Source organism: Arachis hypogaea, chromosome 3, assembly GCF_003086295.3.
Source record: "Arachis hypogaea cultivar Tifrunner chromosome 3, arahy.Tifrunner.gnm2.J5K5, whole genome shotgun sequence".
Taxonomy (NCBI): Eukaryota; Viridiplantae; Streptophyta; class Magnoliopsida; order Fabales; family Fabaceae; genus Arachis; species Arachis hypogaea.
Window position 1 is genome coordinate 34406944 of NC_092038.1, and position 71898 is coordinate 34478841.

At 39.3% G+C, this 71898-nt stretch overlaps 2 protein-coding genes, 2 long non-coding RNA genes and 1 other non-coding gene across 13 annotated transcripts in view; 2 read left to right on the top strand and 3 right to left on the bottom strand.

Moving 5' to 3' along the window:
• Positions 1-10176: 10176 nt before the first annotated feature.
• LOC112793032 (small nucleolar RNA R71) lies at positions 10177-10280 on the bottom strand. The gene has a single exon (XR_003197743.1). It is a non-coding gene; the product is annotated as a small nucleolar RNA R71 (small nucleolar RNA).
• An 11336-nt stretch (positions 10281-21616) lies between these two features.
• Positions 21617-26798, bottom strand: LOC112790228 (NADPH:adrenodoxin oxidoreductase, mitochondrial). 2 transcript variants are annotated; one of them, XR_011879760.1, is made up of 14 exons: positions 26351-26798; positions 24983-25198; positions 24772-24876; positions 24537-24650; positions 24376-24429; positions 24076-24192; positions 23875-23984; positions 23681-23754; positions 23397-23458; positions 23009-23204; positions 22815-22875; positions 22443-22566; positions 22187-22332; positions 21617-22006 (listed from the first exon to the last, which is right to left on the bottom strand). XR_011879760.1 is itself a non-coding variant. In XM_025832529.3 (14 exons), the coding sequence occupies exons 2-14, from the start codon at positions 25106-25108 to the stop codon at positions 21773-21775; spliced, it is 1467 nt and encodes a 488-aa protein (XP_025688314.1). In that variant the 5' UTR covers positions 25109-25198; positions 26351-26798; the 3' UTR covers positions 21617-21772. The 2 variants fall into 2 exon arrangements, 1 of the variants encoding a protein (XP_025688314.1); XM_025832529.3 differs by having other exon boundaries at positions 22499-22566.
• Positions 26799-52397: 25599 nt separating this feature from the next.
• Positions 52398-55702, bottom strand: LOC112790230 (uncharacterized). The gene is made up of 3 exons (XR_003196544.3): positions 55304-55702; positions 54922-55178; positions 52398-53001 (listed from the first exon to the last, which is right to left on the bottom strand). It is a non-coding gene; the product is annotated as an uncharacterized lncRNA (long non-coding RNA).
• Positions 53187-54678, top strand: LOC112790231 (uncharacterized). The gene is made up of 2 exons (XR_003196545.3): positions 53187-53474; positions 54475-54678. It is a non-coding gene; the product is annotated as an uncharacterized lncRNA (long non-coding RNA).
• Positions 55703-70996: 15294 nt separating the features above from the next.
• Positions 70997-71898, top strand: part of LOC112790232 (uncharacterized) — a 3208-nt gene continuing 2306 nt past the window's right edge. For 2 of the 8 annotated variants that reach the window (XM_072232786.1, XM_072232787.1), the window contains exons 1-2: positions 71108-71563; positions 71672-71898. The exon at positions 71672-71898 is cut by the window's right edge and continues 711 nt beyond it. The gene's annotated coding sequence lies outside the window, so the exon portion shown is untranslated. Of the gene's footprint in view, positions 71564-71671 lie in introns of all 8 variants that reach the window. The other 6 variants (XR_003196546.3, XM_072232785.1, XR_011879762.1 and 3 more) reach the window with 6 other exon arrangements.

Consider the following 71898-nt stretch of genomic DNA (forward strand, 5'->3'; position numbering starts at 1 on the left):
TCGGTTATGGGGCGCTAAAAATACAAGCAAAAGTGAGAAAACCGAGAAAACAAGTCGGACCCATACAGTCACGACCTCAAAGGATCCAAGTTACAAACAATAAGTACAAAAGCAATCCAAAAAGGTCAAGCAGCAAGATTCCAACACTCTCAGAAACGAGAAGAGATACCATGTTAAAGCGCAATAGAAGCATAGTATAATAAAGCTTCATGAGGCTACCAAATTCTACCTCAGAAAGCTACTTTTGTTTTTCAAAGTAAAAGTTACCAGGAAGGCAACCAAAAAGCGTCAGCAGTTAAACAAAACAATAAAACAGTTCAAAAGACCACAAACCGGGCTATTTACACAAATACTTAAAAAGAAGATCAGCAAAGATCGGGAGCCTTCCTGGCAGCATCAGTATGGGGAGAAGGAGGGCGAGTCTGAATAGGCACAGCATCTACAGTTCCATCATCCTGGTTCAGAATCTGACAATCTGGATCAAACATAACTAGAGGAACCGAGGAGGTCGACACCTTGATAGAAGGCACTGGGGGAGGTTCAACATCATCATCGGGATCATCTGGGACAATCTCGCCATCCTTTATTACGTTATCAAGACTAACGAGAGTCAAATCGGCATCAGGAGCAACAATCCGAAACTGCTCCATCAGGTTCTCAGAGGCGGCAGTCACGCTGCCCACAAGGTGACCTTGAAGCTCAGCATAATCAACCCGAGCAGTTTCCAAATCATCCCGAAGATGCACCAACTCCCTATAAGCTGAGACATAGCTATCCTTGTGCTTCAGTGCCATGTCCTCAGCCAACTTCAAAGAAGCAGCCAAGGCAATAGAGCTGGCCTTCTCACCCTCCAGTTCCTTCTTTATCTTTGCCAACTTCACCTCCAACTCCTCCTTCAGACCCTTGATCCGATCAAATTCTGATTTGGCCTCCTCCATGAAGGATTTTGTGGCATGAATCGGGATCCCCTGAACAGTTCGGAAAATAGCCGCACCCATATGTGCCATTTTCACACTACTTTTGGTGATAAATTCCAGATGCTGAAGAAGAGACACATCATCCATGGAGAGCCCACCATAGGGGGCAATTTGCTGGTCAACAAACTCGACAGCATCCAAATCCGGGGCATACAGGTTAAAGGGCTCGGACATTTTTTGCTTTTTTAAGGGAGGAGCACCAGAAGCAGCGGCAGAAGTCTGTAGAGGATCGACCAGACGAACCTGAGGAATAGGAATTGCTTTCCTCGGCCCGGGAGAACTCGGAACAGGAGGATTCACTGGAACCTGAGAAGATCCCTCTCCGGCCACCTTGGCTGAGATGTTTTGAGCAGCAGTTAGCTTCTTTGCCTTTTTGAAGGCCTTCATGGAGTCATTGTTTTTAGACATCTCTGCAAATATAGAATCAGCCATAGTAAAGGGTTACAATCACAAGAAGAGGAAGCAAAACTAAGAAAACAAGTACAGAAATAAGTCAGACAAGTACACAAAATAGTCTGAACCAAGGACGGGTCATTCAAAAACCTTTTTGTATCAAGATGGGGTGGTTCCCCCCATAAATCCTCAAGAACAACAACAGAAGCACGCTCAACCTCGTCAAGCATCTCCCATGTATACCGAGACACTCTCACATCCTTCTGCCACTCTAGAGGGAAAGAAGGCTCATCATTTTCATCAAGAAAAAAAGGGGTGGGCCCCCTCGACAGCACGAACTCTAAAGAAGTAATTCTTAAAATCCTTAAAGGACTCATCATACATGGCGAAAACTTTATGGCCCTGGGCGGACCTGAAAGAAACCCAGGAAGCTTTCTTGTTGGAAGAACCACCAGGCTTGGCAGAAACAAACAGATAAAGGAAAAGAGTCTGAGAAGGTGTTACGCCTAACTCTTGGCAAAGTAGCTGAAAGATCTTGACAAAACCCCAGGAATTCGGGTGAAGCTGGGATGGGGCAATGTTACACGATCACAACAGGTCGGTCTCGAAAGCAGTAAAAGGAAAAGTAATGTCCAACTGACTGAAGAAATATTCATAGGCATAGAAGAAGGGATGCTCACCCTCGATGGAGGTAGGAAAACAAACCCTTTCATCAAAATCAGGAGCGACAAGCTCATAATTCCTCTCCCAGGCACTATTACCACAAATCCTATGACGCTTCCTCAGCTCTACGCAAAATTCAGCATCCACAACAGAGACACACATCAAGACAAGGGAGTCTAGCCAATCAGACATCCCCTCGGGAACTCTGGAAGACATCTCTATAATTTTATTGCGAGAAGACATGAGGCCAACTAATCCTACAATAAGAAAAGAATATGGGATTACTAAAAACATCTCAGATGAAGGACAAAACAACTCGATTAATACGACACAGGCGAGCAAACAGAAAAGGAAAACCCCAAGACTCAAACCAAAGTCCTGGGGCATCCTTTGGAGGCAGCAACAAAGCAAGGTTTTCAGAAAAAATCTACAGCTCGCATCCCAGCATCTCTCAAACAAGAAAAGAAGACTTCAAACAAACAAAGCATTTCGAAAAAGGAAAGTAGAAACACAAAAATTATCAAAGCCACTATCTTTCTACAGTCTACCAGCAAAGAGCATTCTCAACAACACCAAGCAGAAAATTGTCAAAAACACAACCTTTTGTAGACTCAAGCAAAAACCCTAAAAAGTATCAAAAGGAAGTCAAGAAAATGCACTCCAAGCAAAAAGCAAACTATAGGTATCATTATCTCCCACAAAGGTACAGCAACAAGGATCTTTTGAAATTAAGGAGCAAGAGACAGTTTTTCCAAAAATAACAGCCAGAAGCAACAATAGAACATGCAAACCCCTGGGAAACCGCAAAGAAGAAACACCAGGAATACGCGAAGAAGAAAAACACATTACAGCGACAAGAAAACACAAGATCATAAGAAAGGTTCAAAATTTTTCGACATTCAAGCAAATATCAACAATTTACCAGAGAATTAAAGACAAAGCAAACCGAAAAGAAAATGGAACCAATCTGGAAAAAAGTAGGAAGCTTCAGAAAAGTTGGAGATGGAGAGATGGAATCACCGATCACTGAACGACGCCGCAACGCAAGAAAAGCAAAATGTGGGCGAAAGACAGAGAGCGAGAGAACGAAGGGAGAAGTTACGAAGAGGAGCGAAGAAGGGAAACCATTTTCTGATTGCAAATTCAAAATAAAAGGCTACAAGGAAAAATAGGGCAATGAATACCAATTAATGAAGGTATTAAACCCTCGCACGTTCCCAAAAGCGCTGATATAAAAGCACGCGCTTGTTGAGAAAAACGTTCCACATTCAAAAAGCTTCTACAGAGGAATCGACAAAATGCTTGAGTTCGGCTTCACTAGAGAAGGACCGAATTCAAGGACTCAACCTCAAAAAAGAAGACCGAGCTCAAGCAGGGGCACTGTTCATACCCTGGGTCGAGATGTCCGAGCCGGGATGTTCAGTAGCAAAGCGACCGACCTCTTTAGGTCAAGCGGACCGACTTCTTCGTAAAAGAACTCGGCCAAATCGATAGGAAAGTCCAAAGAAGGGCCAAACTCAAGGAATACGACCCCGATCCAAAGGCAGCCCAAGCCTATAGAGATAAGGGTGGTTCCATGGAAGATAAGCTGACCTCGACAAAAGATAAGATAAGATGAGATAACTAATTTATCTTATCCAAAGAAGGTCACATCTCACCATTATAAATACACTGGAGTACCCAAGTATAACTCATACTTTGATACTACTCAATACCTGCTTAATACCCTTGCTAACTTAAGCATCGGAGTCCCTTGCAGGTACTCCCCACCCTTCCGTGACAAAGGATCAGCAGCATTCTCAGTTCCACAAGTCGGACACACCAGCTCCGGCCGCTATACACCTACCAGACACGTCGGCTCCGACCAACACATAAGATCTCGACTGAGATCGACCTATAGTTTCAGGTAACCATCGGAACACTTTCTTTTCACTCCTTTGATCTATTCCTAGTCCTTTTCAATCTGAAATCACTAGTAAACACATCAAGGCATCTAGTGGAATCAAAGGAAGATTAAAATTATCAAATCAAAGGTCTAAAAGCATGTTTTCACATTTAAGCACAAATTAGGAGACAATCATGAAACTATGCTATTTTATTGAATAAATGTGAGAAAAGGTTAACAAAATACTCTAAATTCAACACAAGATAAACCCTAAAAATGGGGTTTATCAAATAGCATATGCCTAATGTACTTCTTCTATCAACTCTATCTCCGGTACGATAAAGTCTGTGTCATAATAACCAACTGCAGAAAACTTGTTAGTCTTGGGATACCATAAACCAAAATTGGATGTGCCATGAATATATCTAATAATCCTTTTAACAGTAGAAAGATGTGACTCTTTAGGTTGTGATTGGAATCTGGAACAAATTTCAACACTTTGCACTATATCAGGTCTAGAAGATGTTAAGTACATGAGAGAACCAATCATTCCTCTATACCTAGTCTCATCAACATCTTTTTCAGTTTCACCCTTTTCTAACTTTGAGTTAGGGTGCATGGGTGTTTTCATGAGTTTGGTATTTTCCATACCAAATTTCTTAACGAGTTCCTTGGCATACTTCTCTTGATGAATAAAAATTTCATTTTTAGTTTGTTTTATTTGAAGCCTAAGAAAGAAATTAAGTTCACCCATCATACTCATGTCAAATTCACTTGTCATGAGTTTTCCAAGTTCAGCACAAAGGGTTTCATTAGGTGATCCAAAAATGATGTCATCAACATAAATTTGGACTAGAATGAAAGAATCATTTGAATTTTTAATAAATAGAGTAGTATCTGTGGTGCCTTTTTGAAATTTGTTTTTCAAGAGAAAAGAACTAAGTCTTTCATACCAAGCTCTAGGAGCTTATCTTAGGCCATAAAGAGCCTTTGAAAGTTTGAAAAATGATTTGGAAGTTCTTTATTTTCAAAACCAAGTGGTTGAGCCACATACACTTCTCTATCTATTACTCCATTCAAGAATACACATTTTACATCCATTTGAAATAATTTAAAACCACAATAAGTAGCATAAGCAAGAAGAACTCTTATGGCTTCCATTCGGACAACAGGGGTAAAAGATTCATCAAAGTCTATTCCTTCGTCTTGATCATATCTTGTGCCACCAATCTTGCTTTGTTTCTAGCTATGCTTCCATCTTCACCCAACTTGTTTTTGAAGATCCACTTGGTGCCAGTCATTTTCTTTCCATTTGGCTTTGGAATAAGTGTCCAAACTTGATTTTTTTTTCAAATTCATGAAGCTCTTCCTCCATAGCCTTTACCCAAGAGGGGTCATAAAGTGCTTCCTTGAGTTTTATGGATCTATTTGAGAGAGAAAAGCTAGGTTTGATTCTTCATTTACTTTTCTAGTGGAGGATCGAGTTTTGACACCTTGAGAGACGTCCCCAATGACAAATTCTTGTCGATAATTCTTTAAAAATCTCCACTCACGGGGTCTAGTGGACTTAGGAGCAGATTTGGTCACTGAGGATTCCAATGAACTGGTATTCTCAGGAATTTCGCCTGTTTTAGGAGACAAAACAGAATTGTCTCCTGCAGGATCTCCTACAGCAGCAATGTCAGATTCAGGTTGCCCAAAAATTTCTTTTTCATGATTTTGGGCTTCTTCTTTGTTGCCTTCAACTTGAGTTCCTACATCACAATCTTCCAAGATACTTTGAACCAAGTTAATATCACAAAAGGTAACATGTATGGACTCCTCAATGATTCTAGCATATTGATGGTAAACTCTATAAACTTTGCTAGTTGTAGAATATCCTACAAACAAACACTCATATGGCTTTAGATCAAATTTCTCTAAATTTTCTTTGTTATTCAGAAAAAAATATTTGCATCCAAAGATATGTAAATAATTCAAATTTGGTGGGTGACATTTTCAAAGTTCATAAGGAGTTTTCTTCAAAAGTTTTTTTTATGATTGTTCTATTTAAAATGTGGCAAGCAGTATTAACAGCTTCAGTTCAAAAGAATTTTGGAACATCAATTTCACATAGTATAGCTCTTGTCATTTCTTGAATGCTTCTATTTCTTCTTTCCACAACACCAATTTGTTGTGGTGTTCTTGGGCAAGAGAAATTTTGTGATACTCCAAATTTCTCACAAAAGGATTCAAAATATTGGTTTTCAAATTCTTTTCCATGATCACTTCTAATGGAAACAATCTTTAAATTTTTTTCGTTTTGAATTCTTTTGCTGGAAACTTCAAAAGCCGCAAATGCATCATTTTTATGAGCAAGAAACAAAACCCAACTAAATCTTGTGTAGTTGATGCGGATAATTTATACGCTTTTTGGCATTGTTTTTATATAGTTTTTAGTAAGTTTAAGCTACTTTTAGGGATGTTTTCACTAGTTTTTATGATAAATTCACATTTCTGGACTTTACTATGAGTTTGTGTGTTTTTCTGTGATTTCAGGTAAATTCTGACTGAAATTGAGGGATTTGAGCAAAACTCTGAAGAAGGCTGACAAAAGGACTGCTGATGCTGTTGGAATCTGACCTCCCTGCACTCGAAATGGATTTTCTGGAGCTACAGAACTCCAATTGGCGCGCTCTCAACGGCGTTGGAAAGTAGACATCCAAGGCTTTCCAGAAATATATAATAGTCCATACTTTATTCGAAGAATGACGACGTAACTTGGCGTTGAACGCCAAGTACACGCTGCTGTCTGGAGTTAAACGCCAGAAAAACGTCATTATCCGGAGTTGAACGCCCAAAACACGTCATAACTCAGAGTTCAACTCCAAGAGATGCCTCAGCTCGTGAATTAATCAAGCTCAGCCCAAGCATACACCAAGTGGGCCCCGGAAGTGGATTTATGCATCAATTACTTACTCATGTAAACCCTAGTAGCTAGTCTAGTATATATAGGACATTTATCTATTGTATTAGACATCTTTGGTCTCAGTTTTGTTTTATTCTTCATCTTAGGAGATCATTGATCATGTTTTAGGGGGCTGGCCATTCGGCCATGCCTGAACCTCTTTTGCTTATGTATTTTCAACGGTGGAGTTTCTGCACACCATAGATTAAGGGTGTGGAGCTCTGCTATACCTCAAGTATTAATGAAATTCTATTATCTTTTATTCAAATCTCTCTTATTCTTATTCCAAGATATTCATTCGTACCCAAGAACATGATGAATGTGATGATAAGTAACCCTCATTATCATTCTCACTTATGAACGCGCGTGATTGACAACCACTTCCGTTCTACATGCAACAGAGCTTGAATGTGTATCTCTTAGATTCCCCAACAGAATCTTCGTGGTATAAGCTAGATGGATGGCGGCATTTATGAGGATCCGGAAAGTCTCACCTTGTCTGTGGTATTCCGAGTAGGATCCTGGGAATCCGGAAAGTCTAACCTTGTCTGTGGTATTCCGAGTAGGATTCCGGTAATGAATGACTGTGACGTGCTTCAAACTTGTAACCTGCTGGGCGTTAGTGACAGACGCAAAAGAATCAAGGGATTCTATTCCAGTAGGAGCGGGAACCAACCGGTGATTAGCCGTACTGTGACAGAGTGCGTGAGCATTAGTTTTCACTGCGAGGATGGGATGTAGCCATCAGCCATGGGTGATGCCTCCAGACGATTAGCCGTGCGACTGACAACCGCATAGGATCATTTTCCCGAGAGGATGAAAGTAGCCACAGTTGATGGTGAACCCCTATACAAAGCTTGCCATGGAAAGGAGTAAGAAGGATTGAGTAGAAGCAGTAGGAGAGCAGGCGTCCTTGAGCCATGCAGCATCTCCATCCGCTTATCTGAAATTCCCACCAATGAATCTGCATAAGTCTTCTATCCTTTTGTTATTTCTTTTTTATTATTAATTATTCGAAAACCCATAAACCATTTTAATCTGCCTGACTGAGATTTGCAAGGTGACCATAGCTTGCTTCATGCCAACAATCTCTGTGGGATCGACCCTTACTCACGTAAGGTTTATTACTTGGACGACCCAGTACACTTGCTGGTTAGTTGAACGGAGTTGTGAATTTGACCAAGAGACACAATAGTTTTTGTGTATATGCCAAAGAGCCAATGTTGATGATCACAATTTCGTCCACCAAGTTTTTGGCGCCGTTGCCGGGGATTGTTCGAGTATGGACAACTGACGGTCCATCTTGTTGCTCAGATTAGGTAATTTTCTTTTCAAAAACTTTTTCAAAAATTTTTCTTTTCTTTTTCGTTTTTTCCAAAAATGTTTTTCGAAAAAAAAAATAATTAAAATTAATAAAAATACAAAAAAAATTAGAAAATCATAAAAATCAAAAATATTTTGTGTTTCTTGTTTGATTCTTGTGTTAATTTTAAGTTTGGTGTCAATTGCATGCTTTTAAAAATTTTTCTTGCATTTTTCGAAAATCTCATGCATTCATAGTGTTCTTCATGATCTTCAAGTTGTTCTTGATAAGTCTTCTTGTTTGATCTTGATGATTTCTTGTTTTGTGTTGTTTGTTGTTTTTCATGTGCATTTTTGCATTCATATTTTCCATGCATTAAAGATTTCTAAGTTTGGTGTCTTGCATGTTTTCTTTGCATAAAAAATTTTTCAAAAATATGTTTTTGATGTTCATCATGATCTTCAAAATGTTCTTGGTGTTCATCTTGACATTCATAGCATTCTTGCATGCATTCATTGTTTTGATCTAAAAATTTCATGCATTGAGTATTTTTGTTGTTTTTCTCTTTCATAATTAAAAATTCAAAAAATCAAAAAAATATCTTTTCCTTATTTTCCTCCAAATTTTCGAAATTTTGGGTTGACTTGGTCAAAAATTTTTAAAATTAGTTGTTTCTTACAAGTCAAGTCAAAATTTCAATTTTAAAAATCTTATCTTTTCAAAATCTTTTTCAAAAATCATATCTTTTTCAATTTTTTTAAATTTCGAAAATTTCAAAATTATTTTTTTCAAATTATTTTCAAAAATCTTTTTCTTATCTTTATATCAAATTTTCGAAAATTAGCTAACAATTAATGTGATTGGTTCAAAAATTTGAAGTTTGTTACTTTCTTGTTAAGAAAGGTTCAATCTTTAAGTTCTAGAATCTTATCTTGTAGTTTCTTGTTAGTTAAGTCAATTTTAAAATTAAATCTTTTTATCTTTTATCTTATCTTTTTCAAAATTTTATCTTTTTCAAAATTTGATTTCAAAATATCTTATCTAACTTCTTATCCTCTTATCTTTTTCAAAATTTGATTTCAAATCTTTTTCAATCAACTAACTAACTTTTTGTTTGTTTCTTATCTTTTTCAAAACCACCTAACTACTTTTCCCTCTCTAATTTTCGAAAATTCTCCCTCTCTTTTTCAAAAATTCTTTTTGTTTTAAATTTTAATTTTAATTATATTTTGTCTTTGATTTTCGAAAATTACTAACCTCTTTTTCAAAAATTATTTTCGAAAATTCTCTTCTCTTCTCTTATTCTATTACTAACACTTCTCTTCACCTCTCTTCATCTAAGAATCCAAACTTCTTATATCCCTTGTATTTGGATTCTTCACCCCTTTCTTCTTCTACTAACATAAATGAATCTCTATACTGTGACATAGAGGATTCCTCTTTCTTTTCTTGTTTTCTTCTCTTTCATATGAGCAGGAACAGGGAAAAAGGTACTCTTGTTGAAATTGATCCAGAACCTGAAAGGACTCTGAAGAGAAAATTAAGAGAAGCTAAATTACAACAATCCAGAAATAACCTTTCAGAAATTTTCGAACAGGAGAAGGAGATGGCAGCCGAAAATAATAATAATAATAATGCAAGGAGAATGCTTGGTGACTTCACAAAGCCAACGTCCAAGTTTGATGGAAGAAACATCTCCATTCCTGCCATTGGAGCCAATAACTTTGAGCTTAAGCCTCAACTAGTTGCTTTAATGCAACAAAACTGCAAGTTTTATGGACTTCCATCTGAAGATCCTTATCAGTTCTTAACTGAGTTCTTGTAGATCTGTGAGACTGTAAAGACGAATGGAGTTGATCCTGAAGTCTACAGACTCATGCTTTTCCCTTTTGCTGTAAGAGACAGAGCTAGAATATGGTTGGATTCACAACCTAAGGATAGCCTGGACTCCTGGGATAAGCTGGTCACTGCCTTCTTGGATAAATTCTTTCCTCCTCAAAAGCTGAGCAAGCTAAGAGTGGATGTTCAAACCTTCAAACAAAAAGATGGTGAATCCCTCTATGAAGCTTGGGAAAGATACAAGCAGTTGACCAAAAGATGTCCATCTGACATGTTTTCAGAATGGACCCTATTAGATATATTCTATTATGGTCTCTCTGAATTTTCGAAAATGTCATTGGACCATTCTGCAGGTGGATCTATTCACCTGAAGAGGCTCAAGAACTCATTGACATGGTTGCAAACAACCAGTTTATGTATACCTCTGAGAGGAATTCCGTGAATAATGGGATACCTCAGAAGAAAGGAGTTCTTGAAATTGATGCTCTGAATGCCATATTGGCTCAGAACAAAATGTTGACTCAACAGGTCAACATAATCTCTCAAAATCTGAATGGATTGCAACATGCATCCAACAGTACTAGAGAGGTAGCTTCTGAAGAAGCTTATGATCCTGAGAACCCTGCCATGGCAGAAGTTAATTACATGGGTGAACCTTATGGAAACACCTATAACCCATCATGGAGAAATCACCCAAATTTCTCCTGGAAGGATCAACAAAAGCCTCAACAAGGCTTTAACAATGGTGGACGCAATAGGCTGAGCAATAGTAAGCCATATCCATCATCTTCTCAGCAACAGACAGAGAATTCAGAACAAAACACTTCTAATTTAGCCAATATTGTCTCTGATCTGTCAAAGGCCACTTTCAGTTTCATGAATGAAACAAGATCCTCCATTAGAAATTTGGAGGCACAAGTGGGCCAGCTGAGTAAGAAAGTCATTGAAACTCCTCCCAGTATTCTCCCAAGCAATACAGAAGAAAATCCAAAAGGAGAGTGCAAGGCCATTGATTTACTCAATATGGCCGAATGCACAAGGGAGGAGGAGGACGAAAATCCTAGTGAGGAAGACCTCCTGGGACGTCCTTCAAGCAAGAAGGAGTTTCCTATTAAGGATCCAAAGGAATCTGAGGCTCATCTAGAGACCATAGAGATTCCATTAAATCTCCTTCTGCCATTCATGAGCTCTGAAGACTATTCTTCCTCTGAAGAGGATGAAGATGTGACTGGAGAGCAAGTTGCTCAATACTTAGGAGCTATCATGAAGCTGAATGCCAAGCTGTTTGGTAATGAGACTTGGGAAAGTGAACCTCCCTTGCTCATTAGTGAACTAGATACTTGGATTCAGAAAACTCTACCTCAAAAGAAACAAGATCCTGGCAAGTTCTTAATACCTTGTACCATTGGCACCATGAGCTTTGAAAAAGCTCTATGTGATCTGGGGTCAGGGATAAATCTTATGCCACTCTCTGTAATGGAGAAGCTGAGGATCATTGAGGTACAACCTGCCTTGTTTTCATTACAATTGGCAGATAAGTCAATAAGACAAGCCTATGGAATAGTAGAGGACGTGCTAGTAAAGGTTGAAGGCCTTTACATCCCTGCTGATTTCATAATCCTAGACACTAGGAAGGAAGATGATGAATGCATCATCCTAGGAAGACCTTTCCTAGCCACAGCAGGAGCTGTGATAGATGTCAACAGAGGAGAATTAGTCCTTCAATTGAATGGGGACTACCTTGTGTTTAAGGCACATGGCCATCCCTCTGTGACAAAAGAGAGTAAGCATGAAGAGCTTCTCTCAGTTCAAGGTCAAGAAGAGCCCACACAGTCAAACTCTAAGTTTGGTGTTGGGAGGCCACAACCAAACTCCAAGTTTGGTGTTCAAATTCCATATCCAAACTCTAAGTTTGGTGTGGAGACAACACACTAAATTGATCTGATCATCTTGTGGCTCCATGAGAGCCACTGTCAAGCTATTGACATTAAAGAAGCGCTTGTTGGGAGGCAACCCAATTTTATTTATCTAATTTTATTTTGTTTTAGTGATATTTTTGTGTTGAATTAGGTACATGATCATGAGGAGTCACGAAAAAATCAAAAAAATTAAAAACAGAGTCAAAAACAGAAGAAAAAAAATTTTCACCCTAGAGGACGCACGGGCTGGCGTTCAACGCCCGTAAGGTGCATCTGGCCGGCGTTCAACGCCAGAACAGAGCACCATTCTGGCGCTGAACGCCAGAAACAAGCAACATCCTGGCGCTGAACGCCAGGAATGTGCCCAGAGAGGAAAAACTGGCGCTGAACGCCAGTAACAAGCATCAAACTGGCGTTCAACGCGAGAAACATGCATTACATGGGCGTTGAACGCCCAAGATGTGCACCAATGGGCGTTTAAACGCCAGAATGGTGTACAAAGGCATTTTACATGCCTATTTGGTACAGGAATGATATTTCTTGACACCTCAGGATCTGTGGACCTCACAGGATCCCCACCTACCTCGCCCTCTCTCTTTCCATTCATGGTCATCCCTTCTATTTTTCATTCACCACCTACATCTATCCACTCTTTCCCATACACCCCACCTACCTTTACAATTCAACTTCTCTTTCCCACCCAATCCCACCCATATAGCCGAATCCATCTCCCCTTACTCACCTCCATTTTCTTCTTCTTCTTCTCTTCTTTCTTTTCTTGCTCGAGGGCGAGCAATATTTTAAGTTTGGTGTGGTAAAAGCATAGCTTTTTTGCTTTTCCATTACCATTAATGGCACCTAAGGCCAGAGAAACCTCAAAGGGAAGACAAAAGCTTCCACCTCTGAGTCTTGGGAGATGGAAAATATAAGCCGTCATAGCTCAGTGGTATAACATGTGGCTGCAAATCAAGAGATCCCTGAGATACCTCAGGGGATAAGTTGTCCCCACACAAATATTGGAAGCAACTAAGGGTAGAAACACCAAAATTACTAGGAATCATTCAACAGAAGCAAGGAAGAGACATAGAGGAGCTCAAAAAGCACCATTAGACCTTCAAGAAGGCGCCACCCTCACTCAGGTGGATTCATTCCTTGTTCTTTATTTCTTCCTGTTTTCGGTTTTTAATATTGTGTTTATCTATGTTTTGTGTCTTTACTTCATGATCATTAGTATGTAACCATGCCTTAAAGCTATGAATAAAATCCATTAGTCCTTCACTTCTCTTAAATGAAAAATGTTTTAATTCAAAAGAACAAGAAGTACATAAATTTCGAAATTATTATTGAATTTAATTTAATTATATTGATGTGGTGGCAATAATTTTTGTTTTCTGAATGAATGCTTGAACAGTGCATATTTTTGATCTTGTTGTTTATGAGTGTTAAAATTGTTGGCTCTTGAAAGAATGATGAACAAAGAGAAATGTTATTGATGAACTGAAAAATTCATGAATTGATTCTTGAAGCAAGAAAAAGCAGTGAAGAAGAAAGCTTGAAAAAAAATGGTGAAAAAAATTAGAAAGAAAAGAAAAAGCCAATAGCCCTTAAAAACCAAAAGGCAAGGGTAAAAAGGATCCAAGGCTTTGAGCATTAATGGATAGGAGGGCCCAAGGAAATTAAATCCAGGCCTAAGCGGCTAAATCAAGCTGTCCCTAACCATGTGCTTGTGTCATGAAGGTCCAAGTGAAAAGCTTGAGACTGAATGGTTAAAGTCGTGATCCAAAGCAAAAGAGTGTGCTTAAGAGCTCTGGACACCACTAACTGGGGACTTTAGCAAAGCTGAGTCACAATCTGAAAAGGTTCACCCAGTTATGTGTCTGTGGCATTTGTGTATCCGGTGGTAATACTGGAAGACAAAGTGCTTAGGGCCACAGCCAAGACTCATAAGTAGCTGTGTTCAAGAATCAACATGCTTAACTAGGAAAGTCAATAACACTATCCAAAATTCTAAGTTCCTAGAGATGCCAATCACTCTAAACTACAAAGGAGAAAGTGAGATGCCAAAACTGTTCAGAAGCAAAAAGCTACAAGTCCCGCTCATGTAATTAAATTAATATTCATTGATATTTTGGACTTTATAGTATATTCTCTTCTTTTTATCCTATTTGATTTTCAGTTGCTTGGGGACAAGCAACAATTTAAGTTTGGTGTTGTGATGAGCGGATAATTTATACGCTTTTTGGCATTGTTTTTATATAGTTTTTAGTAAGTTTAAGCTACTTTTAGGGATGTTTTCACTAGTTTTTATGATAAATTCACATTTCTGGACTTTACTATGAGTTTGTGTGTTTTTCTGTGATTTCAGGTAAATTCTGACTGAAATTGAGGGATTTGAGCAAAACTCTGAAGAAGGCTGACAAAAGGACTGCTGATGCTGTTGGAATCTGACCTCCCTGCACTCGAAATGGATTTTCTGGAGCTACAGAACTCCAATTGGCGCGCTCTCAACGGCGTTGGAAAGTAGACATCCAAGGCTTTCCAGCAATATATAATAGTCCATACTTTATTCGAAGAATGACGACGTAACTTGGCGTTGAACGCCAAGTACACGCTGCTGTCTGGAGTTAAACGCCAGAAAAACGTCATTATCCGGAGTTGAACGCCCAAAACACGTCATAACTCAGAGTTCAACTCCAAGAGATGCCTCAGCTCGTGAATTAATCAAGCTCAGCCCAAGCATACACCAAGTGGGCCCCGGAAGTGGATTTATGCATCAATTACTTACTCATGTAAACCCTAGTAGCTAGTCTAGTATATATAGGACATTTATCTATTGTATTAGACATCTTTGGTCTCAGTTTTGTTTTATTCTTCATCTTAGGAGATCATTGATCATGTTTTAGGGGGCTGGCCATTCGGCCATGCCTGAACCTCTTTTGCTTATGTATTTTCAACGGTGGAGTTTCTGCACACCATAGATTAAGGGTGTGGAGCTCTGCTATACCTCAAGTATTAATGAAATTCTATTATCTTTTATTCAAATCTCTCTTATTCTTATTCCAAGATATTCATTCGTACCCAAGAACATGATGAATGTGATGATAAGTAACCCTCATTATCATTCTCACTTATGAACGCGCGTGATTGACAACCACTTCCGTTCTACATGCAACAGAGCTTGAATGTGTATCTCTTAGATTCCCCAACAGAATCTTCGTGGTATAAGCTAGATGGATGGCGGCATTTATGAGGATCTGGAAAGTCTCACCTTGTCTGTGGTATTCCGAGTAGGATCCTGGAAATCCGGAAAGTCTAACCTTGTCTGTGGTATTCCGAGTAGGATTCCGGTAATGAATGACTGTGACGTGCTTCAAACTTGTAACCTGCTGGGCGTTAGTGACAGACGCAAAAGAATCAAGGGATTCTATTCCAGTAGGAGCGGGAACCAACCGGTGATTAGCCGTACTGTGACAGAGTGCGTGAGCATTAGTTTTCACTGCGAGGATGGGATGTAGCCATCAGCCATGGGTGATGCCTCCAGACGATTAGCCGTGCGACTGACAACCGCATAGGATCATTTTCCCGAGAGGATGAAAGTAGCCACAGTTGATGGTGAACCCCTATACAAAGCTTGCCATGGAAAGGAGTAAGAAGGATTGAGTAGAAGCAGTAGGAGAGCAGGCGTCCTTGAGCCATGCAGCATCTCCATCCGCTTATCTGAAATTCCCACCAATGAATCTGCATAAGTCTTCTATCCTTTTGTTATTTCTTTTTTATTATTAATTATTCGAAAACCCATAAACCATTTTAATCTGCCTGACTGAGATTTGCAAGGTGACCATAGCTTGCTTCATGCCAACAATCTCTGTGGGATCGACCCTTACTCACGTAAGGTTTATTACTTGGACGACCCAGTACACTTGCTGGTTAGTTGAACGGAGTTGTGAATTTGACCAAGAGACACAATAGTTTTTGTGTATATGCCAAAGAGCCAATATTGATGATCACAATTTCGTCCACCAGTAGTCATCCCCAATCACCAAACCATAATATATACCACCTAAGATTTGAGTTCTTGTTGGACCAAATCGATCAATATGTAGCATTTCAAGTGGCCTTTTAGTAGAGATGTCTTCCTTTGATTTAAAAGAATTCTTTGTTTGTTTACCCATTTGACAAGCATCACAAGTGATATCTTTGTCAAATTTTATCAAAGAAAAACCTCTTACTAATCTCTTCTTGACTAGCTTGTTTATTTGGAACATGCTTGCATGGCCCAATCTTTTATGCCATAGCCACTTTTCAGATCCTTTGAAGTAAAAACAAGCTAAATTTTGATCATTTAGCTCATCAAGAATGAGGTCATACACATTATCACACCGATTTGCAACAAACAATACCTCATTAGACTTTTCACTCACCACTCGACATTCTAATCTTTTGAATATCACTAAGTAACCTAAATCATACAACTGACTAATACTCAACAGATTATGCCTCAATCCATCAACTAAAAAGACATCATTAATAAATGTAGAATGATTTTTATCTACTTTTTCAACTGCTATAATTTTGCCCTTACCATCATCTCCAAAAGTCACAAACCCTCCATCATACTTGTTGAGTTTGATGAAGAATGTTGACCTTTCCGTCATGTGCCTAGAACATCCGCTATCCAAGTACCACATGTCTTTCTTCTTCTTGGATGCTAGGCAAATCTACATACATTCTCAAGTAATCTTAGGTATCCAAATTAATTTGGATCCTTTGAAGTTAATCTACCTTGGTTGCCCAAGTGCATTAAAATCACAAACAACATTGTAAGTTTGGTTTCCTACTCTTCTTTTTTTTAATAAAGCATTGTAAGTAAGAGTGACCAGTTTTCTTACAAATAAAACAATGATTTTCTGGTGCATGTTGCTGAAATTGATTTAAGTTTTGATGCTAGAAATGATAAAAAAAAGTGAAGTTTTCTAATTTTTGAAAAAGATGCATTTCTTTTTGCAAATGCACTCAGGCTAGAGTTTTTGAAAGCATAAAGGCTTCTTGAATGAGAAGTTCTTTTGTGAAATAGTGGTTTTTTTAAAGCAACCTCATTGTTTGAGACATATCCCAAACCCGACTTGTTTGATGTAGGTTCAGTTCTTGAAAATGATACAGTTTCATCAAAATAGCATTTTTTAAATTCCTTTTCATAGGTGGAAACATATTCAAGACTAGATTTGTTGATGGTGGATTTTGTTTTTTAAGAAGAGGCCATGAATTTTGTAGAAGAATTTTCAAAAATTGCACTCTCTTTTGTCACATAACCTAAACTAGATTTTTCAAACAATGGTCGTTGATTTGCAAATAATTTGTCCAAGTTACTAGAACTATGAGCAACTCTTGCTAAATTACTATTCAATCTTTTAATAATTTCATTTAGCCTTTTATTTTCAACAACAAGTTCTTGTGAGGGATCCAAAATGTGCTTTCCTTTAAGTATTTCAATTTCAGATTTCAAAAACCTATTTTCTTCAATAAGGTCCATTGCACATTCTATTTCTTTCACTTTTTCTTTTAAAAAATCATTTTTTGCCTTCAACATCTCATTTTCAAATTTACATTTATTATATTTTTTCAACAACTTTTCAGAATGATGGGTAAGATCATCTATAATGACGTGTAAATCATCCATAGATAGGTCATAGTAATTTACCTCTTCCAGTTGATCTTCACTAGCCATGAAGCAGACTTGGGCTTCGTATTCGGAGTCCTCTTCCTCATCCGAATCGTTCTCAAGATCTTCCCAAGATGCCATGAGCACTCTCTTCTTTTCTTTCTTCCCTTTTTCTTCCTTCTCGAGCTTTGGCCAGTTGTATTTAAAATGTCCAGCCTCCTTGCAATTGTGGGATATCACTTTGCTCAAGTCATTCTTGCATTCATTTGAGTTTGAGCCCTTGTACTGGCCTTTGTTCCTCATTAGCCTCCTTAGCCTTCTAGCAAAAATACAATTTTATCATCTGAAAAACTGTCACTAAACTCGCTCTCATTTGGTTCTACTTTTGATTTTAGGGCTATTCCCTTTTTCTTTGAGTCTCGTCTTGTGTGTGTGATTTCATAAGCAAGAAGTTTCTCTCTCAACTCATCATAAGTTATAGGATTTAGGTTGTTACTCTCAGTTAGGACAATGGCTTTTGTTTCCCACTCTTTTGTGAGATTTCGAAAGATTTTTCTCACTAAGGTTTGTTCAGTGTGTGTTAAGCCCAGAGCATCAAGGCTGTTGATAATGATTGAGAATCTCTCAAATATTTCATCAATACTTTCTCCATCATTCATGGTAAATGCAGCATATCAATCCTTGTTTCTTTGACCTGTTTGGTACCTTCGTGTGTAATCTGAAGTTTCTCCCAAATTTCTTTGGTCGTCTTGCATCTAGACACCTTTCGGTACTCCTCAAAGCTGATAGCACAATGCAACAAGTTTATTACTTTAGCATTAAGATCAACATTCTTTTTATCGTCATCATTCCATTCAACTTCCTCTTTTGGAATAACTACTCCATCGGCATTTGTCTTTGTAGGGATTTTAGGACCATTCTTCACTATCTTCTATATGTTGTAGTCAATTGATTGGATGAAGATCCGCATTTTTTCTTTCCAGTAGGCATAATTCTTCCCGTTGAAGAAGGGATGCCTGTTGTTTGATTGACCTTTTGTTAGAGTGTAGGCAACTGTGGTTGTGCCCAAGTTATTCGCCATTGGACCTTTGTTCCAAGCTGTGGTTCCAAGCTGTGAAGCTTGATTCTTGAGACCTTGACTCTGATACCAATTGAAGGTTACACAAGGTTTAGAGAAAGGGGTTGAATCTATGGCCTTCTTTTACTTTAATAAGTAAGCCTTTAATACCAAACTTCAAACTTGATTTATGTTTGAATTGTGCAGCGAAAAATTTAAGAGACAATTTCGTTTTGTCTCATAAATTTCAGAAAACAGAACAGCAAAGAAAGGAAGAAGTTGACACATTCATTTATCCTGGTTCAGTTGCCTTGTGTAATGCAACCTACATCTAGTCTCCACCACAATTGTGGTGAAATTTTCACTATAGTCAAAGTATTACATACACCAATTTTCTAGGATTCACACAATCCTATCTGGACACACAAGTTTCTACCTAAACTTGACCTGGTTATGCTAATACCTAAACTCTTTATACTAAGTGCTTACCCAACTTAGCAAGGGGCACCAGACAGGTACTTGATACAAGATAGAAAATACAACCAAAAGAAATCTGAAATTACTCTTGGTTTTTCTCTCAAGTGTTTCACTCAACCTTTTTTCACTCTTAGACTTTTTCTCAATTTCTCTCTTTCAGCCTTTTTTTATCTCAAAGAAAATACAAAAAGATATACATTGAAACTGAAATACAAAACAGTAAAACATGAAGGAGATGATGAATATGAAGCTTTGACTCTATGTACTGAACCCAGCTTCTGAACTCATAACCTTGTTCTTCATCTAGGCAGGGTGCTCCCTTTAGAGTAGGTGCAATACTTCCAAAACTTCAAACACAATAGTGAGGTTTCACGCACAGCTCTCTTTCTCTCAGGTTTTCTCTCTTTGAGTCCCAACCAGAAACATTTTCCCTTTTGTACCTTGTGCTGAGTCACAGTTAGGGTTTCTCTCAAGTCAACTTCTTGAACCTTAAGCTTGCATGGTTCATCCCTTCTCTTTCTTTAATCAACCACTAAATTAGGGATTTCAATTTTTGAAATATTTGTTCGACTGAAGACAACATGACAGCAGATGTGAGCTTTCTCATGATAATCCCAAATCCAAACCATCAAAAATGTGTTTTGGCTCTAAGTAACTTTGTAAGCCATTGATTCACAACAGTGGAAATCAGAACCCACTTTCTCCATTTATCCCAAATTGTCTTTGCAGAAATGTGCAGAAGAAGTGAAGAAATTAACTTGCATGTAAATGGAAATAAATCACCTTTATCATCTGACTTAGCTTAACTTGCTTTGATTAGGGCGATTAGACATTTGCCTTCTTGATTTACTTTTCTATTTCTTTCTTCTCTGGTGAATGAACCAAAATGAAAAAGGTTTATCTCTCTTTCTTCTTGAATCTGACCGAAGAAAGCTTTGTGAACGTTGGCTTTGGTTGGCTTCAACTTGAATGAATCAACTTGGGTTTGGATTGACTTGACTTTTCATTCAGTAAATGATTTCTTTGTTTTATTTCTTTGGGATTTGTTTGTGGATCAAAGAACTCATTGACAACCTTTGTTTCTTGATTCCATTGGTTTGGACTGCTGCTTCTTTAATTTTGGCCTGCAATACTAACTAAAGCAATCAAAACTAATTGGGTGTTTAACCTAATAAATCAATGTTTGTCGTCATCATTTAAATTAGTTATGTTCTTAACTCAACATTATGTTATTAAAAAAATGGCTTACTGATTAGGTCTCGCAATCATTTCCTTTTAAATTTAGAGTGCGTTTGATTTATATTTATATTTTTTGTTTTTACTTTTAATTTTTGAATTTTATAAAAAATAATAAAAACAAAAAATATTAAAAATTAAAATTAAAAATACAAACCAACCGTACCTTTACTTTGCATTTTTTTCTCTTTAAAAAAACACATATATGTTAAACCATTCAGCCAGTTTTTAGGTTAGAGGTGCACTCTAAACTATATTTTGACCTTAAATACCATGGTTTTAAAAACGAACTGTCCAATTTAAATGAGTTAATCAGAAATTTATTATCAAACCAATTCTATTCAAGATAAAAACAAACAAACAATTATAAATGAATTGATCAAAACTGAAAAAACTAATAATTTTGGTTAAACGACCTAATATTTTAGCAATTAACTATTTAAAATATAACACAAAATATATAAATATTTCCTATATAAATATATTATTTTAAATTAAACTTTATTTAAATCTTTAACTCTATTGCTTCATGACCAATTCAATTCTTATAACCTTAGTAAATACCCAATTTTTACAACTAGTGTGTTACTCTATCATCCATATGTAATTCAAGATCATTGTGAATTTTCTTTTTTTGTTAAATGTGTTATTACCTGTACGACATGGTGCTTAACAAATATTTTGAAGCAAAAAAAGGGTTACAAGTAGACCAGGGTTAGAAAAATGGAAGCCAAGCGGGCAGATACCAAAGCAACGATTAGCAAAACTGAGCTAAAAAGAATTCCTCATATTATTACCATTTTTTCTAAGAATAATTCTCCACATACAAGCATTTTTTTATACAAGTCTTTACAAGTCATTTATATTAACGCATTTCAAACTGTTACTGCACGTTTTCACTGCACCTTCTTCTTCTTCTTGTTGTACGTTCTTCTAGTTTTGAAATCCTTTGAGTATATTTTTGTAATCCTTTGAGTATTTCTATAATCATTTGGATGAATTCTTGTAACCGTTTGAATGTATTTCTATAATCCTATGAGTGTATTTCTGTAATCGTTTGAATATATTTCTAAAATTCCATTATCTTCAAATTTCGCAAGAAACTCATTTTCATGGAGAAAGAAGAAAAAGAGTCGTTCATAATGCATAATGAGTAGTGCGCTTTGAAAACAAAAAGTGATTAAATAACGTGCGTTTATTTACTCTTAAATGTGGGAGTGTAATGTGTGTGTTTTGTTGGACTTGTGCTAACTTGTAAGACTTGTAAGCCAAAAAGACTTGTATGTGTAGTAGGCCTCTTTTTTCTTTTTAATTACAAGTTCACAACAAATAAGAGGATGACTTCCGCAACAAGTGCGTATCATGAAATCCTTTCAATTATTTTGTGTTCCTGGTATAAGATGTATAAATAATCAATTCATTCTAGGGCAGCTTTGTGTAGCTCATCCCAGGTGGAGAGTTTCTCCCTAGGCTTGTTCCTTGAACTTCCAAGCCTCTTTTCTTCGGAGTCTATCTTTTCCCAATCACTGAATGAAACTATTCTCACATCTCTATCTTGTAGTAGCTGGAGAAGACCCTCTCTGCCCGGTTTTGGTAAGGCAGCTGATGAAATCAACATTCCTTTTTCAATGTCTTCTGATATACTCAAAACCTACAAATAGAAGTAAAATCAATTTTATGCTTGGTGTTATTCAACATGTTTTCATACATGCTATGAAGTATTGCAATTACCAAGTCATCATAGTGTGACTGATTTTGTTGTTATCTTACTACTACGGTCAGTTAAAGTGTCCTTAGGAATAATATGAATGGAAAACCAAGACACACGTACAGTTTCTTCAGCACAATGCAGGTTTGTGGCAACAATTCCAGTTGGTCCTCGCTTCAGCCAACCACAAACATACAAGCCCTCTTCAAGAAGTGTCGGATCCCCTGACGTGTCACTCAACACTCGACCCCTAAAATTTGGAACTATACCTGAAATGTTAGACATGTACAACCATGAGGCCCTGTCAGATGTGACACGTACACCAAGGAACAAGTTTTCCTTGACTAGTATCTGAAAGATACCAAAACGAAATGTGTACCACACGTATCGACAGAGTAGAAGTGAATGGATCCGAAGCATTAATTGTTTTTCTACCTTTCTTATGATCAAAAGGTAAGCCATCAACTGGTACTGATTTGTAACCAATGCTCTTAAGTACCAACCTACAAAATGTCAGAAGGTTGCAATGTATGCAGTGGGTACTCTCCAATTTGTTTGATAGCAATCATTTATTTGCAGAGCATAATATCAATCTCTTTCAATCTATGGAGGATATGAAGTATTGTAAGTTTGTAACCAATGGGTATTTCATTACAATGAAACCAGTAGAAAAGATTTCATGCAAAGCAAACAATTTTCACAACTAGGAACCCAAGTATTTTTATATGATTTCCTGGTTATAGGATAATACCCGCATTTTATATCTTCAAATTCTCCAGTGCCGATGGCTATCTGTTTTCCAGGGCCATCACCTGCAAAACAAAGTCAACTAATTAAATATTTAAAAGCAATTCATTGCACAACAGATAGTTTAATGGCTTAGTAAGCCTTCGAGTAAGACTTATTACCAGCATTCTAGAAGAGCCCAGCAGAAACAAAAATTACCTTTAAGAACTGTCTTTTCAAAGTGCACACCAGAAACATGGCCAGTTCTGTCTTCTGACTCTTGAAAACTATCTGGCTTTCGGAAGAAGACAAAATGAAGTTCACGTTGGTTCAAACCAGCAGTTCTGGGTTTGGCGGCGGCCTTAGATAGCAATTCATGAACTCTCCTCTTTATTCTGTTGCTTTTTAGTTCTTCCTTCAACAAGTGACAACATTAAGACATAGATAGCATCAAAAGGAATCCAAGTCTTCAAACACACTACAGCAATTATTGGGAAATAATTCTAATACCGACAACCACAAAGGTGGCAGCAAAACCCAAATGCTTTTATTTCCCTCTGATACGGAAAAATAGAGATCAATTAACAAAATGTGATGCATTGTATACCTCATCGGCTGGTGTTAAACGTAGATCCACTTCCTGTATGGATATATCAACGTTACGAATACCTATAAATAGATACCAAACCTCCAGTTAAGTCTCAGGTGGAAGAGCACAAAATGTAGTCTTTATGTTCTGAAATTGTTTAAAATCAGACTCATGATAATCTATAAATGTTATTCTTTTATTACAAGAGTTCTGCTAAGCGCGTTTTCTAAGGTGTTTTGGGTTCAGAATTTTGAAAACTGAATTGTGAAATGAACTCGTGCATGAAGGGATGCAAAAGTTACCAAGAATCTCCCGCAGTTCTTTTGCAGTGCAAGCCGCTTGGGCAGGACCACGTCTTCCGACCAAATAGACCTTCCTGCAATATTTGCTCATGTTACAGATTCGTCTCTCTCTTTTTGGGGTTTTTTTTGGGGGGGGGGGGGGGGGGGGGACTGGCAATATGAATAAACAGCCACTTCAAGTCGCAACTAGAAACCTGATAGAGCTCTCCTCCAAAGCAGCCAAAGCATAATTGGCAATATCAGTTGTTGCTAACTCTGCAGTAGGCCGTAAAAGAATGCGTGCAACATCAAGAGCAACATTTCCCTGAAATAAAATTGAACATTTTACCTTCAAAACCTTAGCTGGGACTTGATATAAAATTTATTCACCATAGGAATCCACAGGACAAAGTTACCTGACCAAGAATTACAGCTGCATCTGTGTTCTTCAGGTCTGGATCAAGATTTCGCCCATCAGGATGCCCGTTATACCACCAAACAAATTCTCTAGCTGAATATATCCCTTTCAAACTCTGAGAAGAAAAATAAAAGAGCATTGAAAAGTAAATTCAAATTATCCGCTAATGCATAACCATCACATGATAAATGAACTATAAGCAAGCACTTAAACCAAAGGAAATTACAACCAAATGCATAAAATTCTAGCAAAGTATATACTCAATTCGCAGAAAGTAAAAAAATAAAACCAGACATACTTCTCCTGGGATACCAAGACTTCTGTCACTTTCAGCACCATATGCAAGGACAACCTGCTCAAATGCATAACATGATTATTGAAAAAGATGGTGCAGGTGACAAATATCAACTACACCAACACATTGCCATGAATATAGCAAATGTAAAACCAGAACTTCACCACATGATAGAGCTTGCGTAATTCAGAGAGAGAAATGCTAGATCCAAGAGTCACATTTCCAAGAAATGAGCATTGCTCATGTTGCGCCACCCGTGAAAACTGGTTGATGACAATCTGTTGCAAGTTTTCTGGTAAAGTAAGTTCAATGGAGTTACTCTCACCAAATAATCGATAATCCGAGAGACTTCAAATTCAAATGGTGATGATGATGATGATAAAGGTAGTGATAATAGACCTTTGTTTCAGGGTGATCGGGTGCAACACCAGAGCGAACCAAGCCGAAAGGCGTGGGCAACCGGTCAATGATATCAACCTGCGCTTGTTGATGAGCCTTCAACATCTAAAAGGATAAATCATGAAGCATAAAGGATAATGGGTTTAGGGTTATGGAAATTCAAATTTCAACACTAAGTATAAATCATGAAGCATAAAGGATGGACCCTTACCTTCTCGGCAGTGTAGAATCCAGCAGGGCCACTTCCAACTACGCAGACTTTCAAAGGGTTCGAAGAAAAGCTCGACAAGCTTCTTGAAAACCATTTCCTTGCTTGCAAAATTACCACGTTTTGCATTTTATTATCGGTGAAGCACTAGTTGTAGAGCATAAACAAAAATGCTTCGATTTCTTTGTTTATATTCACGTTTATCGTCTAAAAGGGTTTCTGTTGAAGAATTGTAGAGCGACAAAATCATTAGTCAAGAGCATGGTTTTGAAATCCAAATCAGTCATTGAATCACTCTAGCTACTGATTCACTAGTTTAGAGGTTCAAACGAAATAACCGAATTAAAATAAAATATACAAAAATTATAAATAAACACACACAAACAATATAATGCATTGTCAGTGTAAAGCAGCTTTACACGTGCGTCTAATCACGTAACCCCACATCATCAAAAGTAACTACTATTTTCATTGACCACGTGAATGGTCATCCAAACGAACAGATGTGATTGTACGACTGTGTAAAACATTTTACAGTGTCAGTGCATCAAAATTAAACTCAAATAATTATATTCAAATTTAAATCTTAAAAATACACAAATTAAATGGATGACATCAACCAAAGTCTTATAATATTGTCTAAGTGCAGCACAAGAGTCAAATAACGAAAGAAATACCAAATATCATCTATGTACAACACAAGAGTCAAATAACAAAAAATTTAACAACATGTCAGCCATAATAAGAAGAACAACTAGGCAGCCATAATATATTAAAAGCTTTTTGTCTTCACTTCGGTGCTCAAATCTTGGTATTCTTAAGAGGGTCACCGTTTCACATTTCAGATGTGCATAGAGATTGAACTAACTGACGGAAAATATTAAGACAAGTAAAGGATAATACAATTACCAATATAAACTTCTTCTAGTTAAAGCACTGATGGAAACAAGAAATTTTCTCCTCTTATCTTATAATCTTCTTGTTTCTTAACAAATTTCTTTTTCTGTTAAAAGTATTGCATAAAATGAATTGCGGTCTATATGGAATTAATATGATGCACACACACTAGCAAGGTTTTACTGCTTTAAGGAACAAACTAACAGTTTATGTATCAAAATCAAAACCCCTAAATTTTGAATAATATTTCCTGGTACCACCAACTAGCAAAGCATACTGGACATAATAATAGGCTCAAACAAACAACCCGAACTCTTATTTAAACTAAAAAGATAACCAAATTGTTCTAATATCTTAGAATGAAATAGCATAGGCTTCAAAAGTGTCACACTTAGCTAGAAGCCTCTAATAAACATAAAGCAGAAATAGGAAGCAAATAAAGAAAAAGAAAAGAGAGAGTGTATTTGAACATACCGAAGGGGATGAAGAGTGTTGGGAGGTAGAATCAGGACCACAGGACCCTGGGAAGGAGAGAGAGTTTGGAGTTGGGTTTTGAAAAGATTAAGAATGTTCCGTTGTTTGGATGAAGAAGCTGTGAATGTGAAGGAATGAAACAGAGATATTAGAGGGCGTAAGAACAATGAGCGGCTGGGGAGAACACGGCTGAAGGCGACAGCGACGGCGACGGCTGAGGGAGGCGGATTGGAGTCGAAATCGCGGCTTCAAGCTCAGGGAGAAGAAGAATGACGAACGAACGGCCGGAGAGAAGAGCGGGCAGTGGCAGCTGAAGAAAAAGGCGACGATGGGCAGTTCTATGTTATATTTAGGACATGAGATGGGCCTATATTTTGATTATTTGGGCATAGATCCATTTATAGTTTATGTACTTGTCATTCTAATAGTCGAGCCCAAGAAAGAAAAGTCTTGTATTTTTTCCTTGTGCTTTGTCTCAGTTTCATTTTTAAAAAACCAAAACACCTGTTTTCGCCCGAAACTACGACCACCCACACCATTCATTCCAAAATTGAGGGAAGAGGATGGAACACAAGGAAGATTGAAGAGGTGTTTCTAGAACAAATCAAAGGAAAAATTATGTAAACTCTGTTCGGTCGTCGGTTGCCGGACAGGTCGGGTGATTATTTGAGGGGGTGACAACGCGTCAATAGTGGCCGTGCTGGGTTTGGATCTGCCGGGTAGACGAGCTCTTGCTGTGGAAGGAAAAAGGGGGGTGCCACCTGCAAAGACACTCCGATGCCCAAGTCAGCTGGTGTGCAGGTGGGGAATATGATGGGTGGAAAAGTGACGTACCTTGGGGAAAGGGCAGGTCCTTCCCCTTTTATACCGTGTCAGAGGTGGGCCCTACAAGGACAGGCCCACCTTCCTCGAAGCTTCCTCTCAGCTGCAGCGGAGAGCTGTCAGGGACGCGTGTCCGGGTCGCGTAGTGACCTGCACGTGCCCGACAGATCGGGTCGGGTTATCAGTGGGTCGGGTTAACCCGTAAGTGTCCTGGGCCAGGCCGTTACAGTGCCCCCACGCGCCGTCAATCGACCGCATGGGTCGTTGGAGGCGAGTACTTTCTCCCTCTGTTGTCGCGAGGTCGATCGTTCGTGTGGGAGACGCGCTACTCGTATGCGTGCCCGTTCGCAATTCGGGGCGTTCTTTCGTCGCCTCGTTTCTCGCGAGGGACATTAAATGCTCATTAAGGGTTGAAAAAACCCACGCGTGCAAAGACTGTTCTGCCCCCAGGCCTTTCGCGCTTCCATTAAAGCGGTTTTAAACAGTTTTACGTTTTGCTCTTCTTCTACTTGCTTTTCTGATCATACTGCCTATTCCTTCTTCCTGCGCTCTCATCACTTAGAAGTTCTTCTCATTGCACCAGTGCGCTTCGTCCTTGTCTGAATTCTCTCGATCATCCAGGTAACCATTTTTTTCCTTCTGCTTTAATGGTTGTTTGCATGTTTGTTATGAGCATTTTTCTTGTGCTTGCTCTTCCTTGTTGTTCATGGACGTATTTTCATGGATGCATTTTCTTTTTATCAACTGTGGTGTGCCATGGGGGGTTTGTGTCATTGTTTCGGTCTCGGTTTTGTTTGGTCCCCCTTGTGGTTATGGCACGTGGGGTTTCTTTGGGTTTTCCCTGGCTTCCGACCTCCCGGACTAACCGCGCGGTGCCCCCACTGTAGGTATGCCTCGTGTCGTTAGCCGAGCTTCTAGCTCCGCCGCGGGTTACGACCCGTATGCGTGGATGGTTTCCGACCTCAGGAACTCTCCCAATCAGATGGGTGAGGAGGAGCTCACGGAATTTCGCCAGGCCGAGTATCTTTTTGGGGGTACCGACGAGGAGGCGAACTATGACGTTTATGTCCCCGCCCCTCACGAGCGGCTTTATGAGATTAATTTTAATGCCCCCCGGGGTTGCCGATTGGATCTGGTTTTACAAGGCCATGTTCACTCAGGTTGGGGTTCGCATCCCCTTTTCCCCCTTTCAGATGAGCCTCCTAAATCGAATTTCGGTGGCTCCATCTCAATTACATCCGAACAGCTGGGCTTCCATCCGCTGTTTCGAGATGGTGTGCGAGTACCTAGAGCTGCCGATCTCTGTCGACGTCTTCCTTTTCTTCTTTAATCTAACGAACCCTTCGAAGGAGGGGAAACACAAGAAAGGGTTCATGTCCTTTCGGTCCGCCCAAGGCCGGAGGATCTTTGGTTTGTTCGAGGACTCCTACCACGGGTTCAAGGACAAGTACTTTAAGGTCCGCCCGGTCAAGGGTCGTCACCCTTTTTGGTTGTCTTTGGAAAAGGAGCGCCTCATCCCGACGTATTGGAGCTTCGGGGCGGGATCTAATCCTTTTATTAAGGTTATTTATAAAGGAATGTCAGCTGTGGATCGGCGGGTAGCCGACATATTGTGGGCGGTTCTTAGGAGAAACAATGTGAACCCTCATCTCCTTATGGGTAATCGGGAGGCCGCCCGAGATTATATCCGTGAGTTTCTCTTGTCGTGTGGTCGCTTGCTTAAATGTTTCATTGTTGCCTCCACTAACTTATTCATTTCTCAATTTGTTGTCTGTAGTGGGACTTTCTGCTGAGGTGACCGGCATGGATAACCTGTATCAAACTTTCCTTCAGGACGACGAGGGTGAGGAGACTGGAGGACAGCAGGCGACGGTTCCTCCAGAAATGCCTCCTCCTGAAGTCGTCGTGACCACGAAAGCCGCCACCCCGACTTCCGCATCCCCAATTCCTCCAGAGGTTCCAATTCCTGGGCACTCGTTTTCCTCACGTCGGGAGGAGGAGGAAGAGTTGTCCGTCATCCCTACTCCTAAGAGGCAGAGGTCGCAGTCTAGTTCCGAGGGGGTTTTGACTGTCATGGAAAGGAATTTTGATGCTGGGACGTTCATAGATGCCCAGCTGCTTCCGGGCACAGAGGATCATTTCCATGGCACCGACCTCTCGGGGCAGGCTCGGTGGATGTACCGCACCCTCCTTCGCGGCGCGGCCATAGCCCGAAAGGCTGAGTTTGAGCTTTCTGGTATGGCCTCGCTTCGTCGGAAGCTTGAATCTGCGGTTGATGCCAACAACAAGTACAAAACTCAAGTTAAAACGCTTCAGGATCAGTTGGTTGAAGCGGGGAATAAGCTTGACGCCGCCGAGAAAAAGACTGCTTCGGCAGAGGAGAAATTGAAGACTGCCGACGCCTCTGTGTGCCGTTTAACGGAGCAGGAGATGACATTGAGGAGCCAATTGAGCGCCGCGCAAGGTCGGGTGTCCACTCTGGAGAAAGAGCGGGACGAAGTGGTGGCGGCCGCCAAGGCTGGTCGGGAGGAGGCCGATTTGTTCAAGCAGAAGCACAAGGAGGTCAAAGAGCAGGGTAAGAATGCAATTTTCATGACTGAAGATGCCCTCAAAGCCCAAGTGAAGATTGTTTCTCCGGACTTCGATGTGTCGGCGATTGGCGTTTTCAAGACCATCAAGGATAGGAAGGTTGTTGATATGCCGAAGAAGTAATGTTTGTACTATCGAATTCTTCTTTTTGTTGAACCTTTGTACCGCGACTTTTGGTGCCCGTTAATGGGTTTATGGGATCGTTTGCCCTCATGTTTAATTTCTTGTTTTACTTGCTGTTGATTCGTTTCCGTTTACTCGTGTTTGCCGTTTGTGGCGTTCTTTTTTGTTAAGGTCGTTTATCGTGTTTTTGATCTGAGGGGCTCCCAGGGTGATCAGTCCCAGGGCCGTGTATCTTCGTTCTCATGGTGGTCGCTCAAAAAGTTAGAAATAATAACATAGGCAAATATAGCATGTGGAATTTGGACAGGTTTAATCATTGTAACAAGGACATTGAAGTGCTATTACAAAATAAATGGCTTAGGAATAAAACCTTCTTAAGTTATCTGCATTCCATGTCCTCGGGACCTCTTTGCCGTTGAGTCTTTCTAGCTTGTATGCTCCTCTACCGATTACCTCTTTGATTCGGTATGGTCCTTCCCAGTTCGCCGCTAGTTTGCCTTCTCCCGGGGTAGATGGGCCGATGTCGTTACGCCTCAAGACGAGGTCATTTTCTTCGAACTTTCTTTTGAGCGCTTTGGCATTGTAGCGTAAGGCCATTCTTTGTTTTAACGCCGCTTCCGCCAGATGGGCCATTTCCCTGGTTTCTTCTATCAGGTCCTTCTCGACAGCTTCCTCTACTCCCCGATCTCTACGGGTATCACTGCATCTGACCCGTACGTTAGTCGAAAGGGTGTTTCTTTAGTGGAGGTTTGCTCGGTTGTTCGGTAGAACCATAGAACCGAGGCGAGCTCGTCGGCCCAAGCGCCTTTCTTGCCATCCAGCCGCTTCTTGAGCCCTAGCAGGATGATCTTATTTGCGGACTCGACCTGCCCATTTGTCTGTGGGTGTTCCACCGAGGAGAATCTCTGCTTTATGCCCAGGCCGGTGAGGAATTCTGTGAATTTCTTGTCGGTGAACTGTGTCCCGTTGTCCGAGATGACGACTTCTGGGATACCAAATCGTGTTATGACTTGCCTCCACATGAATTTCCTGCAATTGGACGAGGATATACTGGCCAGTGGTTCGGCCTCTATCCATTTTGTGTAGTAGTCGATAGCGACTATAAGGTATTTGACTTGCCCCGGGCCGACGGGAAAAGGTCCTAAGAGGTCGACTCCCCATTGAGAGAACGGTCGAGAGGACGTTAACAAGCTGAGCTCAGAGGCTGGCGCACGATGGAAGTTGGCGTTTTCTTGGCACTTGACGCACTTCCTACCAAATTCCTTGGAGTCAGCCATCATCGATGGCCAATAATATCCGGCTCGGATTAACTTCCTCGCTAGGGCTTTGCCTCCTATGTGGTGGCCGCAGCATCCTTCATGGACTTTCCTGAGGACGTAATCCGTCTGGTCGGGGTGCAAGCACTTCAGTAGGGGATGATTGAACCCTTTTCTGAACAGCTGACCCTGGATGACGGCATATCTAGCAGCTTCCCTTCTGAGCTTTTTGGCATCTTTTTCGCTGTCTGGTAGCTTGCCATTTTCTAAGAAGTCGATAATGGGATCCAGCCAGGAGGGGTTTAGCTTCGAGAGGTGTAGTGTGACTGCCGGCTCTTTCATCTTTCCTTGGATTAGAGATCAGTTGCCCTCTCCCGGTTTGGTGCTAGCTAATTTTGACAAAAGATCTGCCCGTGTGTTCCTTTCTCTTGGAACGTGCTGGATCGTGATTTCTTCAAACTTTCGGCTCAAGTCCTTGACTTTTTCCAAGTATTTCTGCAATAGCGAGTCCCTAGCTTGATAGCTCCCGTTCACTTGGGAGGTAACGATTTGCGAATCGCTGCATATCTCCAACCTCGTTGCCCCAACTTCTGCTGCTAAAGTTAAGCCTCCTATGAGGGCTTCGTACTCTGCTTGGTTATTTGAAATGGGGAATTCGAACTTAATCGACTGTTCATATACGACTCCAGCTGGGCTTTCCAGGATGATCCCGGCGCCCCCGAATGCTTGGTTAGAGGCTCCGTCAACGTGGAGCTTCCACCGTGTGTTCGAGTCTTCGGCCGGATCCCCCGCTACTTCCACTAGGAAATCCGCCATCGCCTGCGCCTTGATGGCTTGCCGGGGTTCGTATCGTATGTTGTATTGGGACAGTTCAATGGACCAGGTCATCATTCTTCCCGCTAAGTCGGGTTTTTGGAGCACTTGCCGGATCCCCTGGTCCGTTCTTACGACAATCTGATGGCTTTGGAAGTATTGCTTTAACCTCCGTGAAGAGGTCAGGAGTGCCAGAGCTAGTTTTTCCAGTTTGTTGTATCTCAACTCTGCCCCTTGTAGGGCCCTGCTGACAAAATAGACTGGTTGTTGTATCCTTCCTTCTTCTCGCACCAAAACTGCGGCCAAGGCTTCTTCTGTTATGGCGAGGTAAAGGTATAATGGTTCCCCGTCCTTTGGCTTCCCGAGGACCGGGGGTGCCGCCAGGATTTCCTTGAAGTGCTGAAAGGCTTCCTCGCATGCGGGTGTCCACTCAAACGCTATTCCTTTCTTCATGAGGTTAAAGAACGGTAAGGCCTTTGTTGCCGACGGTCCGAGAAACCGTGATAATGAGGCCAGCCGTCCTGCCAACCTTTGGACGTCCTTGATTCTGCCTGGGCTCTTCATTTGGAGTATCGCTTGGCACTTCTCCGGGTTGGCTTCTACCCCTCTTTGGGTTATCATGAATCCAAGGAATTTTCCAGCTTCCATGGCGAAAGCGCACTTGAAGGGGTTCAGCCTCATGCCATGTTGTCGAAGAGACGCGAATACACTGGATAGATCATTCAGGAGGTCGTCAGGTCGTGTTGTTTTCGCAAGGATGTCGTCCACGTAGACTTCAACTGTCTTCCCTATGAGGTCGTGGAATATCCTATTCATTAACCTTTGGTATGTCGCCCCTGCATTTTTTAGGCCAAATGGCATCACCTTATAGCAGAAAGTTCCTCCCGGTGTTATGAACGCCGTCTTGTCTTCGTCTGGACGGTGCATCGGTATCTGGTTGTAACCGGAGTAAGCGTCCATGAAGCTTAGATACCGGTATCCCGCTGCAGCATCGACGAGTGCGTCTATGTTAGGGAGGGGGAAGCAATCCTTTGGACACGCTTTGTTGAGGTCAGAGTAGTCTACGCACATTCTCCACTTGCCGTTGTGCTTTTTTACCAGGACTACATTCGAGAGCCATGTCGAGTAGTCTACTTCTCGTATAAAACCTGCTTCTAGGAGACTAGCCGTCTGCTTGGCCACCTCCTCTACCCTATCCGCCGACATTTTTCTCCTCTGTTGGGCTACTGGACGCGCTTCCGCCTTGACGGCTAAATGATGTGACATGATTTTTGGGTCTATGCCCGGCATGTCGGCCGGTGTCCAGGCAAACAAGTCCCTATTGGCTCTTATCATTTTGACCAAGGGCTCCTTTAGCTCGTGCGGGAGGTTCTTGTTGACGAACGTGAATCTTTCCTCTTCGTCGCCGATTATGAATTTCTCCAGATCCCCTTCTGGTTCCGATCTGGGTTTGTCGTCTACTCTGGCATCTAGGTCGGCTAGGAACACGCCGGACGCCTCCTTGGACTTCTTTCTTAGGGAGAGGCTGGCATTGTCACAAGCGACCGCCGTCTCGAGGTCTCCTCTCACGGACCCTATAGATCCGTCATCGGTAACGAACTTCATGACTAGTAGCTTTGTATTGATTATGGCCCCGAAATCGTTGATCGTCTTCCTTCCCAGGATGATATTATAGGCGGTGGAGTCTCGGAGGATCACAAACTCGGCCATTGCCGATCTTCGGCCCTGGGATTGTCCCACTGAGATTGGCAGGGATATTACTCCGTCTGGTTTGATGAAATGGTCCCCCATCCCAATGATCCCGTGTTGGTGAGTCGTCAGATCGGCATCCCTTAATCCCAGTGCGTCGAATACGTTGCAGAACATGATGTTCGAGTCCGCCCCCGTGTCAACAAGGATGCGCTTGACGAGGCCGGTTCCCACTCTGGCCGTGATGACCATGGGCGGGTTCTCCGGGGCCTCGTCGAACCATTGGTCTTCTGGGCCGAAAGAAATGAATGGAGGCTTCTTAGGGTTTCGCGTCGATGAGGAGGAGATCGACAATATCTTTGCGTCTTTCTTGTGTGCCGATCTGGATCTTGGTGCGGCGTTTTTGGCCATTACCACGTTTATCACCGTGAGGCCGTGATCTCCACCTTCTGGCTCTTGTCGCCGCTTTACCGAACGGGTTTTGCCTTCTTCGTCTTGGTCGCGATAACGTCTCCTTGGCTCCCTGATAAGGTGGGAGAATGCTGCTAGTTTGCCTTCCCTTATCGCTTGTTCTAGTGCATCTTTTAGGTCAAAACAGTCCTGCGTTAGGTGATCGTAACCCTTGTGGTAATCGCAATAGAGGTTTTTGTTCCCTCCAGTGCGGTCCTTGAGTGGTTGGGGCTTCGGCAGGATTCCTTTCTCGGCTATTTGTTGGTAAACTTCTACGATGGGGAGCGTGAGTGGAGTGTAGTTGGTAAATTTCCCGACTCGGGGGAATGTCCTCGGTGCCTTGTTTGGCGCCTCTTCCCTGGTTTGCTCCTTCGGCCTTTCCCCGTTCCCGTGTTGCCGGGGTTGATTGTAGCTGGACTGCCGTTTGTTGGCAGCCACAACTCGGCTGACTTCCTCGTCGTTTATGTACTCTTTGGCTACCGTCTGGATCTCGTGCATCGTCCAAACCGGTTTCGTGGTGAGATGTTTTCGAAAGTTCTCGTTGAGGAGGCCGTTCGTCAGGCAAAGACTGGCCACCGAATCGGTTAGGCCGTCGATTTCCAAGCATTCATCGTTGAACCGATCCAGGAATGCACGGCTGATGTCCGAAAAGCTGTAGATCGATCCCTGCGGGAGGCCGTTAAACCACCTGATTGCGGGTCCCGCTAAAGTTACCGGGAAGGCATGGCATCTTACCTCGTCCTCTACTCCCTCCAGATTCATCCTGGCCTCGAAGGCCGTGAGGTGTTCTAGAGGGTCTTGAGTTCCGTCGTACCTCATGTCCGTTGGTTTGTCGAAGTGTTTCGGCAACTGGACATCGAGGATAGATCGGTGGAATGGGGTGGCACCCATTATTACAGGTTGTCGTGTCCTCGCGGACCTCCCGTCCCCGTCTTCGCGATCCCGTGCCGCTCGGCGGGTTAACCTGCCTCGGGAGTAGATGATCGTGTCATTTCGTCTTCTCGGGATCGAGGACTCCTCGCGCGTGCTCTCCGCTTCCATTCGGGATGCGGAGGTACGCCGCAGGCGGCTTCGGTGGGAGTCCTCCTCTTCGCTTTCAGGGGACGGGGTGTAACTGGGGTCGGTGGTTCGTCCGTCTCGCTCTCGGTCGGCCAACTGTCGTTCTAGGTTCTGGACCCTATGGCGTAGCTCCTGCATTATTATGGCGCTGTCGCCGCCCGTTCCCCCGAAGGGTCGTGTCCTCGTATGCTGTTCTGTGTGTTGTCGGGGGGACCTCCGCCGCCCCCTTAGCGATGCGACGGAGGCTGCCCCCTCCGCTCCGACTCCTCGAGCTTGGTCTCCGGGGCCCAGCGCGACTTCCATTTAAGCGTATCCCCACAGACGGCGCCAATGTTCGGTCGTCGGTTGCCGGACAGGTCGGGTGATTATTTGAGGGGGTGAAAAGGTTCACCCAATAAGAGTGTGCTTAAGAACCCTGGACACCTCTAATTGGGGACTCTAGCAAAGCTGAGTCACAATCTGAAAAGGTTCACCCAATTATGTGTTTGTGGCATGTATGTATCCGGTGGTAATACTGGAAGACAGAGTGCTTTGGGCCACAGCCAAGACTCAATAAGTAGCTATGTTCAAGAATTATCATACTTAACTAGGAGAATCAATAACACTATCTGGATTCTAAGTTCCTAAAGAAGCCAACCATTCTGAATTTCAAAGGATAGAGTGAGATGCCAAAACTGTTCAGAGGCAAAAAGCTAAAAGCCCCGCTCATCTAATTAATACTGATCTTCATAGATGTTTTTGGAATTCATTGCATATTCTCTTCTTTTTATCTTATTTGATTTTCAGTTGCTTGAGGACAAGCAACAATTTAAGTTTGGTGTTGTGATGAGCGGATAATTTGTACGCTTTTTGGCATTGTTTTTAGTATGTTTTTAGTATGATCTAGTTAGTTTTTAGTATATTTTCATTAGTTCTTAGCTAAAATTCACTTTTCTGGACTTTACTATGAGTTTGTGTGTTTTTCTGTGATTTCAGGTATTTTCTGGCTGAAATTGAGGGACCTGAGCAAAAATCTGATTCAGAGACTGAAAAGGACTGCAGATGCTGTTGGATTCTGACCTCCCTGCACTCGAAGTGGATTTTCTGGAGCTAGAGAAGCCCAATTGGCGCGCTCTCAACGGCGTTGGAAAGTAGACATCCTGGGCTTTCCAGCAATATATGATAGTCCATACTTTGCCCAAGATTTGATGGCCCAAACCGGTGTTCAAAGTCACCCTCAGAAATCCCAGCGTTAAACGCTGGAACTGGCACCAAAATGGGAGTTAAACGCCCAAACTGGCATAAAAGCTGGCGTTTAACTCCAAGAAGAGTCTCTACACGAAAATGCGTCAATGCTCAGCCCAAGCACACACCAAGTGGGCCCGGAAGTGGATTTTTATGTCATTTACTCATTCCTGTAAACCTTAGGCTACCAGTTTTCTATAAGTAGGACCTTTTACTATTGTATTTGAAATCTTTTGATCACTTTAGATCTCTAGATCATCTTTGGACGTCTAGTTCTTAGATTATTGGGAGGCTGGCCTCACGGCCATGCCTAGACCTTGTTCTTATGTATTTTCAACGGTGGAGTTTCTACACACCATAGATTAAGGTGTGGAGCTCTGCTGTACCTCGAGTATTAATGCAATTACTATTGTTCTTCCATTCAATTCCGCTTGTTCTTGTTCTAAGATATCACTTGTTCTTCAACTTGATGAATGTGATGATCCGTGACACTTATCATCATTCTCACCTATGAACGTGTGACTGACAACCACCTCCGTTCTACCTTCGATTGGGTGAATATCTCTTGGATTCCTGATTGCACGATGCATGGTTGATCGCCTGACAACCGAGTGCTCGCCTGACAACCGAGCCAACCATTCCGTGAGATCAGAGTCTTCGTGGTATAGGCTAGGACTGATGGCAGCATTCAAGAGAATCCGGAAGGTCTAACCTTGTCTGTGGTATTCTGAGTAGGATTCAATGATTGAATGACTGTGACGTGCTTCAAACTCCTAGCAGGCGGGGCGTTAGTGACAGACGCAAAAGAATCGCTGGATTCTATTCCGGCCTGACCGAGAACCGACAGATGATTAGCCATGCTGTGACAGAGCATAGGAACATTTTCACTGAGAGGATGGGAGGTAGCCACTGACAACGGTGAAACCCTACATAAGCTTGCCATGGAAAGGAGTAAGAAGGATTGGATGAAGACAGTAGGAAAGCAGAGAGACGGAAGGGAAGGCATCTCCATACGCTTGTCTGAAGTTCCTACCAATGAATTACATAAGTACCTCTATCTTTATCTTTATGTTTTTATGCGTTTATCACCTACATCCATTTGAGTTTGCCTGACTAAGATTTACAAGATGACCATAGCTTGCTTCATACTAACAATCTCCGTGGGATCGACCCTTACTCGCGTAAGGTTTATTACTTGGACGACCCAGTGCACTTGCTGGTTAGTTGTGCGAAGTTGTGTAATGCCATGGTATTGAACACCAAGTTTTTGGGGTTCATGACCGAGGATTATGAGAGTTGTGAAAAGTATTGTTCACAATTTCGCGCACCAAGTTTTTGGCGCCGTTGCCGGGGATTGTTCAAGTTTTGAGCAAGCTTTTGGTCCGGTAACATCAGTGCCAAGATCCGGCAACAGCACCAAGTTTTTGGCGCCGTTGCCGGGGATTGTTCAGTTTGGACAACTGACGGTTCATCTTGTTGCTTAGATTAGGTATTTATTTTTTTCGAAATTCTTGAAGAAGAATTCTAGAGTTTCATGATGATTTGTTGAAGTCTGGCTGGCTGAGAAGCCATGTCTAATCTCATTGGACCGAGGTTTCAACTTATCATCACAAGAGCTTGTTGATTTTTATCAATCTTGCTTTTGGAGCAGTGATCTGCTAAGGCTTGGCTGGCCATTGGCCATGTCTAGTATTTTGGACCGAAGCTTTCTTTGAAAGCTTGGCTGGCTGTGAAGCCATGTCTAATTCCTGGACCGGAGTCTTAGACTAGCATTGCACTGATTCCTGGAATTCTCATTAAGAATTTTGATATCTTTTTCCACTTAATTTTCGAAAAAGCACAAAAAAATTACAAAATCATAAAATCCAAAAATTTCTTGTTTGAGTCTAGCGTTTCATTTTAAGTTTGGTGTCAATTGCATGCAGTCATTCATGTGTCTTAAGGATCTTCAAATAATTGTTGATGATTTCTTACTCTAATCTTTGAATTCTCTTGACTTGAGTGTTTATGTGTCTCATATGCATTATCATTAGTGTTAGTAGTATACAAACTGCTAAGTTTGGTGTCTTGCATGCATTGTTATTTGATTTTAGTTGTATTTTGATTATTCCTTATTATTAAAAATCCAAAAATATTTCTAATTTGTGTCTTCTCAAGTCAATAATACAGAGAATTGAAGATTCAGAACATGCTGCAGAGGAATTATACAGAAAAAGCTGGGCGTTCAAAACGCCCAGTGAAGAAGGACAGACTGGCGTTTAAACGCCAGCCAGGGTACCTGGTTGGGCGTTTAACGCCCAAAAAGGTATAGTTTTGGGCGTTAAACGCCAGAATGTGCACCATTCTGGGCGTTTAACGCCAGGATGGCACAAGGGGGAAGATTTTGTTTTCAAATCAGATTTTTTTTCAAGTTTTCAAACTTTTTCAAAATCAAATCTTTTTCAAATGAATTTTCCAATCAAATCTTTTTCAAAATCAATTTCTTTCCATTTTCAAAGATACTTACTATCAATTAATGATTTGATTCAACATTTCAAGTATGTTGCCTTTTCTGTTGAGAAAGGTTTAATGTTTGAATCATATCTTTTCTTGTTAGTCAAGTTTTTAATTTTCAAAATCAAATCTTTTTAAAATATTTTTCAAATCATATCTTTTCAATCACATCTTTTTAAAACCAATCATATCGTCTTAACCACATCTTTTTCAAAATAGTTTTCAATCAAATCTTTTTGATTTCTAATTTCAAAATCTTTTTCAAAAAATCACTTGATTTCTTTTCCACTTTCAATTTCAAAAATTAAGTAATGTTTTTCAAAAATGTTTTCAAAATTTTTTTCACTTAATTTTCGAAAATCACTTCCCTCCTTCTCATATCCTTCTATTTATGGACTAACACTATCCCTTAATGCAAAATTCGAACTCCATCTTCTTTGATAAGTTCGAATTTTCTACTTCTGTCTTCTACTCTTCTTTTCCTCTGACACTTCAAGGAATCTCTATACTGTGACATAGAGGATTCCGCATTTTCTTGTTCCCTTCTCTTTCTTATGAGCAGGAGCAAAGACAAAAAACATTCTTGTTGAGGCTGATCCTGAACCTGAAAGGACCTTGAAGAGAAAGCTAAGAGAAGCCAAAGCACAACTCTCTTTAGAGGACCTGACCGAATTCTTCAAAGAAGAAGAACACATGGCAGCCGAAAACAACAATGCCAACAATGCAAGGAAGGTGCTGGGTGACTTTACTGCACCTACTCCCGATTTCTATGGGAGAAGCATCTCTATCCCTGCCATTAGAGCAAACAACTTTGAGCTTAAGCCTCAATTAGTTTCTCTAATGCAACAGAATTGCAAGTTCCATGGACTTCCATTGGAAGATCCTCATCAGTTTTTAGCTGAATTCTTGCAAATCTGTGACACAGTCAAGACTAATGGGGTTGACCCTGAGGTCTACAGACTTATGCTATTCCCTTTTGCTGTAAGAGACAGAGCTAGAGCATGGTTGGACTCTCAACCTAAAGAAAGCCTGGACTCTTGGGAAAAGCTAGTCAATGCCTTCTTGGCAAAGTTCTTTCCACCTCAAAAATTGAGTAAGCTTAGAGTGGAAGTCCAAACCTTCAGACAGAAGGAAGGAGAATCACTCTATGAAGCTTGGGAAAGATACAAACAATTAATCAGAAAGTGTCCCTCTGACATGCTTTCTGAATGGAGTATCATAGGTATTTTCTATGATGGTCTCTCTGAACTGTCCAAGATGTCTTTGGATAGCTCTTCTGGAGGATCTCTTCATCTGAAGAAGACGCCTACTGAAGCTCAAGAACTGATTGAAATGGTTGCAAATAACCAATTCATGTACACTTCTGAAAGAAATCCTGTGAACAATGGGACTAGTCAGAAGAAAGGAGTTCTTGAGATTGACATTCTGAATGCCATATTGGCTCAAAACAAAATATCGACTCAACAATTCAATATGATTTCTCAAAGTCTGTCTGGAATGCAAAATGCACCAAGTAGTACTAAGGAAGCTTCATCTGAGGAAGAAGCTTATGATCCTAAGAACCCTTCAATGGAAGAGGTGAATTACATGGGAGAACCCTATGGAAACACCTATAATCCTTCATGGAGGAATCATCCAAATCTTTCATGGAAGGATCAACAGAGACCTCAACAAGGTTTCAACAATAATAATGGTGGAAGAAACAGGTTTAGCAATAGCAAGCCTTTTCCATCATCTTCTCAGCAGCAGACAGAGAGTTCTAAGTAGAATAACTCTGACTTAGCAACCATGGTCTCTGATCTAATCAAAACCACTCAAAGTTTCATGACTGAAACAAGGTCCTCCATCAGAAATTTGGAAGGACAAGTGGGTCAGCTGAGCAAGAAAATTACTGAACTCCCTCCTAGTACTCTTCCAAGCAATACAGAAGATAATCCAAAAGGAGAGTGCAAGGCCATTAACATGGCCGAATTTTGGGAGGAAGAAGAGGCAGTGAACGCCACTGAGGAAGGCCTCACTGGGCGTCCACTGGCCTCCAATGAGTTCCCCAATGAGGAACCATGGGAATCTGAGGCTCAAAATGAGACCATAGAGATTCCATTGGACTTACTTCTGCCATTCATGAGCTCTGATGAGTATTCTTCCTCTGAAGAGGATGAGTATGTCACTGAAGAGCAAGTTGCTAAATACCTTGGAGCAATCATGAAGCTGAATGACAAGTTATTTGGAAATGAGACTTGGGAGGATGAACCCCCTTTGCTCACCAAGGAACTGGATGACTTGTCTAGGCAGAAACTGCCTCAAAAGAGACAGGATCCTGGGAAGTTTTCAATACCTTGTACCATAGGCACCATGACCTTCAAGAAGGCCTTGTGTGACTTAGGGTCAAGTGTAAACCTCATGCCTCTCTCTGTAATGGAGAAGTTAGGGATCTCTGAGGTACAAGCTGCAAAAATCTCACTAGAGATGGCAGACAATTCAAGAAAACAAGCCCATGGACTTGTAGAGGATGTTCTGGTTAAAGTTGAAGACCATTACATCCCTACTGATTTCATAGTCCTAGAGACTGGGAAGTGCATGGATGAATCCATCATCCTTGGCAGACCCTTCCTAGCCACAGCAAGGGCTATGATTGATGTTGATAGAGGAGAGTTGATCATTCAAGTGAATGAAGAATCCTTGGTGTTTAAGGCCCAAGGATATCCCTCTGTCATCATGGAGAGGAAGCATGAAGAGCTTCTCTCAAAACAGAGCCAAACAGAGCCCCCACAGTCAAACTCTAAGTTTGGTGTTGGGAGGCCACAACCAAACTCTAAGTTTGGTGTTGAACCCCCACATTCAAACTCTAAGTTTGGTGTTGGGAGGTTCCAACATGGCTCTGAGTATCTGTGAGGCTCCATGAGAGTCCTCTGTCAAGCTACTGACATTAAAGAAGCGCTTGTTGGGAGGCAACCCAATGTTATATTTTATCTATTTTATTTTGTTATTTTCTCTTTTTTGTAGGTTGATGATCATGAGAAGTCACAAAATCAATGAAAAAAGCAAAAACAGAATGAAAAACAGGAAGAAAAATAGCACACCCTGGAGGACGCACCTACTGGCGTTTAAACGCCAGTGAGGTTAGCTGTTGGGCGTTTAACGCCCAGTCTGGCACCATTCTGGGCGTTTAACGCCAGAAAGGGGCACCAGACTGGCGTTAAACGCCAGAAAGGGGCAAGAAGCTGGCGTTAAACGCCAGAAATGGGCACCAGCCCGGCGTTTAACGCCAGAAATGGCTAAAAACGTGATTTTGTTTGCCATTTGGTGCAGGGATGACTTTTCCTTGACACCTCAGGATCTGTGGACCCCACAGGATCCCCACCTACCGACCACTCTCTCTCTCTTCTTCACCCATTCACCAATCACCTCAACACCTCTTCCCCAAAAACCCTTCACCTATCAAATCCCATCTTTCTCTTCACCACTAACATCCATCCTTCATAAAACCCCACCTACCTCACCATTCAAATTCAAACCACTTTCCCACCCAAACCCACCCTCAAATGGCCGAACCCTACCCTTCCCCCTTCCCTATATAAACCCTCCTTCACTCCTTCATTTTCACACAACCTAAACACCATTTATCTCCCCTTTGGCCGAACACAAAGCCATTCCCTTTCTCCTCATTTCTTCTTCTTCTACTCTCTTCTTTCTTCTTTTGCTCGAGGACGAGCAACCATTTTAAGTTTGGTGTGGTAAAAGCATTGCTTTTTGTTTTTCCATAACCATTTATGGCATCCAAGGCCGGAGAAACCTCTAGAAAGAGGAAAGGGAAGGCAAAAGCTTCCACCTCCGAGTCATGGGAGATGGAAAGATTCATCTCAAGGGTGCACCAAGACCATTACTATGAGAGTTGTGGCCTTGAAGAAGGTGATCCCCGAGGTCCCTTTTTCACTCAAAAAGGGTGAATATCCGGAGATCCGACATGAGATCCGAAGAAGAGGTTGGGAAGTTCTTACCAACCCCATTCAACAAGTCGGAATCTTGATGGTTCAAGAGTACTATGCCAATGCATCGATCACCAAGAACCATGACCAAAGTGTGAACCCGAATCCAAAGAATTATCTTACTATGGTTCGGGGGAAATACTTGGATTTTAGTCCGGAAAGTGTGAGGGTGGCGTTCAACCTGCCTATGATGCAAGGAGATGAACATCCTTACACTAGAAGGGTCAACTTTGATCAAAGGTTGGGACAAGTCCTCTACCTTGGCAAGGTTAGCCTTCCCTCATCTCATTTGTCACCTCTGTTATTCAGTTGGAGTTGACATAGAGGGAGACACCCCTATTGATGAGGACAAACCCATCACTAAGAAGAGGATGGAGCACACAAGAGACCCTACTCATCCTGAGATCCCTGAGATTCCTCAAGGGATGCACTTTCCTCCACAAAACTATTGGGAGCAACTAAACACCTCCCTAGGAGAATTGAGTTCCAACATGGGACAACTAAGGGTGGAGCCTCAAGAACACTCCATCATCCTCCATGAAATTAGAGAAGATCAAAGAATCATGAGGGAGGAGCAACAAAGACAAGGAAGAGACATTGAGGAGCTCAAGCACTCCATAGGATCTTCAAGAGGAAGAAAGAGCCGCCATCACTAAGGTGGACCCGTTCCTTGATTTCCTTGTTCTTTATTCTTCTATTTTTCGAATTTTATGCTTATGTTTATCTATGTTTGTGTCTTGTGATCATTAGTGTCTTAGTGTCTATGCCTTAAAGTTATGAATGTCCTATGAATCCATCACCTCTCTTAAATAAAAAACGTGCTTAATTGAAAAAAGAAAAAGAATTGCATGAATTTTGAATTTTATAACAGTTTAATTATTTTGATGTGGTGGCATTACTTTTGTCTTCTGAATGTATGCTTAAACAGTGCATATGTATCTTGAATTTGTGGTTCATGAATGTTGGCTCTTGAAAGAATGATGAAAAAGGAGACATGTTACTGAGGATCTGAAAAATCATAAAGATGATTCTTGAAGCAAGAAAAAGCTATGAAAAAAAAATCGAAAAAAAAAAGAGAGAAAAAGAAAAGAAAACGAAAAAAAAAGAGAGAAAAGAAAGAAAAATAAAGTTGTGATCCAAGGCAATAAGAGTGTGCTTAAGAACCCTGGACACCTCTAATTGGGGACTCTAGCAAAGCTGAGTCACAATCTGAAAAGGTTCACCCAATTATGTGTCTGTGGCATGTATGTATCCGGTGGTAATACTAGAAGACAGAGTGCTTTGGGCCACAGCCAAGACTCAATAAGTAGCTATGTTCAAGAATTATCATACTTAACTAGGAGAATCAATAACACTATCTGGATTCTAAGTTCCTAAAGAAGCCAACCATTCTGAATTTCAAAGGATAGAGTGAGATGCCAAAACTGTTCAGAGGCAAAAAGCTAAAAGCCCCGCTCATCTAATTAATACTGATCTTCATAGATATTTTTGGAATTCATTGCATATTCTCTTCTTTTTATCTTATTTGATTTTCAGTTTCTTGAGGACAAGCAACAATTTAAGTTTGGTGTTGTGATGAGCGGATAATTTGTACGCTTGTTGGCATTGTTTTTAGTATGTTTTTAGTATGATCTAGTTAGTTTTTAGTATATTTTCATTAGTTCTTAGCTAAAATTCACTTTTCTGGACTTTACTATGACTTTGTGTGTTTTTCTGTGATTTCAGGTATTTTCTGGCTGAAATTGAGGGACCTGAGCAAAAATCTGATTCAGAGACTGAAAAAGGACTGCAGATGTTGTTGGATTCTGACCTCCCTGCACTCGAAGTGGATTTTCTGGAGCTATAGAAGCCCAATTGGCGCGCTCTCAACGGCGTTGAAAAGTAGACATCTTGGGCTTTCCAGCAATATATGATAGTCCATACTTTGCCCAAGATTTGATGGCCCAAACCGGCGTTCAAAGTCACCCTCAGAAATCCCAGCGTTAAACGCTGGAATTGGCACCAAAATGGGAGTTAAACGCCCAAACTGGCATAAAAGCTGGCGTTTAACTCCAAGAAGAGTCTCTACACGAAAATGCTTCAATGCTCAGCCCAAGCACACACCAAGTGGGCCCGGAAGTGGATTTTTATGTCATTTACTCATTCCTGTAAACCTTAGGCTACTAGTTTTCTATAAGTAGGACCTTTTACTATTGTATTTGAAATCTTTTGATCACTTTAGATCTCTAGATCATCTTTGGACGTCTAGTTCTTAGATTATTGGGAGGCTGGCCTCACGGCCATGCCTAGACCTTGTTCTTATGTATTTTCAACGGTGGAGTTTCTACACACCATAGATTAAGGTGTGGAGCTCTGCTGTACCTCGAGTATTAATGCAATTACTATTGTTCTTCCATTCAATTTCGCTTGTTCTTGTTCTAAGATATCACTTGTTCTTCAACTTGATGAATGTGATGATCCGTGACACTCATCATCATTCTCACCTATGAACGTGTGACTGACAACCACCTCCGTTCTACCTTCGATTGGGTGAATATCTCTTGGATTCCTGATTGCACGATGCATGGTTGATCGCCTGACAACCGAGTGCTCGCCTGACAACCGAGCCAACCATTCCGTGAGATCAGAGTCTTCGTGGTATAGGCTAGAACTGATGGCGGCATTCAAGAGAATCCGGAAGGTCTAACATTGTCTGTGGTATTCTGAGTAGGATTCAATGATTGAATGACTGTGACGTGCTTCAAACTCCTAGCCGGCGGGGCGTTAGTGACAGACGCAAAAGAATCGCTGGATTCTATTCCGGCCTGACCGAGAACCGACAGATGATTAGCCATGCTGTGACAGAGCATAGGAACATTTTCACTGAGAGGATGGGAGGTAGCCACTGACAACGGTGAAACCCTACATAAGCTTGCCATGGAAAGGAGTAAGAAGGATTGGATGAAGACAGTAGGAAAGCAGAGAGACGGAAGGGAAGGCATCTCCATACGCTTGTCTGAAGTTCCTACCAATGAATTACATAAGTACCTCTATCTTTATCTTTATGTTTTTATGCGTTTATCACCTACATCCATTTGAGTTTGCCTGACTAAGATTTACAAGATGACCATAGCTTGCTTCATACTAACAATCTCCGTGGGATCGACCCTTACTCGCGTAAGGTTTATTACTTGGACGACCCAGTGCACTTGCTGGTTAGTTGTGCGAAGTTGTGTAATGCCATGGTATTGAACACCAAGTTTTTGGGGTTCATGACCGGGGATTATGAGAGTTGTGAAAAGTATTGTTCACAATTTCGCGCACCAGAGCTCTTGCTGTGGAAGGAAAAAGGGGGGTGCCACCTGCGAAGACACTCCGACGCCCAAGTCAGCTGGTGTGCAGGTGGGGAATATGATGGGTGGAAAAGTGACGTACCTTGGGGAAAGGGCAGGTCCTTCCCCTTTTATACCGTGTCAGAGGTGGGCCCTACAAGGACAGGCCCACCTTCCTCGAAGCTTCCTCTCAGCTGCAGCGGAGAGCTGTCAGGGACGCGTGTCCGGGTCGCGTAGTGATCTGCACGTGCCCGACAGATCGAGTCGGGTTATCAGTGGGTCGGGTTGACCCGTAAGTGGCCTGGGCCAGGCCGTTACAAACTCCAATCAGTTTAATAAGAAAGGAAGATCAACTTATTTGGCCATATAAATGGGATGGTAATTATTCATATTCTGGTCCAATATTAAATTAAGTCTAAAGTGAATAGGTTCATTTTATTAAAAAAAAAGTTTAAAAGATCCTTTTTTACCCATCTGATCTAAGCATAGAGTGGGATTCTTGATCTATGCGTTCGATTCGACTTGAAAAGCAACAAAATATCAAATGTATTTATCTATATTTTTATCAAAGTTTTAAAAATAGAATCGATCATTAAACTGTTCTAACTATTGGTTCACTAATTCATTAGTTCAACCAATTTAACCGTGATTTAATCGATTTTACCGTTTTATAATAAAATAGTTATTTCATATATTTAAACGAGTAAACTTGTGTAAAACTTTCAAATTGTACACAGTGTATTTGAATGAAGCAGAGTATAGCTAAAATAGTAAAATTACAACCATGAAAAAAAAGAGATTGTTAATAAATTGTAATCATGAAGAAGAGGATGTGGTTAATAAATTATTAACAAACTCAAAAAAATTAATAATAATTAACAATAAGTCAATAATTAACTCAAAAAATTAACAAATTAAGATTAACTCAAAGAATTCTGTGACAATGTTGGTGCGATAGCATCCTCTGGTCAATGAAAAGTAGTTCAGCGATAGGGAAGGCAGTGGTAAGTGGCTACTAAGGCTAGCTATTTTCGAGTCTCTCTTCTTTGATGTGTGGGAATCGGATTATAGGTTTAGGGTTAGGTTTACTAATTGCAAAATTTGATTTCTTTTTTTAAATAAAACAATAAATCAACAATGTTTTGACGGTTAGTAGCATTTTTAGCAAAGCAGCCACACCATAAAAAATCGGACCAATTCCAACGGTTCACTAATTAACCATCAGTTCGGCCAATTTTTCATCAATTTTTTGTTAGATGATTCTTTGACACAATTGGACTGACCAGAGGACAATTCTCAGTTAATCGGATTGAACTAGTCAGTCTCGTTCAGTTTTTAAAGCCATGGTAATTATACAGTCAAAATTGGATATCATGTTGCCAAAAAGGAATCGAAAGATATGGCAAGAGATACTCTTTCAGTCAGTATAGATTTGGAAGACATTTGGAATGTCAAAGTTTCACAGAGAATCAAATGTTTATTTGGAGGGTCATCCACAATAGAATCTTGGAAAATTATAATCTATTTAATCCACAATATAATCCACTAAAAGTCTTAATTGTATTTTATGCAGGGTTGAGTATGAGGCAGTTGAACATGCTCCCTTATTATGTCTATGGACAAGAGCGGCATGGTTTGGAGGACAGAACCAATGCACACCAAACAAGGAATCAACTACAAGTTTAGGATCATGGCTAATGGAGAGATTCAAAACCATAAGAACATAGCGAGGACCGAGGAAATGAAAAGGAGATAATGGTGGCTAGAATTGCATTTATGTGTTGGAAAATTTAGAAAGAGAGGAACATAGCTATTTTTAACAAATCAAAAGTAAATCCCAAAGCAACAATCATAAAGGCAAAAATCATGGAGACATAATTCACAAAAGCAACTAAATCATGGAGACATAATTCACAAAAGCAACTAAAGCTGGCAGAGGAAACAACTCAATCAAAGGAAAGCTCTGAACATAGTAGGAGTAAGGAAGTAACCTGGAAGCCTCCACTAAGAGATTGGATGAAAGTAAACATGGATGCCGCATATCAGAAAGATTTTGCAGAAGGAGAAACTAAAACGATTATTAGAGATAGTTTTGGTAAACTCTTCACTAGGGCAGCAGAAAGAATCATTGCATCTTCAAGCTTGGCGGCAGAAGCTTATGCTATTAGAAATGCTCTAATTTTAGCAAAAAAATATACAAATAGAGCGAATTCTCATTGAATCAGATAAACTAACTTTAGTATAAGCTCTGGAATCAAAAGCCAACATCAAAGAGGTAGAGGCAATTCTTTAAGACATACATCTCTTGGCGGTAAACATACCAAAATGTGAATTTACTTGGATCCTTAGAGAAGGGAACACCCTCGCCCATCTGATAGGTGCTTGGCAGCGGAGTTGGAACCAAACTGGAGTTGGAATATATAAGGTGAACTCAAGGCGGTCTTGTCTTGTGAAGCATGTAGAGCCTTGAATTGGGGGAGCTGGTGGTGGCAGACCAAAGCGGAGAGAATATGGGATCACCAACTTTTTCTTATTGTAGATGATGCAGCGGTCACGCCTAGCGGAATGGGAGCAACCACCATCTCAGAATATTAGCCGATCAGAGGAGGCCCGAGCTAACCACCATCAACACAGTTCTTCAATCCTCGGTAGCACTTGGATTATCTTCGAGTATTTCAGACACCTGTGGTGGTGGCGACGCTCGACAAAGACGATTCAATCCCAAACAGTAGGAAACAATGATCATTCAAGCAACAGATTAGAGCAGAAGTCATCGAGGTGACAAGGAATCTGGTTTTCTTCATTCTTGGTCTCCTAGCTATCTTTGTAAGAGGATGAGGTAGCCATGGATACCATGAAGCAGTATAATAGTTGCAGGACCTCAGTAGTGACGAAGGGCAGCAACGTCGGCGTGTTTTGATGGCAGATGTCTTAGGTTCTTGAGCAGCGACGATGGCACCAAAAGTTTAATTATTGACCTTTAATGTCAGGATGGAAAAATAAGAAGAAATTGGACGTTACAACCAGAAGAGGTCACAGTAGCTGGTTATGGCAGAGATTAAGGATCGGTTCAGCCATGAAGCAATGTCAAGATAGTGTTGATGCTGACTAAAGATGAGGAAACGGGTGGGAGGGAAGATCTGTTGGGGTTGGGTGATGGGTTCCGAATCAAGTAAGCATGTTGACCTTAGGTCCTGTCCAAAAACGAAAATCCCTTTACGTGTTGATTCCTCGAACACTTTTGGCAAGGCTAGAGGTTGATTCCTGACATCAAAATGAAGTGAGTTCCTTCGTTTTGTCATCTCAAGATTAATGAAGGCATGATATATTCTTCACAAAATGAAAGTAGAGAATTCATAGGTTACTTTTAAAGGAATCTGATAGTACAAATTAGTTATTATTCAAATATTCATAGTTTTCTTTGAGAATATGTAGGAATGTAAGCATTGATGAATTTGCAGCAATAGGACTGCGAACATTCTTCTAGCAGGTTTTGATAATATTTATTTGGTGGTATCTGTGGTGGTCGCACATGCGATGGCTACCAGTGGCTACACGTTAACCAGCCAACGAAGAAAGGACACGTGCTAGAAGAGGTTGTTTTCATTAATCTATATTTAACATTTAAGCATGATAACTCCTTGGTTGTTACTATGGGGATTGGATTGTAAATAGAGAGATCCCCCATGGCTAGCAATAGCAGTTTCTCGAATGGCCATATCCCACTGAGAAAAGGATGTTGTCCGAGGATTTGTCATCGTAATGGGTTGACACTATGCTATAGAGTAGGGAGCAGTGGAACTAATGGTGCTTGTTCAAAAACAGGTAGTCCAAGGGAGTATGTTTCGGAGGTAGTCGTGGTTGGTGGTTAGAGTTGCTGCGTTAATGGAGGTGGTTCATCTATGAAATGGATCGCAAGTTCCCCTATGAGAACCAGAAGTAGCGGCATTTTCATATATAAATCGCCCGATCTAGTTGCATAACGGGGAGATGAATTAACAGCATTGCCTCAGTTAAGTCGTTTGACCTGGTTGCATAATGGGGATATAAAGACAACCGAAAGTCCATCCTAAGTAGCCAACAATGGTTGTTCTTTGTGTGAGGTTGAAGGAGACAATTTTTTCATTTAGGTGGCCTTATGTGAAATCTTTTCTCTTTCAGACGGAGCTTTTCTTTTTCTTTTTTTTTTTGGTCAGGGGACGGGACTTTGCTGAAATGTTATTTAGTACAACTTAAAAAGTGTTGTTGTAAACAATATATATAGTACATGTTTGGGTTGCTTATGGTTTTTTGGTTGTATTTAAGAATCTATTGTAGAGTAATCCATTAAGTTGATGGAAAAAAAATAGTTGGATTAATAATGGTGCTCTTGCATTTAATAAAATAAATAAAGGAAAAATATTAAAAATATTTATTTTTTTAATTAAAGGGTAGATAATACCTATATTTTCTTCTTATTAATCATGTTTATTTAATTGATTTATGTCAGATCAACTAAAAGAAGTTATACACGTGGTTTGTGTTATATATAAAACTCACAAAAAATTGAAGAAATATGTATCATATTTTAGTTTAAGAAATAAAGAAACATATTTATACAATTTTTGGTTATTTAAAATTACTCCTTTTTACACAATAATTTATGTAATTCTAGTTTTGACAAAATGACTAATTATTATAATATAATTTACAAATTTTAATTCAATTAATTTATTTGTATGCATAACAATATGATGTACATTAATATTATACTAGTTGAAATCGAATATAAAATAATCTTAATACCGAATGAAATTATAAAGATTAAAAAAAATTGAATTACATTATACTACAGTATATTACAATAATTAATATGTGGGTAGATTATATGTGTAATTAAGCGATTTGCGCTTAAAACAAATTTTGTTATTAAAAATGTTTATATTTGTTTTAAGAAATAAAAATTTTTCATTATCATTATTTTGTTGAAAGGTACTATTTAGTATTTTTAGAATTTCGATAGCACTTTAACATACAAATGTAAAGTTCAATAAAAAATAGCAAACTAGAAGAGAGGCTGGTGTTAGTGTAGCAGCGAAAAAGAAGAGTGGTAACGGCGTGGAAGAGATTAGGGTAGTTATTTGGATTTCTATCATTTCTATTTCAATATGACGGAGATATTAGGCAACGGATGTGACGGAAAGATTGGGGAAGGAGTGTGACGGAACTTCGACAATGCATGGCGGTGCAAAGCCGAGAGGTGCCACTGATGAAGGATTTGGAGGGGTTGGGTGTGGAGGCACGGGGAATGTTTTGTGAAATGATGAGGAGAATGTGTAACAAAACCTTTATTTGAATATTTTCGACGGAATATTTTAAATTACAGGCGGATTTCTGTCTTTAATGAATAATGATTTAATTAAAACAAAGTGTTTTGATGATTTGAATATAGACAGATTTTTCGTCAGCAATAATTTTCCATGAAAAAATACTAATTTTTCTGACAAAAATATCAACAAATTCTTTTTTCGTCTGTAAATTCATGGTCATTCATTTTTCTTTGTTTTCGACAAAAATTTCCTCGCAAAATTTGTCTATATTTTTGTGGGATAAAATATATTGAAAATATCCGTCTGTAATAAACAGTTTTCTGATAGTGTGTATATGTATATTTGAACTAAGAACCTCGTAGTAAAAAAATAGATCTTAAAGGATAAGACATCTAATCTTTGTACTATTCCTAACGAAACCTGTTTTTACTTTATGCATGGCTTGACTACACGTAAAGTAAATGTCTCAGAATAGGAAAAAAATTGTCCTAATTAGAAAATTCAAAAGAATTAATTATTTTTCTAGAATAATTGTAAGTTGCTCCTACATGGTACATCAATGTTTCAGTTAAAGTGACCAAAACACTTGAAAATTTTCCAATCATTTGTTACTTTAATATATTAATTAAATATAAATTTATAAAATTTTTATTATTATTTGATAAAATCATATTATTAAAGCACATAATATGTAATTTGTATATTAAGAAATAGTGTGCACAAAAAGAAATATTGGGTATATGAAGTGCATTTAAAAATATATATAAACATTGGATTAAATAGCAATAATATTTTTTTTTTGAAAAATTGATTAGTATTACTTTATGCGTTGCTTTTCAAAATGTACAGATTTACTCTTCCCAATTTTAGTGTATTTCATTTTTGGAACAAAAAAAGGAATACCAACGTAAGAATGAGTTAAGTAATGTAATTTGTCTTAAGACATAATTAGTTTTGGTGATTTTTCCTCTAAATTTTAACTTCATACATTAGATAGCAGTATCTTATTTAAATTAAATTCTATTTTCATCTTAGCAAGTGAAGGAAGCATGCATTAGCAGCTGGAAAATTTGATACGCCACTCGTTAAGACATTAATCAAGGTTAAGGAGTTTTTTTAACATAAAAGTTAGAACAAAAGGACTTGCCCAGAATGACCTAAATTAAAAAAAAAAGAATTACTTAGTAGAAAGAGATAAACCTAGAACGTTAGAAGACATAATGTAGCATATGTGGTAAAGGGACAATTGCAAAGAAGATATGCACCTCATTGGAACCTACTGCCTTTAGCTTGCCACTAGTGGCTATCTAAATCAGAGGAAACCCAGTCCGGCCCATAGCAGAGGCGGTGGAAACTCTTGTATGAGTTAGACATGTCACAGTAGCGTCTTCTGAAGTTGTCGACCTCCCATTGGAGCTCGTAGTTGAGAGTTCTTAGGTCTTCCAATATGTCATGGTTGAAGTCGTTGATGTCCGCTCTGGTTACTTCGACTAGTTTTTGGATTTGTTGTGCCTGGGGTGTTCAAAACTGATCCAATCCGAACAAAACCAATCAACCGAACCAAAAAAAATCGATAAAACGAAAACTGAAAAAACCGAAAAAAAATTTGCAGTTTTTTGTTCAGTTTGGTTCGGTTTTCAGATTTGATACTGAAAACCTGAACCGAACCGAACCGGTATATCTATATAAGTTAATTTTACAAAATATGCCCTAACCTAAACCTTAATGCATTCATGCTGCTTTTCCTTGCTCCTTTCTCGCTCACACACAAACTGCTCTCTCTCACTCAATGTCTCTCACTCACGCACACTCCTCCCTCAGTCACAATCCTCTACTCTTGTCTGCCGTCGCTGTCCAACCATTCATCAACCGCGGTTTTCGTCTCGTCGTCTGTCGATGTCCACGCTGTCTAGAAGCCGCGTCTCTTAGCATCATCGTTAGTGGCTTAGTGCCGTGGTTCTCCATCATTCTCTCCATCGTTCTAAATTTCTCAGCCTCAGGTATGATTTGTTCAATTTTTGTTCTGATTTCTTATTTAATCTGATCTTTTTTAATTTTTTTCTGTTCTGACTTCTAACTTTTTTATGTTGTAATATGATGATTTTTCTATTCGTTATGATTATTGGTTCTTGGTTCTTGGTTTTGATTTTTTATTGTTGTTATGATAATGTTCAATTTGTTATGATTATTGGTAATAACATTTATTTAGGATTTTTGTTTATGATTATGTTTTATGGCTTTGTTCTTGGTTTATTTTGATTTAGTTCTATTTTTATTAGATTTTAGGGTTTATTCTGATTTTATTCTTTTTTTGTGTGTTTATTCTAAATTCTGAATTTATTATTTTTTTTGTTGTGATTCTCGGTTAAAGGTTTTGGTTCTATTATGATTTTTTGCTATGAATTGGATATGTTTGTCTTTGGTGTGATTGTGTTTGAGGTCACTTGTAGGAGGAAGAACAGAAGTTTTTGTATCCCAAATCAAAGTCTCAATCTTCTTAGATATGTAAATGATACTGGATAATAACTCAATATCAGATATAAAGTGGGCTATTGGTTTTTATTCTTGGATAATATTCTCTTATTTATTTTTTTTCCTCTGGTAAAATTTGTTGGTTTTTATCTTTTGTTTTGACATTTGTTTTTTCTTTTAATTCTGGTTTAAGGTTGTTGCCTTGTACTACAATGATTTTACAGTTTTAATAAAGTGAACCAATGATTTTGTTTGTAAACTGGGTTTATTTGTTAAAACTTGTTATGATTCTAATTTTGAAAATAATGCAAAATCTTAGGCATGGACCCTGTTCCCCTAATTTGAAGATTGAGAATCAAGAATACCTAACATCTAGAGGCACATGTTTAGTTTATGTGCATTTATACTACTGTTTAATATTCATTTTTTCCCCTAGATATACAACTCCATTTGGTATTGTTTAGGTTATAACTCAGCTTCTAATTCCAGGTTCTTTGTTTACTTAACAATGTTTTGCTATCTTGCTAGAGAACATCAAAATATGGCTGCTTTGTTGGAAAAATTAATGGAAGCAACTTTTTTTCTTTTTGTTGTGTTGAAATTTTATGCTTTTCGATTGTTGTATTATAATTTCTTTTGTTGTTGAACTTCTTAAATCAAGATTTTTGTTAGTTATTATGTTGTGTGAATTTATTTATGACTTTGTGAAATTAAAATTGTTATTTTGTTGCATATGTTTTTGTTGAAAATAACATAGGACAGAGTTTTAGTACATGAAAAATAACTATAACAGAATACTTTTTTGAATTGAAAAACCGAACAAACTGAACCAAACCAAACCGATTTTAGTTGATTTGGTTTGGTTCGGATGGTCTCAGTAAAAAGACCAAACCAAACTGAACCGAACTACTAATATAAAATTGGATCAGATAGTTTTTTCTTAAAAAACCAAACCAAACCGCACGATGAACACACCTAGTTTTGCCACCACATCCTCCCATGCCAAGTGCTCCTGGATTATCTCCTAGCAGCACTGATGGAGCTAGTTTGTGGCCTAGAAGGGACGGCCACGAAGAATCAATGAACGGTGCCCTTGAATTTTGAGTTTCGCGTCTACATCTGGTATTGTGGCTGGGGATGACGTAGGCCATCAAAAAGTAGGCGCAGAATCGTTTGCCAGTTCTACTAAACAACAACCTAACTCCAATCACATTCAAGCACAAAGTGCATCCCTGCAATAAATTGAACATACGACATACATATATCAACAATGAGGAGATAAAAAAGAAAGTCAATACAACTTGTCGAAACTGGGCGTATTACTTATACTATCACGCAAGGGGGATGTACAACTTACCGTTGTCGTTGCGATCAACTAGGGAGAGTGCACGTATGTCATCATTCGGAGCATTTGATTGTGCATTTTGTTGGTGAATGGCGTTGTCAGATCCTTGGGGTACCTGATGTGGTCGATGGATGCTACCTCATCGATTAGGGCGGGGTTGAAAGATATGATATGGGGAAGATGGTTAGATGTGGTTCACAATGAGGTTAATGGCCAGTGGAGAAAGATGAGTTTTATGGAAGGGGGTTATCCCTTTTCATTACTCACTTTAAGCTGTGTATTGTTAATGTACAGCAATACCCAGTGATTTTCGCGAGTGTGTACCTGGTCATTTTTTTCCTATTTGAATGGACGAGTACTGGCAAATTCTTTTAATTAAATTAAATAAATATAATATTTATCGAAATGTGTAATATGTAAAAAAATTTATAATTTTAAATATGCGTACACATCTCGGGAATGTGATTAAGAAATTTTTAAAAGCGCAAATTGAGTACTATATACCCATGATATTATATAAGTTTAAAAAAAATCCCGTGTACACCCGAAATATGACACAACTAGAAAGTTGTGCATAAACTGGGTACTGAGTATCCAAAATATGGGCATAACAAATTTAATTTCAGTGTACCCGAGATACGTGTATTATTGTAACGATTTAACTATAATATTAAATACTTCTATGGTTAATTAAATATTTGATTCGAAAAAATAACAATTTAATTTTTTAAAATTAAAAAATTAACAATTTTATTCCAATTTTATTCGTATGTTAATTGTACTCGTATGGGCAAAACCTCTTGATACGACGATATATAGTGTTAGGTTTTCATGGAATGTAGTTAACAGACAATTTTTATTATTGAAGTAAAATGAAAGCATAATGTGATATTAAATATTAAGTTTAATTACTCTGTTGGTCCCTATAGTTTCGCGAAATTTTCAATTATGTCCCTATACTTTTTTCTTTTTAATTTGGTCCCTACACCAATTTTTTTTTCAATTAGGTCCATCTTCACAGTAATTGATTTAATTATATAAGGACCCAACTAAAAAAATTGGTGCAGGGACCCAAATAAAAGAAAAAAATATAGGGACCTAATTAAAAAAAAATTGGTGCAATGACTCAATTAAAAGGGAAAAAAGTATCGGAACCTAATTAAAAATTTCGCAAAACTATAGAGACCAACAGAATAATTAAACCTAAATATTTCTTTATTCATTAGTTCAAATTTTAAATCTCACAAAGCAAACAAAATTTAGAATAAATTAAAGATAGAAACGGACGTAGAATTTATGTAACATGACAACCTAGACTGATGAATGAGACCATCATGAATGACATTATTCCATTTAATAAGTAAGAAGTATTTTCTCACTCTAAGACAGCGTTTGTTTTGAGGAACTGAGATAGAGACTGAGAGACTGAGACTCAGTATTATGTTTGTTGGTTCAGAGACTGGTACTAAACTTTCTGTCTTTGTCCCCAAAATTTCAGTATTTTAGTACTTCCAAAAAGTATGGATAGAGGAGACTAAAATTTTTAGAGATGGATACTGAAATTTTAATAACATTTTATACCTAAAATACCCTTATTTCAATTAATTAATTCCAATTTTACCTTTTATGCAAATTAAATTAGAGTTTCATTCTTATTTCAATTTCTGTTTCTCACTCTGTACCAAACATAATACTGAGATTTATTTCAGTCTTTATCTCTTAGTCTCTGTCTTTCAGTCTCAGTCTTTCCGTCTGTGTCTCTCCACCAAACGCTATCTAAGGGTTCTTCATTCATGTTGAGATACCAAGGTTTTGTGCTCGATATTAAGTTGTTCTTTTGCTTGTAAGGTTTGATTAATACATGCAACTATATTGATAGTAAAAGTTTAACCATTCGTATAAGAAATAATTCTTTGCTATTGCTGATGAAGAGAGACAAAGTACTATGCACCTATACTCAAAGCTTGGATCTCTTGATGGAAATTCGATGACAATCGGAAAAATTTATGACCGAATAATAAAGGAATCCGTAGCAGTTCAAGAGCATATCAAGTCATTTACAATTGTCATTCGCCAATATCACATCAATTTATATTCTCTCCACAGTCGAATAATGCTAGTGACCGGATATTAATGTGCTACGTTGGATTATCCTAAGGGTTTTCCACACAAGAGTCTAAGGTGTTCAAAATCAATCCAATCCAAACAAAATTGACTAACCGAACCAAAAAAACTTATAATCGAACAACCAAAAACCGAAAAATTGAAAAAAAATGATTTTTTGCAGTTTTTTGTTGTTTGATTTATGGTTCTGACAAAAAAATTCCAAACTGAACCGATGTTCTTAAAAACCCTAATATAAAACTAGCCCCCCTCCACAATCCACATTACCTAAACTAGTTGCAACCATTCCAGAACCCTAACTCGAGATTCCTCTCTCTAGCGCCAAACCTCTTCCTTCTTCTCCACCATCGATGCCGTCGGACAGTTCTATCGCGGCCCTCTCCTCTCCCTTTCACTTCCTCATAGGCTTGTAGTACTTCTCTCTCCCCCTCATCCTTGACGGCTCCTTACACCACCTTTCCAACAGCACGCTGTCTCCTCCACACACAGCAGCTGCCATTATCCTTAACAAACCACAGCAGCACGCGCCAGACGTCATCATCCTGCACTTAGCTCAGCCACTCTCTATCTTCATCACAAACTCCTCAAGAATGGAGCCTCCCAGTCATGTTGGTTCAATTTTTGATTCAATTTCTATTCACCCTATTTTGCTGTTGACTTTTTGTTGTTGATTATTGTTAAACCTATGGAGTATTTGTTGTTGATTATTGTTCTTTTATTTCTTCACCGATGGATTATGTTATTCTTTTTAAATTGTAGTTGATGTGTGGAAAGCGATCCAACATAAAACTCACCGGCAAGTGTACCGGGTCGCATCAAGTAATAATAACTCACATGAGTGAGGTCGATCCCACAGGGATTGAAGGATTGAGCAATTTTAGTTTAGTGGTTGATTTAGTCAAGCGAATCAAGTTTTGGTTGAGTGGGTTGTATTTAACAGAAGCTAAATTGCTTGGAAAGTAAAGGGAGAAGGGGAATTTGCAGTAAATTAAAGGACAGGAAAATAAACTTGCTGAATCTTAAAGAACAAGAAAGTAAATGACTGAAACTTAAAGTGCAAGAAATGTAAATTACAGTAACTTAAATGGCAAGGAATGTAAATTGCTTGAATGTAAAAGGGATTTGAGGACTGGGATTGCAGAATCTAAACAAAGAGAAATTGAATTGCCACAGTTAATAGAACAGAAACTGAGTTATGAACAATTAGAGTTCAAACAGAAATTGAGATTAAAGTGCAGCAGGGTTCACAGAAGAACCAAAAGTAAATTAGGATCTCAGGACTCCAGAGACTAGGTAGCAGAGCCTAGATCTCAATTACCTTCCTAGATCCAAGTTCTCAAAGCAATTGACAAGAAATTGAAGAAGAAACAGTAAAGAGAATGTAAATGGATTCAATTATGCGGAAAAGAAACTAAAGAGCTCTTGAGTGGAGATTGAGACAGAATTTCCTCAATTCTTAACACCCAAGACTCTAAACAAGAAAATTAAAAATGCCCAAGCAAGAACGAGGAAGAAGAGAGATCAATTCTCCTCCCCAATTCTCTGAAATCTCAGTGAAGACACCAAGAGAAGTTCCAAAGTGCAAAAATAAAATTCAAAGCTCAAAGGAAGTGAAAAATTCAAAAGCTAAGCAAAAGGTCCTAATTACATCAAACTAGCTCCTATTTATACACTTTCTATTCTTGGATTTTGGGATTTGGATGGGCTTTTGATTTGGTGAAGAAATGAATTAAATGGGATTTTTAATTCAATTTTTGGCCCAAAAAGAGTAGCTTCCAGGAGGCTGCCCTGCCCTTGTGGAGGGCAGGGCAGGATTTGGTGCTTGGTGCGTGCATGGTGCGGCTTGGTGCGGTCTTGGTGCGCAGAACGCTGCCCTGCCCTCGCGGAGGGCAGGGCAGAAAAAATTGGTGCGCCAGAAACGTGCCGTGGTGCGCTGCTGGTGCTGCCAGATGATGCTGCGGTGCGCCAGAGGGGTGCCTTGGTGCGCAGGATGCTGTCCTGCCCTCGCGGAGGGCAGGGCAGAAAAAGTTGGTGCGCCAGAATTGTGATGGTGCGTGCTGGTGCTGCCAGAATCATGCCGTGGTGCGCCAGAATTGAGCCTTGGTGCGCCAGATTCATGCCACAACAAAATGCTGCCCTGCCCTCGCGGAGGGCAGGGCAGTGTTTCCAAACTGAAGTCCCACGTTCGAATCCTGGCTGCTACACACGCTTATTCATTTTCTTTGGCTTTCTTGGCACGGTGATGTAACTTAGTTCCTTGCTTCCTCATGGTCCCGTGTTCAACTCTTGTGGCAAGCATTTGGAGACATTTTCCTTTGATTTTCTCCCCTTGTGAGCCCGATACTGCCCTTGTGGAGGGCAGGGCAACATTTTCTTCTTCTTGATTCCAAGGCACAGATTTGTGCTCTGCCCTTGTAGTGGGCAGGGCAGAGTTGCCTTTTATGCCTTGTTCCCTTATGTTGCCCTCCTAGAGGGCAGTGTGCCCTTGTGGAGGGCAATGCTTGCCTCCCCCATTGCATGCGGCACACTTTTCATTCCTTTGACCACGCTTCCTTCTCCTTGGGTCACGCTTTCTTAGGCCACGCTTTTCTCTTTTATTCTTTTCTTCACCTAAAATAAACCAAAACAACCACTCCAAGTATCACTAAATTCATAAGGCTTATAAATCAATTAAAATTCAATTAAAATTAGCTTAAACCTCATGAGTTAACATTAATTTCATGGTTGTTGCTTGATTTAAAGAAGTTATGCATTTTCACTTCAAATCACTTACTTAGGATGCAAGAAAGTGTATAAAGACTAATAAAACAAGTGAAATTAGCTTGAAAAATGGGTATATGATGACTTGTCATCACAACACCAAACTTAAATCTTGCTTGTCCCCAAGCAAGCATCAAATTTAAGAGCAATTGAAATAAATTAAAAAAAAAAGAACACATATCCTTATTAGGCATATAGCAGAACTTAATTTATGGGATCTTTATGCAGACAATGATAACTCTATTATTGTTGCTGTTACATAATATACCTCTTTCCTCAAAGGCTTGCTAAACTTGCTATTAGAAGACTCACTTTTTAATTACTCCCTTGCTAACTTCTCCTGGCTTATAATGCTTAACAAGCTTATTATTCTTTTGGAGGTTTGGTGTCAAATGTTGCAGTAGTAGCCTTTGGCTTTATTTTCTTTTCTTTTGCTCAACATCTTTCCACCACAGACACATGGCTCACTAATTCTTCCTAGGATCATTGATGCCCAGCATCTCTTTGGATAACTAAATGTTCTGTATCTAAGTTGCTCTTTATTGTGGATTTTCAATTGGCCATCCCAAATCAGTTGATCTAAGTGACCGGGTTTTAAAATACCCCTTAGAATTTACTCATCCAAGCATATCTTAGTACAAGAACACCACAGGCATATGTCCTAGGGTCCAAGCTATTGGTGTCCAACCTTTATTCTTTATTTTTCTTGCCATTTTGGCTTTTTCTTCTTCCTTTTCTTTCTGTTTTTGTTCTCAAGGGCTTTTTCTTTATTGATGAGAGTCTTTATAACAGCAAGCTAACTCACACTTTAATGAAAATGATATTATGCAACAATTATTTCATGAGTTATGCATTTAATCAAACACATATACCACCACTAACTTCCATTCTTACTTATGCAACATTGGATATTTACTTTCTAATTCAAACAAATCTCTTTTATTTAGGCATGTGGGAAACAAAACAAAATTTCAAGCTAAGTGATGGATAACAAGCATTATGCAGATTTAGCATTTTTAACAAACAATTTCACTTGCAACTAGATAAACACTTTAGCAAGATATACAATGGTTTCTAGATTCAAAACATTTCACAGCAACAAGGATTAAGTTTAGATACAACCTTCGAAGTTGCAGTCCTTTGCTTCTTCCTTCTGTTGTGTTCTCTTTGAGTTAAGATGCATAATGTCTTTAATTGTTGACTCATGTCCTGCATAATTCTCAAAGTTGCTTGCTTCTCAAGCCCTTAATTATATGGTTAGTATGCATAAATGGAGTGTGGCTCTTGGAATTGTTTTGGTGTGTGAACACCAAACTTAATTGTTTGCCACTGTCTCAGATGCAACAAGTTACCCATATTTGAAACCCTGTGTCCTTGCTAAAGGTTAATGAAAATAAAACTAGAAAGCAATTAAACAGTCGAATAATGTGTTTGGTTGCTTGGAGCTAGCATCATGCAAGAGGTGAGAATGTGTTTTTAAATGATATTTTTGGTGGAACACCAAACTTAGAATCTTTCATTCTCCCTTAAATTGTTTTGGTGTGCAACACCAAACTTAGCTTCTTGCAATCCATACCAATTATTCAACATTTTTATTGAAAAATCTATGAAAGAAAACTACCTCAGGTTGGGTTGCCTCCCAACAAGCGCTCTTTTATTGTCACTAGCTTGACATCTTCTATTTTTGCTGATCATGAAAGTTGAAAATCACAGTGCCTTAGCTTGTCTTTCTTCACTGTGAACTTCCTCCCGGTTTCCTCTTTGATGACCTCTATAAATTCTTGTGGAAGGATCTTAGTCACAATGTAGTGATCAGACAACTGTGGGGATACCTTCATGGTTTGAATGTTGATCATCACTCGATGGTTTTTTTGTGGAAAAACGAATTTCCAACACACAAATCCAACCGGCAAGTATACCGGGTCGCATCAAGTAATAATAACTCAAAAGAGTGAGGTCGATCCCACAGGGATTGATGGATCAAGCAACTTTAGTGGGTGATTAGTTTAGTCAAGCTAACATTTAAGTGAGAATTGTGGCAGCAAAATGTAAATAGCAATGAACTTAAAGTGCAGAATGTAAATAGGCAGGAAGCTTAAAGAACAAGCAATGTAAATTGCAGAAACTTAAATGACAAGAAATGTAAATTGCTTGAATCTTAAATGGGTCAGGGATGTGGGTTTGCAGAAATTAATCAAGGAAAAATAAATTGCAACAAGTAGAAGAGTAGAGGATTGATTCAATGGAACTAGATCTTAACAGAAAAGTAAAAATGCCTTGAAGAATTTAGAACAGAAAAGCAATGCTTAAGTTGCAGCAAATTAAAAGTGATTGAAGATCTCAGGAGTGGAGGAGACTAGATAACAAGTCTAGATCTCAAATTCTTCCTTGATCCAACAAGAACAATTGCAAAAGAAATAAAGGAAAGCAAATTGCAGAAATCGCAGAAGAAGAAGAAATGAACAGAAAGTAGAATTCAATTATGCAGAAAACTAAAGAAGAGATCTCAAGGTGAGATTGAAACAGAAATTCTTCAATTCTTCACCCAAGATCCAAAACGAAAATGAAAACTAAGAGAGCTTTCTAATGGAGCCCCCCCTCCCCTCTGAAATGAGAGTGATGCCTTTATATAGGCTTTTCAAAGTGAAAAATGAAAATGAAATTAAAACAAATTACAAAAATGAAAATCCTAATTTAATTGATCCATGTGCCTTTGAGTCATGTTGAGTGGGCTTTGCTTGCTTTGGATTTGAGGGAAATGGGTCTTGGATGGCCTTGGTTCAATTGGTGAAGATTTGAGTTCAAAGGGAATTTGAATTGAATTTTGACCCATAGGTGTTCCCAGGAGGCTGCCCTGCCCTTGTGGAGGGCAGGGCAGAAAATGTTCGTGCGCCCTTGGTGCGTACTGGTTGGTGTGCGTGCAAGCTTGGTGTGTGAGATGCTGCCCTGCCCTTGTGGAGGGCAGGGCAATGTTGCCTTGCATGTGTGTCTTGCGCACTCACTTCCTTGGACCGTGTCATGATGCGCTCTTCACTCCCCTTAGGTGCTTGGTTCGAAACTTGGTGAAAGCACTTGAGGAGCAATTTTTCCTTGATTTTCCATGAAGAACACGACATTGCCCTGCTCTCCAAGAGGGCAGGGCAGAAAATTGAGCGCCACTTTGTTTTGGAGTGAGGCTCCAGCTTCGAGCCTTGGTGGAAGCACTTTAGTTTATTTTTACTTATTTTTGGCCCTTAAAGATGCCTCTCGTTCCTGCCTCAATTGTACGCCAAATATGGATTTCTATATATCGTTGGAAAGCTCTGAATGTCAGCTTTCCAACGCAACTGGAAGCACATCAATTGGACGTCTGTAGCTCAAGTTATAGCCCTTTGAAGGAGGCATGGTCATGCTGTGAGCGCCCAGATTTTACCTTAGCGAAATTCTTGCTTCCAACCTCAATGTGCATCACGATTCTGCCCTGCCCTTGGCAAGGGCAGGGCAGCGTGCGTGCTGGCTGCTTCCTTCCTTGATTTGGTCATGGGCCACGCTTTTAAAAGCGTGGCCTAAGGCTCCAAAGTGTACCCCAACTTCAAAGTGTACCCCAAAGCTCTTTTTTTCTCCTTTTTTTGTACTTCTTTGCTTCTTTTTCTTCTTATTTTCTACAAGATTTATAAAATTAAAATATCAAGAAAATCTTCCAATTAAGTACAAAAGAATGCAATATTTAAGCACTAATCATCAATTTCTTGTATGAAAAAGCATAGAAAAATAGGTATATGATGACTTGTCATCACAACACCAAACTTAAACCTTGCTTGTCCCCAAGCAAGAAAAGAATCATGCATTAGAAATTGACAATCCAAGGTAAGAAGAGTAGCAAGTTAATGTTCATGGCAAGCTAGTTTTCTATGCATGCTACAATTACAAAAGAGATGTAAATGATTGATGCTTCTATCTAGCTTATTTTATGAAATCTTTTTCTTATAATTCTTCCTTGAAACAAGCTTTTGATTTTTATTTTTTATTTTTTTTTAGCTTCTCCTTTTGGGTGCTTTGCCCCATGAGTAAATAACAAAGCTACGACTTCTAAATGCTTTTTTTCAAGTATTACCACTTGATACATAAGCACCACAAGCATTTAATTAGAGGACTTCGTTAAGCTCATTTTTCTTTTCTTTTCTTGACTCTCTAATCATTGATGCTCAGAGCCTTGAGCTTTGAGGGAGTGCTTTTGCACTTGAGCCTAGCCTTGACTTCTAAGTGTTTTGTTTTCAAGCATTTGGCTTGATACATAAACACCACAAGCACTTAGCAAATAAATTGCCATTGGTACTCAGAGCCTTCAGCTTTCTCATTCCTTCCCTTTTTCTTTTCTTGCTTTAATTGTATTTGCTTCTTCAAGGTTTTCATGATTTCAAAAGATTTCACAAGATGTACTAGATGAAAGACTTCAATTAAATAAAATCCAATGCAATTGAGCAACAATTAATCATACTAGCTTTCCAATACTTGTATGCACATGCTAAAATCTTCTTTAATTCCTTGTTTGTTTATGATCATGATGCTTTATTGCTTTTGAATTCACAAAGCTCAAGTTGGTAGTTATAATGCCACAGCAACATATTATAAATCAAAATTCAAGCTACGCTTATTCATACCACACATGCATACAGAGAATATAAAGACAATCATGCAATTTAAAGTGCTGGAAACAAAGGAGAGGAAAAGGAACTTTACAACCTTGTAGTTCATCTTCATTATTATTGTCCTTTTTCTCCAATTCTTCCCTTTCCCTTGCCAACTTAGAGTGCTTGCTCATCCTCAAGCAACAATTAGAACAATGGCTATGGGGCTAAGATGGATCATGAATGTCTTACACAATGAAATGTTAGTAGCACATGTGTTTTAAGCAAGCAAAAATGAAAAATAACAATCAAGGCACAAGAGACAGCGCATTTGATTGCAAGCATAAGAAGGTGTGCACAATACTTTGCATAAAGAATAAGTGGCACACCAAATTTAGTGTGACACTTTCACTTGGAATTGATGCAAGTATCTAATAGATATTGGAACCAAATTTTGTTGCATAGCAACACCAAACTTAGAATGCAATCATATGCCAATTTTATTTAAAACAAAACTAAATGAAACTGTTGTATGTTAAAGACAATCACCAAGCCAATAATCTGTCATGAATAAAGCTCTCTTGGTAATGTATTAACAAACACAGTAAATAAGCAAACTAAAATGAAAGCATTAAAAACAAAGAATTAACTAAAGTAAACAGAATAACAAAATATCAAACCAAAAGAAAATTAACACTGCAAAGACATTATAGTTATGCAGACAAGTGGTGTTGCTTGAATGAATTGCATAGAAAATAAGTGGCACACCAAACTTAAAATCTTGGTGTGTCACTTTCATTTTTGATTTGATGCAATCATCCAAAAAGATTGAAAACAATTTGTTGCAAGGCAACACCAAACTTAGAATGTAACCATATGCCAATTTATTGAATTTAAACAAAGCATAGAAAGAAATGTACCTACAGTTGGGTTACCTCCCAACAAGTGCTCTTTTAGTGTCATTAGCTTGACATGTTGCTCTTCACTTTCTTCCTCTTCTTCCAGTTTGTTAAGAGGAATGACCTCAAATGGGGAGAAGATTCAGCTATTGTCCCTTGCCTTGGCCTTTCCTCAGCAAGCTTCCTTTTGCAAATGGCTTGATTGATCTTGCTTGCTGGATTAGGGACAGAATTGGTGCTCTTGTTAGTTGCCTTCACTTCTTTGAATTCAAGACTTGTTTGCTGTGTGATTATTGGAGTTTTGTATTCATCCAGGGCCTTTTGAATTGGTGGCTCCATGAGCTTTTCCTCTATGTACTTCTCTGCTTCACTTGAGTTTAGAATGACTTCCTCACTTTCTTGCTCCTCCACTTCCTCCCTTGCACCCAACATTTGACTTAATAGTCCTTTTATGGAGGAGGTTTGTTGTTCTTCCCAAGATTTCTTCATCTCCTCTTCATATTTTTCGATCACAGATTCAAGGGAAGTTTGTGAGGGTTGTGAATGTTCATGTTCCCTTTTCATCTCAAGTGCAGTTTCATTTCAACCACCTCATTCTTCATTGAAAGTTCACTTGATGCAGTAGCCTCCTTATCTTGCCTTTCCTCTTTATCCTTCAAAAATTTGTCTTCATCCTCACTGTTGGATGGTTCTAAGTTCCTCCTTGTTTGCTCTGAGAACTCATTCATCTTCTTGAATACGATTTCTGTCCAGGATTGGGGTTGTGTGTATCTTTCCACGAGTTTTCTATGTATTTCAATGGCTTGAAGGTAATCCCAATCTGTTAGTTCAAGAGATGAAGGTTGAGAGTAATCATAATCAAGTGATGAAGAACTTTCAAATGAGAAACTGGGACGTGAGGGTGGATGCTCTTCCATTCTTTGGTGATACTTCCATCCACCATGAGGATAATGATATGAATCATTTTGTGGTGGTGGTTGGTATCCCATATGATTTTCTTGCTCATCTTGTGTCTCTGAAGCAAATCTCCATGAATTGGAGTGCTCAGAATGTGTATTCTCTTGGTGATATTCCCAGCCACCATTAGAGATTGGTGATGGTGGGTAATATCCCATAAAATTTGTTTGATCATAAGATGAGTTGAACTCCATTTGAATTTTGTAAAACACAACACCAAGGGAAATTGAAATTCATATCTCAAAGATGAATTTCTTAGTGAGGCAATAACTCAAACACCTTGGTTTCAACTTAGAACAGAGAACAAAAATAAAGAAAATGCTTGATCTAGACTTCTCACCCACTTAATCATTGTTGATCTAAATCAATCCCCGGCAACGGCGCCAAAAACTTGATGGTGTTTTTGTGGAAAAACGAATTTCCAACACACAAATCCAACCGGCAAGTATACCGGGTCGCATCAAGTAATAATAACTCACAAGAGTGAGGTCGATCCCACAGGGATTGATGGATCAAGCAACTTTAGTGGGTGATTAGTTTAGTCAAGCTAACATTTAAGTGAGAATTATGGCAGCAAAATGTAAATAGCAATGAACTTAAAGTGCAGAATGTAAATAGGCAGGAAGCTTAAAGAACAAGCAATGTAAATTGCAAAAACTTAAATGACAAGAAATGTAAATTGCTTGAATCTTAAATGGGTCAGGGATGTGGGTTTGCAGAAATTAATCAAGGAAAAATAAATTGAAACAAGTAGAAGAGTAGAGGATTGATTCAATGGAACTAGATCTTAACAAAAAAGTAAAAATGCCTTGAAGAATTTAGAACAGAAAAGCAATGCTTAAGTTGCAGCAAATTAAAAGTGATTGAAGATCTCAGGAGTGGAGGAGACTAGATAACAAGTCTAGATCTCAAATCCTTCCTTGATCCAACAAGAACAATTGCAAAAGAAATAAAGGAAAGCAAATTGCAGAAATCGCAGAAAAAGAAGAAATGAACAGAAAGTAGAATTCAATTATGCAGAAAACTAAAGAAGAGATCTCAAGGTGAGATTGAAACAGAAGTTCTTCAATTCTTCACCCAAGATCCAAAACGAAAATGAAAACTAAGAGAGCTTTCTAATGGAGCCCCCCTCCCCTCTGAAATGAGAGTGATGCCTTTATATAGGCTTTTCAAAGTGAAAAATGAAAATGAAATTAAAACAAATTACAAAAATGAAAATCCTAATTTAATTGATCCATGTGCCTTTGAGTCATGTTGAGTGGGCTTTGCTTGCTTTGGATTTGAGGGAAATGGGTCTTGGATGGCCTTGGTTCAATTGGTGAAGATTTGAGTTCAAAGGGAATTTGAATTGAATTTTGACCCATGGGTGTTCCCAGGAGGCTGCCCTGCCCTTGTGGAGGGCAGGGCAGAAAATGTTCGTGCGCCCTTGGTGCGTACTGGTTGGTGTGCGTGTGAGCTTGGTGTGTGAAGATGCTGCCCTGCCCTTGTGGAGGGCAGGGCAATGTTGCCTTGCATGTGTGTCTTGCGCACTCACTTCCTTGGACCGTGTCATGATGCGCTCTTCACTCCCCTTAGGTGCTTGGTTCGAAACTTGGTGAAAGCACTTGAGGAGCAATTTTTTCTTGATTTTCCATGAAGAGCACGACATTGCCCTGCTCTCCAAGAGGGCAGGGCAGAAAATTGAGCGCCACTTTGTTTTGGAGTGAGGCTCCAGCTTCGAGCCTTGGTGGAAGCACTTTAGTTTATTTTTGCTTATTTTTGGCCCTTAAAGATGCCTCTCGTTCCTACCTCAATTGTATGCCAAATATGGATTGCTATATATTGTTGGAAAGCTCTGAATGTCAGCTTTCTAACGCAACTGGAAGCACATCAATTGGACGTCTGTAGCTCAAGTTATAGCCCTTTGAAGGAGGCATGGTCATGCTGTGAGCGCCCAGATTTTACCTTAGCGAAATTCTTGCTTCCAACCTCAATGTGCATCACGATTCTGCCCTGCCCTTGGCAAGGGCAGGGCAGTGTGCGTGCTGGCTGATTCCTTCCTTGATTTGGTCATGGGCCACGCTTTTAAAAGCGTGGCCTAAGGCTCCAAAGTGTACCCCAACTTCAAAGTGTACCCCAAAGCTCTTTTTTTCTCCTTTTTTTGTGCTTCTTTGCTTCTTTTTCTTCTTATTTTCTACAAGATTTATAAAATTAAAATATCAAGAAAATCTTCCAATTAAGTACAAAAGAATGCAATATTTAAGCACTAATCATCAATTTCTTGTATGAAAAACATAGAAAAATAGGTATATGATGACTTGTCATCAGTAGTGATGATTTAGGGTTTGATTTTTGTTCTGTTTATTTTTTTGCTCTATTTATTTTTTGTTCTGTTTATTTTTTGTTCTGTTTATTAGGGTTTTTATTTTCTAATTCTATTTTGAATTTCTGTTTCTATAATTCTTGATGTTTTGTTTGTAGGTTTGTTGTTATAATTATACTTTTTTAATTTCTATTTGTATTATTCTATTTCCTTTATCATAAGTTGTTGATATCATTCTGAGTTTTGAAGATTTTTATGATTCTGTTATAATTTTACTGTTTTGAATGGATTTATTTTTTCAAAACTTGGAATCAACTAGCACATTTGGGGAAGGAGGTGAAAGGTAGAAGAAATGTAGAAGCTAAAATCTACCAGCACTTTAGATTCTGTTGATCCTGATTTTGTTGAATTTGTTCTCTTCTGATTTGTTTTTTTGTTCTGGTTTTATTTGTTCTTTTTTATCCAGTTTGGATCTATTTCTGATTCAGTCTCTTCTTGCTTTTTGTTGCTTTTTTATTTTTTCTGAGTCTGGTTGATTGTGGTTCTATTTGTGAATAAGTAGGACATGGTTTTTTTTAATTAATTGAAAATCGAAAACTCAAACTAAACCAAATGGATTTAATTGGTTTGGTTTGGTTCAATTAACTTTGGTAATAAAGCCAAACCAAACTGGAATGCAGAATTAATATAACATTGGATCGGATGACTTTTACTTAAATAACCGAACCAAACCGCACCGCGAACACCCTTAGTAGAGACCTGTAATAAACTCTCAGCCATAAGTAAATAAAGAAGAGACAAGCATTCACACTGTTTTATTTCCTTAGTGGTAGCTACGGAGTTTCTCAACAAATGATCGCTCCAAAGGATTTACACTACAATATGGCTATACCTATACAACCTAAGAAGAAAGTTTAGATTCCCTTTCATCCACAAAGATCATGTGATCTACCACATTTTAGGTGTGAAGTCCACCCATGAAGGTTGTGATAGCCAAACCTAACAAATCCCCATCTTCAAACCGGTACCTATATGCATTCTATCTAACTAGTATTTTCACAACTGCATTATGAGAATGTTGACTACAAAGGATACTCATGCCAAAGAATGATAGCTTTATTATGTTCTTTTCTCGAGCACTATCTATTTTTACCCATGGTGGGACATACATCAACTGATAGACCACACTAGCATCCTTGTATTGGGCCCCACATTTATTTTTTTCATTTAATATGTTGGCTTTGCATTGTAAGATAATATTTTTAGATCTGTATATCAGTACCTTTTTCGGATGGAAACAATAAATGCCTCACCTGCATTTATTTTTTTGGTTTCAAATATCAAATGCATAGCCATTATCTTCTAACTAATCTAAAAAATTAATGTCCTATTAACTGCATGTGTAATCTTGTGAAATACTTCTGTCAATATTCACTTGATAAAACTTTTGGGGGGTAATAAAACTGTATTGTGGCACCATTGAATTGGTGAAGTATGCAAAAAATTCTAACTTTTTGTCTCGAACAAATGTAATTGAACCTCAGGGATGGTTTTAGCTTGGACCAAAAATGTTGTAGGAAAAATTTATAATTTTTTTAATCTTTTGTTTCGTATTAGTTAACGCTGCACATTGTTTTGGGCTTTTTTAGTCACAATAGTCCAACCAGAATTTGCAAGCCGAACTAATTTAGAGGATGTCTTTTTTTTCTAATTCTAGGCCAGGAGAGGGTGTATCTTTTCATCAAAATGTTACTGTGTCTCTTACGGGCCATGCCCAAAATATTTCACAATAACTCTTATCTTTTCTTACCAAGGGAAACATTAAACAGTTCACTTGCATGATATTTTAGGTAGCTAATACCAAAATAAAAAGGTCTCTAAACTACTGTCTCAAACGATGGTTTCTGACTTTTAGGTCTCATGTCAAGTTAGGCCCAAATTATTGTGGTGGGTCTCAGTCTTTTTATTTTTGTAATTCTTGTGGGTCATGAGAGGGTGTCTTTCTTTAATAACTTGTAATCGTCTCTATTAAAGAGTTGGGATAATTTTTTTTTTCGTTTTGCACAAGATTATCCTATCTTTAACCTTATAACCTTATATCTTATTTTTATTCTCTTGCGTGACCCAAATAAAATGATTGAAACCCCTTAACCCCATCAACACACGATGGGGGAACTCTTTTACCTCTCCCATTGTTTAAGAAAATCTCTCCCCTATTTGAACAAACGACGTGCTTCTCGGGATGTGATGGGCTTCTGCATCGTGTCTCGTCACCACTAGCAGCCATCACGCTCAAAACTTGCAACTGTTGTGGTAGTTTTCTTTGCTGGGATTTTTGTGACCTTGTGTTTTTTAGCGATGTTGATTCGTCGTGCAAACCCCTATTCCTGCCGCACTTTTAACCACAAGGCGTTCCGCATACTAACATATTCCAATAACATTCTCAATTTTTCTGTCATGGTTATTGTGAGCAGGAATTTTAACTGCATACGCTGCCTCCCAAATGGACTTTGAACATATCAAGAACCTTGCTTTGTTGCCGGCTCCGATTGCTCCCGATGCATGTTTGTCACCCAGGACGTCTGGAGTTGCCAAACAACTTTGCTGAAGGGCCAGCGGATAAGTAAACGTCAAATTATATATTTTGTTTCATGGATTCAATCACCATGCCCTAACTTGTTAAACACATCCGTTATAATGTAACTTTGGAACACTATTTTTTTTTTTGCAGGGAGAAGAGTCACAGGAAGCTTTTGACCCAAATAGCACTACGTGTGTAGTCAAATAAGTCAACAAAATCCATGCTGAGATCGCAGAGGTGAGGTTTATCATTCATAACTATAAGCTCCTGAATGAGAAGTATATGTGCATAGTGAAAGAGGTTATTAACGAGCAAGCTATATCACCCCACATTAGAAGTAACTCTCCAAAATTGAGAAATACTACCACAACTGAAGA

Bases quoted from the DNA above. Each gene is read 5' to 3' on its own strand.
- LOC112790228 (XM_025832529.3), bottom strand. From the start codon at position 25,108: ATGCAAAACGTGGTAATTTTGCAAGCAAGGAAATGGTTTTCAAGAAGC. The intron at 24,651-24,771 runs GTCTATTATCAC...AACTTGCAACAG, and splicing joins CCGATCACCCTGAAACAAAG to ATTGTCATCAACCAGTTTTC. The intron at 23,755-23,874 runs GTTTCTAGTTGC...CAAATATTGCAG, and splicing joins TTGGAGGAGAGCTCTATCAG to GAAGGTCTATTTGGTCGGAA.